Source organism: Dipodomys merriami, unplaced genomic scaffold, assembly GCF_024711535.1.
Source record: "Dipodomys merriami isolate MVZ:Mamm:240054 unplaced genomic scaffold, mDipMer1.0.p SCAF_1716, whole genome shotgun sequence".
In the NCBI taxonomy this organism is placed as follows: domain Eukaryota; kingdom Metazoa; phylum Chordata; class Mammalia; order Rodentia; family Heteromyidae; genus Dipodomys; species Dipodomys merriami.
The window spans coordinates 4766-76261 of record NW_027203067.1 but is presented as its reverse complement, the minus strand read 5'-3'; the positions used below and the strand labels follow the sequence as shown (position 1 = coordinate 76261).

General features: G+C 44.8%; 1 protein-coding gene, 1 long non-coding RNA gene and 1 pseudogene across 2 annotated transcripts; 1 reads left to right on the top strand and 2 right to left on the bottom strand.

Annotated features, from left to right (window-relative positions):
* The first annotated feature begins 13316 nt into the window (after window positions 1-13316).
* On the top strand, window positions 13317-25366 carry LOC138829441 (ral guanine nucleotide dissociation stimulator-like). Its single transcript, XM_070025745.1, has 14 exons — window positions 13317-13525; window positions 16219-16415; window positions 16999-17058; window positions 17775-17968; window positions 18222-19579; window positions 19684-19902; window positions 20169-20272; window positions 20704-20764; window positions 21399-21467; window positions 21896-21979; window positions 22441-22473; window positions 22764-22885; window positions 23078-23173; window positions 23476-25366. Exons 4-14 carry the CDS (start codon window positions 17803-17805, stop codon window positions 23699-23701), a joined length of 2538 nt encoding a protein of 845 aa, XP_069881846.1. The 5' UTR covers window positions 13317-13525; window positions 16219-16415; window positions 16999-17058; window positions 17775-17802; the 3' UTR covers window positions 23702-25366.
* Window positions 25367-37373: 12007 nt separating this feature from the next.
* On the bottom strand, window positions 37374-42463 carry LOC138829439 (uncharacterized). Its single transcript, XR_011372606.1, has 2 exons — window positions 41992-42463; window positions 37374-37614 (listed from the first exon to the last, which is right to left on the bottom strand). It is a non-coding gene; the product is annotated as an uncharacterized lncRNA (long non-coding RNA).
* Window positions 42464-44460: 1997 nt separating this feature from the next.
* LOC138829438 (pre-mRNA-splicing factor ISY1 homolog pseudogene) lies at window positions 44461-45332 on the bottom strand (annotated as a pseudogene).
* Window positions 45333-71496: the final 26164 nt, after the last annotated feature.

The following is a 71496-nucleotide window of genomic DNA, read 5'->3' as shown; positions in this document are numbered from 1 at the left end:
TAAGTTTGCTGAACTGTTTCTCAGTATAGTCACACAGTATGAGGTTTCTTCCTTGTAACAACAAGGATATAGATAAAAACAGCAACAACACACTTTACCTTTTATTAAAAAGCAATTAAAATAAATCCAACTCGACAGTAAATTAAAGCCCTGGAAATTATTCGCACCTCGCATAGCACAGTCACAGCACTCTTATCTTCTAACACTTCCCTGACTTGGAAGTGCTGCTTATAAATACTCAGTACTTCTCTCTTCCCCATTATTGTAATTTTCTCTTCAGATGTTGATGTTGTGGCAGTATTGGGGCTTGAATTCAGACCCTGGATGCTGTCCCTTAGTGTTCTTGTTCATGGCTGTTACTCTACCCCTTGAGTCGTGCCTTCGATTCTAGAAGTTGTGTTATGGACAGAGGTGGATGGTAGTGGAAAACGGTGAAGTGGACTGTAATTAGAAAAGAATCTTCTCTCTGGAGCACAAATTATGTACATAGTTGCGCATCACTTAACCAATCCAATATTCATCAATCATCCATCATTTGGTGGTGAACGAATGAGTCCTAGGTGTGGACGATACCTGTGTACCTGTACAAACCTGGTTGTTTCAGGTCAGGTACTCTATGTGGTCTCTGGATGCAGTAAGTAGGGGGAAGTGGCATACAATTGAAATCCTAGCCCTTAGGAAACAGAGGCAGGTCGATTGAGACCTTGAATACTGCCTGAGCTACACTGCAAGACCTTGTTAAAAACAAGCAAACAAAATATTTTTTAACAGCACAGAAAAATGCAACAATAAACACAAATATGAAGCTGTGTCCATAGAATGGGTGCTGATTTTTTTTTTAATGGAAGAAGAAACATGCTGTAAGGGCTGGAAAGTACCAGGTAGTAAGCACATAAAGGAGCAAAGGCATTCAGGGCACAGCAGGGTGGTGTGCTTATAGAGTGGAGAGAGTGCTGGCTTTCCATGGTACCTGCAGGCACCTGGCCTCTCACATGTCATCACAGACACTGAGGCCTGCCTTGCTGTTTGAGCCTGGGACATCAGTGGGTGGTAGGAATTTCCCAGCTCTGTTACCATCTTAACATATCCTTCTTTACCTCATGACTGAGGTGTTGCCAGGCAGCTGATAAGGTGCCAGGGCCTGAATCCCCAGGCAGGGCCTCACAGTGGAGGAAGACTCAAGCTCCCTCCTCAGTAGTCACACAGCTGCAGCCATGCAGGGACTTTGTTCCCCTACCATGCTGAGAAGTGCAGACTGTGGAGGTGCTTGTTGAGTGCCTTTGATAAAGCACAGCAAATTACTACAGACCAGACAAGGAAAAAACTATGCTCACTGATCATAAGAATCTTTCTCTCAACAGTCTTAAACTCAGGGTCTCAGGAGTTCTCACTTGGCTTTTTTCATTCAAGGCTGGTGGAGTTCTATTACTTGACCACACACACCTCCACCTCTGGCTTTTGGATGGTTAATTGAGGATAAGAGTCTCACGGACTTTTCTGCCTGGCCTGGCTAGGAATCATGATCCTCAGACCTCAGCCTCCTGAGTAGCTAGGATTACAGGTGTGAGTCATCACTAGTACCCAATATTTTGGTAGACTGTGTTTATGAAAAGATACCTTTCAACACAATAGAGAAATTAGACAAGAGAATGCATTACCTCTCTCTTATTTCTTCATTTATTTTCACAGCATGCTATTTAGTAAATGTTTTATAAATCTACATACATACATACATATATTATTCAGTAGTTGTACAAAGAGATTTCAATTCAGCATTTCAATTGAGGTCAGTTTATGACCTCCCTCTCAGACCCTTAAGGGTCAAGACTCAGCAAAATTAATTGTTGCTGAAGGAACTCTGAGAAGGCAAAAATAGAAAAATAGAAAATTTTCTCCACGATCGCTCCACGGTTACAATTCATTGTGCCACTCATTGTGGGAAACAAAAATGTGTGTACCTTCCTGCAGTGATTTCTTTTCAAACCAAGAAAGTGTGGTAGATGGGAGAAACCAGGTTTAGATTGGCATGGTAAGTAGAAGCCAGAGGGTTTTATTTATTTACAGAGATGTGTGGTAAAGGAGAATGAACCTCTGAGTTACTCCATTAACAGTTCAGGATAACTGTGGGATTTCCAATGTAGAATCTTGGTGAACTGGAATTGGTTGCTGCATCTCAGCTACTTCTTGTCCCTACTTCCAGTTGCAGCTGCCATTTCATTTCATTATGAAACTGTCTAAGTAGGAGTAAACGCCCAAGCTTCTACTCAGCAGACAGCATGGAGTAGAGAAGGCATCAGGGAACACTGACTGCTTCCTCCTCCTCTTATCCTTGTGTCTTCTGCACTTAACCACAGGATCCCAGTAAGGAGAGTGTTAGAAAATGTCAGAGAAGATGAGCAGGCTTAAAGATTGCAGCAGTGTTTCACCTCTATAATGCTATGAAGATCACGGTTCAAAGACAGCCAGGTCAAGAAAGTACATGATACATTTATTTTCAATTAACCACCAAAATGCTAGAAATCGGATGTGGCTCACGTAGTAAAGCACCAGTCTTGAGTGAATAAGCTAAGAGACAGTGTACAGATCCTGTGTTCAAGTCCCAGTACCAGCATAAAATGAAAACAACAAAGCTTACATCCTTTCTCTCTTTCAGCTAAAAACTCTTTGCACTGCCATCCTCTGTATGATGCATCTTTATCTGCTTCTTTCCAACATGAGGCCCACTGGGTTTAATTTTCCACCAAAACATCAGGTTGCCTTGTCTTAGGCTTGGAGGTCTCAATGAGAAGGCATTGTCTATCTCTTATGCTAGATTTTGCTTGTTTGGATCAAGAAAGTGATGATAAACCTGGAACACTACCCCACTTAGATCCATCTGTCATTCATTCATGCGTGCATACATTCCTTAATTCATTCAAGGATTATAACATGAGGGGCTATATGTGAGTTGAGGGATGAGGAGGTAGAGTAGGAGGTATAAACAGGCCTCCAGCCCCTCTCCCTGTGCCTTTTATTCATAGCGTAGTGGAGAGTCAGAGACCCAGGCTGGAAATAAATAGGTGCATCTCAAATAGGAGTTCATTGAACTCCTGTTGTGCCCATGGAACCGGATCAAATTTCAAGTGGATACAAGGTATTACTGAGCTGCTTCCTGTCTTGCAAGTAGTTCAGACTTTAGATGAGGAGAAAGGACAGGTATCTCATTTAGCAAAATCTCCCATAATGGGAAGTTTACCTTCATCTTCCTGTTAGTGACATGACATAGACCCTTCCCAGAAAAGGAAAGTAGAGGTGATCCAGGCCAGATTAATTACAGGAGAAATTTTAGAAGAACTAGAAGGCTGGAGAGTTGCTGGCAAGGACTCTGCCTTGTGAGCTGTGTGCTGCCTAGAAAACTGTGTCTGAGTCTGTGTAGGACACAGTTTCTTCATTTTCCAAATGGAGATGATACCAAGGACCCTGTAGCATATTGAATTTTCCAAAGATAGCCATGCATGGATCTCTGGACACACATTTCCCACACTGCTCCCTTTTTACTCCTCTCACCTTGTGGTAGGGTTGATGTGTCTTCTCTTTGGTCTCCAGGATTATGTTGTGACAGCCTTGACTGACAGACAGACTGTAGTGAAATCGATTATTATATTCCTAGCAAAGCTCTATGATCAAAATGCTAAGCACCTAGACATGTATTGCTCTTGGAATCCAGCCGCCATGCTGTGAGGAAGCCCACACCCATGTGGGAATCATTGAGCCCTGTGGCCCTCAGGCCTGGCTGAGCTCTTGGTAAATGCCTGGGACCAATCCTGACCATGTGAATGACGGTCTTGCAAGTGGATCATCCAGAAAGCCTGGGTTTAGTTGACTCTGCTTGAACACAGACCAACCCTGGCCCTTTTCTAAGAGGACTAAAACTATTGTTATTGTTTGAAACTACTGGGTTTAGGATTGTTTCCATGCAGTAATATATAAGTGAGATGCTTGTCAGAGAAAGTCACTAAGGAGTGTCCATGAAATAATGCCTGTAAATCAGCACGAAAAGTAGCTTTCCAGTAATGATAGCTTTTAAAATAATTTGTGTTACTAATAAGTAAGTTTTAATAGAAATCATCAATAGTATCCAGTAGGTTTTAGGGAACTTTATTTGTTATTTGCAAAACCCTATTGTGTGTGAGCTTCCTGGAGGTGCTTTCTGCCGAGATTCTGCTGAGCTCTATGTTCTTTACTGGGTCAGAAAATTATTTGGTTGTCTTTTTTTGGGTCCGGTTGTGGGGCCTGAACTCTGGGCCTGGGCGCTGTCCCTCAGTTCTTCGGCTCAAGGCTAGCGCTCTACCACTTGAGCCACAGCACCACTTCCGGCTTTTTTCTTTTTGCTTATGTGGTGCTGAGGAATCGAACCCAGGGCCTTAGGCATGCAAGGCAAGGGCTCTACCACTGAGCCACCTTCCCAGCCCAATTACTTGGTTTTTAAAGTCTTTTTTTCCCCCTTTTGTTTTTCTTTTCTGATTCTCAGGAATGATCTATATATTGATCAACTTCTTATTTTATCTGTTCTTTGCAAAAACATAACGAGGAGCTATACAAGTACTATTTATCCCTTTAACTGCTGTGAATTGGATACTAGAGTTTGTATCTGGAATGTCGTATAAGGCTCATGTGTGAAAGGCCAAGTGACAAGTCAGAGGCACTAGGAAAGAGAAGTGGAACCTTCAGGAGGAAGAGCCTGATGGAAGGGAAGGTAGGTCAATGGTGGGGCGTGGGGAGCAGCTTGCTCTTGAAGTGGATCCTGGGATCTTGAGCCCTTGTCTTTTTCTCTCCTTGGCTATTATGTGTATACTCCCACTATGGTGGTACTCCTTGCCACAGACTTGAAAGCAAAGGGCCAAATGACCCTGAACTGGAACCTCTAAAACTAAACTGAAATAATACCTTTCTTCTGTATAAGCTGATTCACCTCAAGTATTTGTTTTAGCAATGCAAAGAAGACTAAGCTGTTAGACCACCCAAGTGCATTGTGTACTTCCCTTATACACCGCTAGACATGGAAATTGTTTTTAATTCCACCAAAAGAAGCATTCTGTAATTCATATTATTATGTATTTAACCCAAACGGGTTATCCTAGACTCTGAATAAAGGCCCTGTTGAATTTGTTCAACTTTATTCTAGTAAGTGAATTGTTCTCCACACAGGTTATGCTAATTTACACTTCATTTAGCATTGTGTATGTGATCTTGGTCATTCCATGTGTTTTTGTGCGCATGTGTATTCTGATACTGGGCCTTGAACTTGGGACCTTAAACTTTCTCTTGGCTTTTACACTCAAGGTTTGTGTTCTGTCACTTAAGCCATACCTCCACTTCTGGCTTTTTGATGGTTAATTAGTCATCAAAGACTCATGAACTATCCTGCTTAGGCTCACTGGGAAACCCTGCTACCTCAGATCAGCCTCCTGAGTAGCTGGGATTACAGGCACAAGCCACCAGTATCTGGCTTATGCCATATTTTTGTTGATGCATGGTATTGTTGTATTCTTTGCGCTTTTCTCATTTGAAGGGTGAACCTGGCATTTTATTGTATTCTACCTTCCTTTTTGCTGATGACTAGTGAGTCATGTTATCATATTGGGAGGACCTTTGAGACCATCCACTCAACATTACCTCTTAGAGATGCCAAAACCAAGAATGAGACTGTTTCCTTATTTCCTTACTACTTTTTCTTTTCTAAGGAGGTTACATTTAACCTCCTCTGCCCCTTGTTGTTCTAGCCTACTGAGTTCAGCATCTCATCCAGTAGTAGAAGTGTTGGGTACAGGCAGCAAAGGTGGAAAATTACAAGGAGAGAAAATGATGACACTTCAACAGCACAGATTTCCCCCTGGCCATCAGTATTTTTTACCCCAAGAACAAGCTTGTTTCCCATATTTGTGATCTTCTTTGTGTTTGACACAGGATCTAGATCTCAGGGAGGGAGGTCAAATGTTTGCAAAATGATGGAACGGACTCTAATGCACTACGTGGCTTACAGGGTCCTCATCGCAGGCTGCAAATACTTCTGAGGCCAAGAGGTATCTCACCTCTGCAGCTTGCACTGCCTTTCCTGCTTCTGCCTGTGGCTGCTGTCAACTGGGAACGACTGATAAGGAGCAGTAAGTATTGGCTTTGTCCTTATAGGGATGGGTTCCCTAGCACATTTTGCCTGATGCTCTGGAGGTTAGCCCTCTTGAGTGCAGCCTCCCAGAGGCCAGCTGTTGGGACCAGCTAGGTCATGATGTCGTAGTATGGAGTAACATGTGTACTGGCCCTGGAGGGCCGTTGGACACTTGCTCGTCCTTTGTAAAGCTTCTGGTATTGCAAGACATTATTGGGCTGTGATTCAGCCAGTCTTGTGTTTTCGCTACCATCACACCAATAACTATCTTCCTGACTCCCTAATTCCAGTGAAGGAGCCTGACATTGAGTCCCAGAGGGCCTGTCCCATATGATTCCCGTTTCCCCAACACACAGGCAAGTGTGATTGCTTGGTACTTTTCCAAAGATGTGAAATAAAAGAACGCATTGTGAACAGAGTAGCATTGTGATCCTTTTTTCTTTTTGTGCCATTCCTGTGGCTTGAACTCAGGGGGAAGGCACTATCTCTGAGCTTCTTTTGCTCAAGGCTAGCACTCTACCACTGGAGCCACAGCTCCACTTCTGACTATTTTTAGTAGTTAATTGGACATAACTATACTACCTGGGCTTTACTATCTGGGCTGACTTTGAACCTTGATCTTCAGATCTCAGCTTCCTGAGTAGCTAGAATTATAGTTGTGAGCCACTGGTGCCTGGCTCTGTGTTCTATTTTATTTTATTCTAGATAATTTGTGTAACTCAAACAACCTGTGAGCCTGTTTGTTTTACATACAGGGAAACATCACACCTTGATATGAAAATTCCACCACACATCAAAAACTGTTAACATCTTACTTGTACAACAATTTAAATAATGTTTCTCAGTGATCCTGAAGACATGATCATTTGATAAATCATGGTTCCTTCAGTTTTAATAGAGTCACACATTATCTCCCTTCCTCAGGTCATAGGTGTGTGTGTGTGTGTGTGTGTGTGTGTGTGTGTGTGTGTGTGTGTGTGTGTGTGTGTGTGTAACTGAATCCTTTCCAGAACCCAGATTAACCCCTTGTGGGCTCTCAGACACTTCTGAAGTTTCATGGTGTCTTTGGAGACAGGTGGCTACCGTCGTGCTTTCTTAGAGTTTTATTTGTTTTGAGCTTCCACCTGGAGTCTCCTTCAGCTGGCACGTGGGTGGAGGTGTGGGGAGAGCCTAGACACCTGGCCAGGATAGTACTTGTTTCTGTGCTGGTCCAAGGATCGCAGAGTAGCTTGGATTACAGTAGTGAGACACTGGGACCTTGCTAAGAGAAATATTTCTAAGGGACACGTGTCCTGTCCTTTCCTGAGGCTGACACAGCCTCTCAAGATGTGCACCTGTACCCAGTACTTCAAATTGGCATGTGTAACCGATTTTTGTCATGACAGGAAAAGTCATACAGGAAGAACACAGAGAACTCTTGATGGAGGAATTTGCAATCCTGCAAAGAGAAGTCCTGGGGAAAGAACTGCTCAAAGGGTCCCTTCTCTTCACAGGTCAGTTTTAGTCTGCAGACTCATTGAACACTCAGCTCCTTTCCTTGTCCGGGAAGTTAGAGGAACATTGGCTGGGTGCACAGTATTTCATGTATTGTACATTGGATCATTTATTGTATGGTAGTCATTCTTTGAGCAAGAATAGGAGAAAAGGACCCTGTTAGAGATACCTGCTCTTGTGCTTGGATGAATGCTCATATGGGTATCAGGACCATCTGAGTGGCTTTTATTAGAGAAGGAAAATCTTTAGGATCCTGGACTTCAATGGGTGATAAGATGCTTTATCTCCTCATGAGTTTCAAAACAATGGAATATCATTGTCCAGATGTTTGAAAATGATATAGGAGACTTATGACAAGGAGTATAACAATATGTGTCAGAAACTCACATAATAGCCAAGTAAAGTTGGTAATTATTACCTTCAGAACAGGTAAAGCAATAGAAGGTCACAGGCATTGAGCTCACATACCAGTCAGGACCAGGTTAGATTCAGTTTGTGGCAGGAGGTGGTAGGAGCTGTTGTGTAAGGTGTTCAGAGGAGATGGACTTCAGGAGATGGTGAGCAGCCTGGAGGGAGCTGATTTTGCTTCTAAGTTTGATGCTTCATTTAGGTCCTAGTGCCTCCATGAATTGTTATGTGTGCTTCCTTAGAATTTTTCTGTGTGTCAAGGCTGGGGCTTGAGCTCAGGGTCTGTGTGCTCTCCCTTAGCTTTTCCTCACAGGGCTAGCACTCCACCATGTGCCACAGCTCCATTTCTGGCTTTCTGTGGTTCATGAACATGAGCGTCACAGACTTTCCTGACCCAATGGACTTCACACCATGATTCCAGATTGCAGTCTCCCAAGTAGCTGATTCTAGACATGAGCTGCCAGCACCCAGCTACAACTTGTATATGTCATTCTCTAGAACACGCTCATTGTTTTAAGTGTTAATGTCAGAATCATAAGAAATGATTGACAAATTTAATATAACGTATATGAAGTCTTAAGTTTAGGTTTTGTTTAAGATTTGGGCTAAGGACGAAGATGAGCAGTCAGTTTCATAATCAGGCAGAAATTCTAGTGCATACACTCTCCAGAGTGTGGTTTTGTGAAGAGAGAAGGGAATATTTAGCACTCCATCAACTTGATGCTCTTGAACTAGCTGACCAGTGTTGCTGTTTTCTCTATTTCCATTTTCATGATGTGCGCCATTTCACATGGAGTTGATAAGAATCTGGGTTTCAGGAGCTTAGCAGACCATGGTTGTTCTCCTCTTGCCAGAAGACTTTAACATTATTGGCAGCAGTGGCAAATGACTCAGGACTCTCTACCTGCTACACATAAGCTATGCCTCAGCACCTTTGGCTTTAGTTTGTTTGTCAGAGGGTCCTGAACATTTACCTGGTGCCAGATGCAGTCAGTGACCTTCCTAGTCCTGCCTGTGAGTACTGGGACCACAGGCCCTTATACTTTGATATAGACTTTGATATAGAACCTCAGTAACTTTTGTCCAGACTGCTGGTCTTGAACCACACTCCTCCAGTGTCCATGTCCCAAGTAGCTTGTATTACGGTTTGCTCTACTGTGCCTGGATGGTGGGTGACTTTAAATCATTTATTGTAGAGGCTTTTTTTTTTTTGGGGGTGGGTGGAGGGTAGCTGTCTTCCTAAGTACATGTAAACTTCCTATATTTAAAGCCTAGATCTTTTCATCATACTGTTTAGCTGAATTGTGTGCTATTGCCAGGAGCATGTCTCATTTTACTAGCAAAATTGAAGTTCAAACCTACAAGAGGCTTTCTTATTTGAGGCTACATTTGGCTGCCTTGTAAGGCAAGGTCCCTGTGTCCATGCGCTCTCCCATGCACCTGGGTCCTGCTCTTTGTCAGGCATTCTCTACTTCCTAGTCCTCACAGCATTTGTGATTGCCCACTGCTGGCCAGTGGACGAAGAGCAGTTTGGCTTTCCTGCATTCAGTGGCATCTCTCGCCTGACCTGGCTGGTATCCTTGGGTAAGCATTTCCTGGTGTCTGCTACTTTGGCAGAGCAAGAAGAGGAACAGTATATGTAAATGACTGTGCACCTAGAGACCAAGGACAGATGTAAGTCATGAGAAACCTATGAGAAGGAGACTTCAGGCTGTGTCCATTGTATACAAGGGTGACAACAGAGAAAACCCCAAGGGCCACAGCCAGTTGTCCAGGTGCAGCAGAGCTGACAGCTTGCAAAGACTAGAAAGTAGTCCCACTTGTGTTGGCTCCATTGTCCAGTAAGTGAATAGTTGCTTATAGAATTGAAGCATGTTGCGGAGGTCAAGTACTAGAATCTTTACTGTATACTTCTTTATTTGCATACTCAATTTAGAGATTGATCCTGATGTAGTTGACTCAAGTGATCCTCATAACTTCGGCCTTCCCAGTAACTGGGACTCTAGGCCTGCACCCCTGCTCCCAGCTCCCTTCACGTAGCTTTACTGATGAAGAAATGGAGGTGTGAGAAACATGTTGCCATTCTTCACTGCCTCATATCTGAAGACATGATAAACATTCTGAGATAGATCAGACTGTTTATATTACCTAAAGTTTATTTACATCTAATGTCTTTTAGCTGTCATAGCCAATGACTACACTCCTGGCTTCTGATGGTGCCTTGGAGGAATGGTTTCGCATGTCTCCAGTTATTTTCTCTCTCCCTCCAGCTTATCCCATTCTGCTAGAATGAGATATTTGAGCTCAAACATGGCATCTGTCTGGACCTTATCATCACACCTTAAGAGCTACTGATAACTGTTGTCTTGGGACAGAATTCCTTAAGTTAGTTTCAGATAGTATAGTTGAGTGAATGAGGACACAGGCTGATTATGATAGTAGCCCATAAAATGCCTAGAAAAAGTCGGGCATCGGTGGCTAACACCTGTAATCCTAGCTACCCAGGAGGCTGAGATCTGAGGATCAAGGTTCAAAGCCAATCCTGGGCAGGACACCCCTTGACTCTCAGAAAACCGGAATTGGCATGTGACTCAAGTGGTAGAGTGCTCGCCTTGAGCTGAATTGCTGAGGATAGTGCCCACTCCCAGAGTTCAAGCCCCATGACACACACACACACACACACACACACACACACACACACACACACACACACACACACACACACACACACACACACACACGAATTGCCTGGAAAAGCAGGGGTCATCCCTCCAATCCCTGCTATACAAATGCAGTAGGAGGCAATGTCTCATGAGTAGCATGGCCTGGCCTTTTCAATTCTTTTTTATATTTTATTTTATTTATTTTATTATAAAGATGCTGTACAGAGGGGTTACAGTTATATGAGTACGGCAATGAGTACATTTCTTGTTGCGCATTGTTACCCCTGCCCTTCTTCTCTCACTATCCCTTGCCATCCCCACCTCCCTCAGTCCTCCCCAGAAGGAAAGTTGTAAATTTAATTTCCAATATACTGTCCTATGAGTATCATTGTTCCAATGGGTCATCCTGTGTCCTGGTTTCAGCGTTTTGTTATTTCCCTTCCCCTCCCCAAATTATACAAATGTATATAGGAGATTCAGGGTACAGGTGAAAAAAAAATAGATTCAGGGTACCAAAATCAAGTAGAGTGACAAACAGGGGATATACCATAGGGGGAAGAACATACAAAGGAAACCAAATAATCACATAGTGCATTAAAAACTACAATAAAGAAAGACCTCTTGGGGTTCATTTCACCTAGCATCATCTTCTATGGTCATATGTATATAGCTGTTGAGCTTTTCTGCTCATCTGACAAAATAATGCTAGATGTATATTAAGTATTGCATATGAGGGAAACGATGGGGCCTGTATTTCTTTGGGTCTGGCTTGCTTCAGTGAATATGATTTTTCCAAGTCTTTCCATTTCTTAACTAATGGTTAGTGTCATTCTTTCTGATGGAAGCATAGAATTCCATTTTAAATATGTGTATATGTATATATACACACACACACACACACACATATATATATATTTATATATATATCACATTTTCTTGATCAATTCATCTACTGAGGGACATCTGGGTTGGTTCCATATCTCAGTTATGGTGAATAATGCTGCGATAAACATATTTGTGCTGGTAGCCTTAGTATGGTTTTGTTTGTGATCATTTGGGTAAATGCTCAGAAGTGGAATCCTTATATATTACCCTGCTAGGGAACGGTCTGGCCTTTTACAAGTGTTTTCTGACTCAGTCTGTATACTGACTCCTTGAAGGGGCAACTGAGGCACAGAAGTCAAGAAACTTCGCAAGGATGCTGTTAGACTTTCCTTGTCTACAACAAGTGACTGAGAGAAACTCTTTCAAGGAGGAAAGGAGTGTTTTGGCTTGCTTCTGGCCTCTTCAGTCCAGGCTTGGTTGTGAGAGGCTTGTGGTAAGTCAGACATCATCTCATCAGCAGTGAGCAATGGCAGAGGCTGCTTCTGTCATGCAGCCAAAGCAGGCTGCACAGTACAGGAAGGGGCAGGACAGACACTTAACCAGTGATCTATTGCACTAGGTCCCAACTGCTAAGTTCCCAGCACCTCCCCAGCTAAGTCCACAAGCAAAGGACCAAGGCAACATTTCCTGTTCAACTAGTAACTGATCCAGGGATTTTCAGTCCTCACTCCAGTTGCCTTTCTGCGGTCCTCACACTGTGTGCATTCTCCCCAGCCATGCGGGAAGCACACAGAAACAAGTATAGACCACACATGGTACTGTCTGCATCTTCTCACAGTCCTCACATACCATAGTCCTTACTAATTTATTGGCTGTGTTTAAATTTTGTCAAAGTATGTATTCAGTTTGTTCAAGACCAACTCATGCAGATATCCAATTTAGAAGTAGTGACAAAAACACCTGTATTCAGGTCCTCAGGATGCTGGGGAAGGAGGCACGGGCCCTGTCTGGTTCTTCAGGACTTGCTCCAAAATCGCCACCTTGGCCATGCCTACAAAGCATGTGCTGACATGCTGACACAGGTGTGGATGTGGCTTCCTGCAAAGAGAAGAATGAATTGCCAGTGCCCTGGTTGGTGAGTAGTTGCATTTGTAAATATTCATGAGTGATGTCAAAGAGGAACCCCCTCAGTGAGCCCAGGCCTGGCTCCAGTGGACTGGGTAGCATCAGTTGCCATACATACTCAGGTTATGAATGAACCAGACCCTTCCTTTGGGACAGAATTTACCCAGGAAAATGTCCTCACTGTTGCACAGGCAGACATCGTAGCTCTTCCCTGCTATCGGAAGAGAAACAACCCAGAGAAAGGGGTCACAATTTGGAGAAGTGGCGTTTTACATACTTTGTAGGTTTTCAGGAGCTCTAATGGGAGCTTCAGTGGGAAACAGAAGGGAACCAGAGGACCCTGTCTGCTTTGGGCCCAATTGTTGGTATTTTCTGGCATGTTTAGGTTGAGAGAGTCATGAGAATGTGATGAGAAGAGCACTAAGAATGCCGATGGCCTGTGGCGTGAGGGACATCTGGCTGTCACTGAGCTGCCACATTGAGCCACAGCTGCAAGGAAGCTGAGTGCACAGTGAGGCCATGTCTGCAGAAGGTGGGCAAGCCTCCCACCTGCTCCCCACCATGCGCTGTCTAAAGTGAGGCTTCTCCTGTCTTTTTACAATCTGCTAACCTGGCTTGAGGAGAAAGGGCCTGTCTTCAAAGAAACAGACGTTGAAGGTTCCATTTCAAATCTGGATCCCTGGAGAATGTACCAAATGGAGGTGTCAGCAAGAACAGGTTCCAGAAAGAGTCAAATCTGTGCAGAAGCTCTGGGGCCAGGTCTTTAGAAGGAACTGGCTGCAGAAAGGAAGCTCATCCTGCACTGCCTGGTGCTGGCAGAGGTGGTGCAGAGGTGCTGCTGCTTGGAGCAGTAGGAGAAGAAGCGGTGGGTACCACCAGCACCACATCACAGTTGGATGTTCTCGGCTGTTTGCTTCCATTCTTACCATTAAACATGTTGGAGAAAGAGGATGAGTATGCCGCTACCAATCGTGGGAGTGAGATTTGGAGTTGTGTACAAAGAAAGTCCATACCATGGTGGAGCTGAATTGATTGTGCCATACTTCTGGTTCCATTAGTTTTTCCCCACCATCCTAAGAGGTGGACAATTGTCACTGGTATATTAGCCTTTGGAAATTAAAAATGGTTAAGTCTATAATGGTATAAAATAATAAGCACAGATATATCAAATCAATGTCCTCGGCCTGGATTCTCCCTGCAGCCCTCACACAGTGGTCACTTCCTCAGAGCAGGCAGGAGGAGTCAGGGACTGTGTCATCAGGATAGATGGCAGGATCAGCGCCATGGTCGGCAGGACCAGTAACATGGTCCTGGTGATGGAGGTGGAAACCACATTGGAGGGTTGCCTCAAGGGCTCCTGTTGGGTGGCTTTAGAGCAGGAAACCCCGGCCTCTGTTTCCCATGAAAAAGCCCCCACCATGGCTCCCAGTCAGGCTGAATGCATAGACCTCCTTGGCCCTGCATGCACGAACCATGCCAGTGAGCATAAGTTGCCATCATCAGAGTCTTGGGCACTGACTGTGTCATTTTTGTTTTCAGTCATGGGGCCTGAACTTGGCCTCTGTGCTGTACCTCAGCTCTTCAACTAAAGGCTAGTGCTCTACAAATTGAGCCATAGCGCCACTTCTGGCTTTTTCTGCTTATGTGGTCCTGAGGATTCGAACCCAGGGACTCAGGCATGCAAGGCAAGCACTGTACCACTGAGCCACCTTCTCAGCCCTGACTGTGACATCTTGAGCAAGGGAGATGGTGGACCTAGGGAAGGAGCAGACAGAGTAGGGCACACCTAGGAATCTAGAGGCAAAGGATGCCAAGGTTCTCCCTCCCCTGCCGGGATCCCCGTGGTGGAGTCGCCTGTCCACTTCCCCTGTTGCTTGAAAAGTAAAGGACTCCCATCTCCACATTTCTCCACATCAACAAACTCCACGTCCAGGCTGCTCTCTAACTCCTCTTCCCATGCCCAGTGGCAGCCGAAAATTCTCAGCCCTAGGAGCTGAGTGGCGCCCAATCCACTCTGGTAGCCCGATCCCTTTGTGCCCTTTCCACCTCTACCTCAGTGAACATGGTGCAGAAATCACGGGCTCTCCATGCCCACACTGGTCACTCCATCAGCCCACCAAATGAGCCCAGAGATTGGCCTCAAATTCTCTTGGATCCCAGGCCGCCACGCTCTCTGACTCTCCAGAAGAGTAGAGAGCTGAGGCTACAGGACACTGAACAAACTCCCCATTCTTTTCAGCTTCCCATCTCTCACCCACCCTCTCATTCGCACACAGACCTTGTGGCAGGCAGAGCTCCAATATGCGCATGTGAGGACCCATATGAATGAACACAGACGTGTGCCACTGTGTCTGTGTGGATGAATCTGTGTCTATGTGTCCATGTGAGGTCATGTGTGTACCTCTCTCAATAGGTGTGTTGAACAAAGGAGTCTCTCCTGGGTAGGCTTCCAAATAGAGAAGACCTCATCTGTGTGTGCACTTGTGAAATTCTCACCCCCACATAGAGCTCAGATGTTGCCTTTCCTTTTGCTTTGTCGTTCATTGTTGGCTTGCATGGATTTGAGATAGAATCTCTTGCCTAGGTATCCTCCTTGAACTTGGTATCCTCCTCCTGGAGGCTCCTACTACAGGAAAGAGAGGCCTAGGCAAGGACAAGTGGTTTGCAGTTTATTCTCTGTCTAGACACCATGTGCAGGGACTGAATCTCTACAATGTAGAGTGCAGTGAAAATGACTGACACGAGCTGTAGGGTTCCCAAGCATTGGATAGATACTGGGTCTTATTCAGCGTAGGATATGCTCAAGCAGGTGCTGGGTGGAAGCACTAGGAATGAATGGGTGACTGGCGGAGGCAGGCAAGCACAGGCACTTGTACATGAGGAGACATTTAAACTGGTAGGAGGGATCTGGTGGGAACTCATTAAGTGTGTCCTCATAACCATGACATTAACTAGACAGAGGACAGTTGGTTGTGTATGTGGAGTGTGTCTCGTTTGGCTCCTGCCCTGCCATGGGGCCCAGCTAGCACCCAGGGGACATTTGCAGAGGTGTGGTCTGAGGCTGAGTTCAGAAGAGGGGACTTCCCTTCATTGATGATGTTATCTCCAGAAATGACGTCACAAAGGGCCAGCAGGAGTTGGTGCTGGTTACCAGCTGAACCAGCTGAGCTGTATGGACAGCGGAGGGACAGCAGGATGTTCTCCTGCTGTTGCCCGCTATTCCACAGAACAGCGCCACAGAGCGAGTTCGATATTGTTCGAAGACGCTGGGTCATCCCTTGTCCCAGTCGCCTGAGAAGAAATACACCATGTATCCCACGGGTGAATCAAGGAAGAAGGAGGGTGTGGAGGGAGGGCGAGTCCCCTAACCTACTACCTTCTGGCAGCCTCAGACGCTATGTGTTTACATTCTTGAGTGGGGTGAAAGTGTGTGTGTGTGTGTGTGTGTGTGTGTGTGTCTGTGTGTGTGTGTCCCCAGGTTATTTTCATGGTATGGCCCTGAGCCTTTTCCCAGTGTGCTGCTGTTTCTATGTTTAACTGTGTCTCATTTCTTCACAGGAATTAGAGTGGGTTTTAGCCCCCACCCTTCCTGATCCCTGCAAAGCAGGATACCTGCAGGGAGGTAAAGTGGAGAAGCTAGTAGACCACTTAGTGCCTGCCCTGCTATTCGGAGATGCTGTGTTTATCCCAGTATTTCTGGGGACATACCGCACTTTCACGACTGCCCATCACGTGTTGAACCTTCTGTTCAACAGGTAAGTGCCACCTCTGATCCTAGGGATGGGTCCATTGGCTAGGCCTTGGCATGTGCTGCACCAGTGAGGATCTGCTTGGATCTTGACTACTGGCATGCTAGGAGCAACATCCTCACTGCCTGAGGCTGGAGTGGTGGGATGGGTCCTGAACAGGCCTGTCCACATCATGACCTTACACACTAGGGAGCGCAGGGATGTGGGCGCAGCTGGGAGAAGCCCCTCTCTCATGAAGACCCCCTCTCTACATCGAGGCCTCCTATGAATAAGACCTCAAGAAAAGCATTTTCCAAATTGACAGTGGTGGTGGATGTTCCATCTGGGCATCTTGACCTACCTGAACCTCACTAGGAAGCCCAGGGGAAACACTGAGAAACCCCATGCCCATTGAGGTGTGTGTGGGGGAGGAAGCTAATGGGCTCATCATCTTGTGTGGGGATGCATTTCCAGACGCTTGACACCACTCAGTGAAAGAACAGGGAAATCCTTGTCATCCTGAGCTCCATCCTGTGCTCAGAGAGACCATTGGGACTGTAGACATCATGTGCAGACACAGTATGTTTGACATTCTCATGGTGTCCCCTAGATACAGTCATTTTGAGGACTATGAGGAGGAGAAGGCAGGCGCGCAGGAGCACCTGCAGCGGTGAGTGTGCCTGGGGGAGGAGGGAGGGCATGTGTCTTCGGGGTGGTTGCAAAGAGCTGGCTTTGGGAGGCCTGGGCAAAGGGAAATTGAGATTCCTGAGGGGAAGGCTCAAGTCCAGGTAGAAATGTGTCCCTGCAGGGATTGTGTGTGCTTGTTCTGTGCCTATGGAGGGTGGGAGAAGCCTCTGGCATGTGACCAACCCAGTCCCATTTGCCTGCCCTGGGAATCCTCAGGACCACACAGAACGGGGAGGGCCACACTGCGCCATCATGGACAATGCCCTGAGATTCCAGGGGCCTCAGTGAGTGCTCAAGGGCCAGGATGTGCTGTTTGGGTTGAGAGTCAGGACAAGACTGTTGACACCTGGCTCTATGTGAACAGGAGGCCACTAGAGGCCACTAGAGGCTGCCCAAGTGAGGAGATTCTGGGTTCTGGAGATAACAAGCAACAGGACAAAGCACCCCAGAGATGACAGTTTGGGGAGCATGCCCAGGGACACCAGGCGGTGGGTGTGGGTGGGGTGGTTTCATCTGTGATGTAGGTCTAGTCGCATCCCTTGTGTAGACAATGTGTGTAGTGCAGCCAGGTGACCAGGCTCGTTATGGGCTATGGGCATGAGCAGGCCCAGGAGCCCAATTCATACACCTGTGTTTGAGGGGGTCTGAAAGGAGGGTAGGCCCAGCCTCTGACTCTGCTGCTTCTCCCTCTGCACCTAGAGCCTTCTCCTTCATACTGGGTTCCTGGATGAGGGAGTACCCAGAAGACTTCACTGGAGCACCGGACACGTCCTGCCTGCAACACCTGGTAACATATCTGCACCTCAATATGCCTGGCTCTGTTGAGGAGCAGCAGGCCCGCTTTCTGCTCAGCCAGCTGGAGCACATGCTTCTCAAGAAGCCAGAGCTGGAGGGTGAGTAGCATGGGCTGGCAAAGGAGAGAACAGGTGTGGGATTCCAAGCTTTGTCCACCTGAAGGCAGCTCCCATGCTACCATGGGGCCATCAACAGGACAGCCAGGGAACCTGGATGCCGTGGCATGAAACCTGTCCTGGCAGGGCTTCCTGGGGTGGAGTCCAGGGACTAGGGCTTCTCAGCAGGCAGGGGTCTCGTGGCCGTAGGAATGACTGAGGGGAAGGCAGTGCTGTAGGGGATCTTTTCTTGCAGCTGTTCCACCAACTGCCAGGCTTTATGAGAAAATCACTGTCCAACCACTGGCTCCAACACCCTGCGTAGAAGCAGTACTACCATGTCAGTCAGAGCTGGAGCTAGCTGTAGCCTCAGAGGCCCCCTCAGCTCCAGGAGCTGCAGTGGAGCGCCAACAAGAACCCCATGCAGACGGATGTTCTGACTCACCTCGATCAACTGTGACCGAAGAGATCAATCCACCTGCAGGTCAGCCAATGGCCCACAGCCTTGCACCATCTCCAGCACCAAGTCTGGATCTTGACCTGCAATACTCAAGTCTTGTTCTATCAAATGAAGGAAGAATGGCTGATCCCTCAGTGCCAGGGGCACTTAGCCCAGTGGTAGCAATGGCTCTAGAGCCAGCCATTGATGCACCAATACATGCCAGTGATGAGGGTATGCCAGTGCCCACTCCAGAAGCCCAGCTGCCTGAAGGCCAGTGTGACCCAATTCTGCAACCCGCCCAAGGAGGAGACGCATCTGCAGTTCAACCAGAGCCCTCCAAACCTATTGTAGTGAGCAGCTCAGGGCCAGAGCTAGAGGCTCCAGGAGATGAAAGCCTGGAGTCTGTTCTCGGTCCATCTGGGGAGCAAGTGGAGTCTCTGGGTCCATCTGGGGAGCAAGTGGAGTCTCTCGGTTCATCTGGGGAGCAAGTGGAGTCTCTCGGTCCATCTGGGGAGCAAGTGGAGTCTCTGGGTCCATCTGGGGAGCAAGTGGAGTCTCTCGGTCCATCTGGGGAGCAAGTGGAGTCTCTCGGTCCATCTGGGGAGCAAGTGGAGTCTCTCGGTCCATCTGGGGAGCAAGTGGAGTCTCTCGGTCCATCTGGGGAGCAAGTGGAGTCTCTCGGTCCATCTGGGGAGCAAGGGGAGTCTCTCGGTCCATCTGGGAAGCAAGTGCAGTCTTGCCCCCTTGCTGGAGAGGCTGACTGCCTTGAGTCTGGTGCTGAGCAGCCAGAGCCACCTGTACAGGAGCCTCTGCCGCCCAGCCGGGATGTAGCACCCGTCCCATCTGTGCAGCTGGAAGCTGACACAGGCTTAGGAGGGGACATTCATCCAGTTACTTATTTTGAGCCGCCAGTGGCTGAAGACGCCGATGGTGTTCTGCCCTGTGCTGCTGAGGAAGAGCCTGCTCGCCCACCAGCTAGTGCGGCAGACAGGCCTGCGGAAACAGACCCAGCTCCCTGGGAGTGTGTGGAGATGGAGGATGTGCAGATTTCCTCCAGGGGGCCATCCCGGATGGAATTAGACATGATGGAATTAGACAGTGATGAGGAGACAGGTCGAGTGCTAGATTGGCTGCCCGAAGAGAAGGCAGATCAGTTCTCCATCATGGCCATCGTAAGTAGCTTGGCAGGGCTGGGCGTGTGGGCTTTCCTTTGCACCTCTACTGCCACACCTGCCTCAGGGCAGAGTCATGCTGACCATTCATTTCATCTTTTCAGAAACTGTTCAAAAAACTCCTCCCTTACCACCTTTTGACTTATGTGTATGTCCATGCTGACCAAAAGGAGTGTCTGGAGCGCCTGGCACCCACTCTGCTTCCCATACTGGAGCACTGTGAGCAGGTCTCCAGTTGTGTGATCACCACGTGCCTCGGGGACCACAGCATGGAGGCAGCAGAGAGAGCCCAAGTGGTGCAGCACTGGATAGAGGTGGCTCTGGTAAGAGCAGGAGGGGCCCGGGGGCTCTTCTTCCCTTTCCCACTCCCACCAGGGGGCTGCCTGCTCCCTCACAGCCTCTGCCTAGCCTTACAGCCCTCCTCCTACTCTGCCCTCACTTGGGCTGTGTGCATTCCTGCCCTGCTTCCACTGTCATTCCCCTCCCCCAAGCTGTCCCAGTTCAGCCTAGTAACAAAGGCCCAGCCCCAGGCCAAGCAGGAGCCCAGGAGTTTCCTCCACAGCTCTCCTCACCCATTCTTCACTCCTAGGAGTGCCACCTACGAAAAAATATGTCAACCTTTGTTCCCATCATGTGTGCTCTGCAGAGCAGCCAGCTCCAAGGCCTGAAGAAGACGTGGAGATTGGTTTGCAGGTGGGTGCACCTTTCTCCTGGGCAACCCTTGCTTCCTCAGCTTAGCGTCCATCTTCTGGGAGCCCAATGGCAGTGCCCCATGGCAGAGACCACAGCTCTATGGCCTTGCCTAGGATTTGCCTGCTAGGTTGGGATTCCTCTTCTGCCATACATTGCACAAGGCCCTTGGGGACGTTTTCCTTCAGAGACATCACAGCTACACCAGTCTGTGCAGTGCTCTTCCAAGCAAAACCACTCTGGGAATTGGGGTGGAGCTGGAGGTTTCCCCTCAAGACTTTGCTCCTGACCATGTGACCTAAGGGTCAGAGTGGCTCTCCCTGCACAGCCCTGTTCCCATTAGCATAAAGTCCTGCCTCAAAATGGGAAATCCATTCACACTCCTCCTCTCCCTTCCTCTCCCATCTGTCACCTTGTCTCTGCCCATCGTCCAGGGAGAGAGTAGCTGTCTATCAGGAGCTGAGGAGGATACACTGCCAGGAGCAAGTGTACAAGGTTGTATGAGCCCCGGAATAAGATTTGACCCTCGGACGGAGGCGAGGGAAATTTTCTCTCTGATGGAATTCAAGGAGCATATCCAACATAGCTAGGAGAAGCGTCCGTCGTGGGCTTGGGTGTGGGACAGATTGTATGGGGAACAGGAGGACCCTGGGGACCCCGTGGAGTGAGTGGACGAGGCCACCTGGGTGTCTGAGGAGGGTGGAGAAAGTGACAGGGTTGGGTTGTCAAGGTTGCTGCTGAGATTTCCTGTCAAGCTTCCTCCTGAGTGCGGCCTGTGTTGAGGCTGCCTCTCTACACCCCGCCAGCCTGGCACGCCCAAGCCATGCCCTGGCTCTATTTCTGGGTGGCCTTCCCGTCCCAGGAGGGAAGCCTAGCCAGTCATGTGAGGTCAAGATGTCCCTTCAGATCAGGCATTCACAGAGACATCTTTTAGGGGATGCAAATGGCCACATCCACCATGGAGACAGGCCTTGGCATATGCTCTGGCCTGCCCAGGGATACAGTGCTGATGGTCCCAGGGAGCCTGAGATCCTAGGGCCCAAGCCATGGCTGTCACACCACATGGCAAGAGGGGACTCTGGAGGGTTGAATGGTTAGAGAATAAGTATGTTCCACATACTGCTGCCAGGGGCGAGAGTCCAGATACAAGACCTTCTGGAAGAAACTCAAGAGAGGCTGCAAGAAGCCTCAACAATTGGTGAGTGTGCATGCCTGAGGCCAGGGGCTTTCTAGAAGGAGTAGTTGAGGGGGGTCCCCCAACCCAACCGACCTGTTGGCCCACTCCTTAATGCCCCATCACACCTGGCCTCTGCTCAGATGGCATGTTGCAGCAATGAGTTGCAGCCACTGCACTAAGGCCTGCACAAGAGTAGAGGAGCAGGTGAAGGGCAGGGCCACAGACCTTGCCTGTGTGTCAAGTGCCAGCCCTGGAGGGGCCCAGACCTAGATAGATTTCCCCATGCAGGGCTGTGTCTTTGGTATGGGGTAGAGGGTGGATCATTGAGGAGTGAACCTGTCTTCTCCAAGTTCTGCTAGGCAGATGGCTCCATGGGGCTGGGGTAAGTCTGGGGTTCTTGGGAGGAGCTTAACAGGACCCTTCTGATCTTTCTGCACCCAATGCCACAGGAGTATCCCGAGGGCACAGTCCCTTACCTGGGCACCATCCTCAGTCACCTGGCCTCACTGCACAAAGACCAAGATTCCAAGGATGTGAGTGAACAGGGCCCCAGCCCTGGGAAAGCAGATTGGGGACAAAGAGCCTCTCCCTGCCCCTTGGCCTCCAGCAAGAGCCCACGTCCTCCCCAGCCCCAGAGTGCCAAGCACCACAGCAAGCCTACTTATGATGCCCTATGCCCTCAGGCCTCAGTGCTGCTGATGACATGGGGCCATCTCTCAGAGGGTGGTGAGGAAGGGTGGCAGTGTGACAGCAGGTGCTCAAGCTGACATAGCATGTGGGAATAGCATGGCCTTGTCACTGGAAGCCTCGAGTGTCTGCCATGTGCACAGAGAGTTGAGCAGTGAGCAACCTGTCCTCAGGACCTAGGCCTCCCTGCCCTAGACTGAGAGCAATCCTAGTCCAGCTGTGCACCCAGCCTGCCCTCTGCTGGAAGGACTTGGTAGGGCGCCAAGTGGAAACAGCATTTTCTTAGCACATATTCTTTGCTCTGCAGGGCTCTTGGCTGAACATAAAAAGACGACGAGAGGTGAGAAAATGACACCTTCCTCTGCAGGCAGCCAGCTGTGCGGGTCCCTTAGGTCCTTCCTTCCCTCTGATGTGGATGGTCACATCACTTGTCCTCCAGAGGTCAGGAGATGGGGCCTTGAGCTGGGGATCTAGGACAGCTTGCTGGGGTTGGGCACTGGATCTCAGTAGAGAAAGGCGAGTGTGTTGGGGAGAGACAAGAGTGAAGCCAAGTGAAGACCTGAAGTCAGCTGCCTGGCCTACCTTGCCCTGGTCCAGGTCCATCACCACTGTGTCCTTTCTCTCAACCAGGAATTCAAGGTGATGGCCCTGGTCAAGGAACTACAGGGCTCATGTAAGGAGCTCGAGGTAGTTCCTGACATGAAGTTCGTATCTTGGTTTAATAATATGAACCACCTGAATCAATTGGAAAGGTGAGCTGGGGTAGGCAGTGGGGGCAACAAACATGGGAATCCCCAGCACCAGTCCATGAGAGCCTGTTGCCTGAGTCAGCCTCCCACCAGACCTGTTGAAGGAAGGGTGTATGAGCTCCTGAGTCCCCAGGGCCCCTGGGAGGGAACCCCCAGGGTGGAGCCTGCTGTCCAACCAGCTACTTCTTGTCTTAGCTCCAAGCTATCCAGGGAGCTGGAGCCTCCCCGCCGGGTACTTGTCCTGAGCAGGAACAACAAGAGGAGCCCTCCCCTGCGGAAGCGCTCAGGAAAGTAAGTACATTGGCCCAGGGGCCAGGGACTCCCCAGGGTCTGGGTGGTGGGACAGGCAGCCTGATGAGCTGGGGCTGCCCTCCCACCAACTGCCACACAAGCCTTTGTCTGGGTGGTGTGGCCTGACCTCTGCCCACCTCACTTCCTTCATTGGGGTCCCACGGTGGTCCTCAGAGGATTGGGCACATGGCTACTTGCAAATGAACATTAATGAAGGCTGCCTCAAGCCCAGAGGGCAGTGGGTGTGGGACAGCCCTGTGGGCTCAGGGAAGCCCTGGAATTAAGGCAATCTCTCCATTCAGTTGCCAGGCTTCAACAAGAAAGCTCAGTGACAATGGCAGCTCCCAGTGGGAGACAAATGAACAGCTCAGCGGTGGAAGGGGCAGCCATGTACCCAGCGTGCACTTGAGCTGCTCACCCAAGCCTTCTTCACACTGCAACATGGCAAAGATGACAGAATATGAGGGAATCTTGCCGTTCCTGAGCCCCCAGCCCACCAAGAGAGCTGGGCATGGGGCTCTATCCTAGGCTGTCCTTTATTCAGCCCAGATGCCTGGACTCCAACCAGAGAAAATCATATTCTCCAATGAGTTATGGGAAATGCATTGCACAATGCACAAAGACTCAAATGTCAGGTCATTTAGATTAAAAACCTATGTGGAAACACGAATAGCCTGTTCAAACCATTTCTTTACAAGAGCAAGGTTTTGGTGGGTGCTTTTCTTTGCCTTCGTTAATGGCAGAGACTTCTGCATATTCTGTTCTAAGAAGAAATCCTTTCAGGCTTTGAGCTCATTTTTTTTCCTGCAGAATGAGCAAGAGCAGGTCCCTCTAGGGGCTAGGCTTTCAGTCAGGTGTTCTCATGAGAACTGTTTCACAAGCCTGGAAATGTCAGTGTTGAAACGTCTCCTTTGCAACAGCCATCATCTGTGCGGGAAGCTGCTGGCTTCTGTGCAGGCAGGGAATCCACCTCAACCTGCTGGGAGGGACTTGGGGTCACCATGCAGGACCCTGGGGGAAAATCGAAGTGAGGCCACACCAGACCCAGGGGGACACTGCTGAGCTGCAAGAAGTGCTAAACTCAGTCAAACCAAAATCACAGTTCTTCCAACCCAAGAACATCCCTAAAACCGTAAGCACACTGATGAAAGAAAACACAGGAAAACATGTAAAACAGCATAGATCACAGAAAGCACATCAGTCAAATGCCAGAGCCACTCACAGATTCCTAAGGGAATATAAATCCTCTTTACCCATCATTTCACTGAGTTCAAATAATTCTTCAATAGTTGCCCTCCTGAGCTCTTATGCCAGTTACAGGAAGAAGATATATTATCTTTTCTCCATTACACAGTTGAAGAAAGCCATGGCAAGAGCACTTCCCCTTTGTGTTTACTTCACAATACCAGAGTTCCAGTGGACAAAATGTCCATCCGGCCAAGCAGACACACATGACCAGGAAGGAAAGTGGGGACTATGCTCCTAGAATAATCCACAGAGCAGTAGCAAAGGAGCCCAGCAAGAGAGCAATAGAGGATAATGCACACTCACCATCTGGGAAGGGAATGTTGCTTCAATCCTCCACTGTAAATTACCTGCCAGGTGCAATTTCAGTGTCTCAACAGCCTAAGATCTTCAACCTTATACAACTGAGATACACGCTGCCATTCCTGATATCCTTGCAGACTGTTGAAACCTAAGACGGTCAAAACTTACAGCTTCATATCCATGGCCATACAGTGACAGATTACACGGTCAGAAATCACATGGAGTTCACCTTTTGCATGAAAGCTGCATTTCATGAAATGGTAAATTCTATGAGATGCAAGAGTAGAATATTAAACTCAACTTCATAATGGAATCACTGCCCAAAGGAATGACCTAACAGCATCAGTGCTGGATGTGATGAGAGGGGAAACAAAGATGAAGATACAATGTTTTGTTGTAAAGAGAAATGTTTCCTTCTGTGAGGAGATATCAGATAGCTTTCCTTCCTAATTTTGTTTTCAAAAATGATTTAGAAAGAAGTGTTCTCTTTTCAAGTCGATATTTTGTTTCAGCTATTTATCATGAATTTCCAGTTTTACTGGAATATAAGCAGCAAATATGTATCACAATTTTCAGTCTTTTGGTAGAGTTTTCTTTATAAACAAAATATATTTGAGATCAATAAAGTTGTGTATTGCCATTGCATCTACTGCAGATGACCTGTGATTCTCTACCTGTAGTAGATGGATGTTCTGTTCTGTTCTTATTTTAATCTAAAGTACTTTTTCCTAATAATTTAATTCTTATATACTTAGATGTGAGGTTAGTTATGTCATAGTGGTGTTTGGATCCTGGGGCTTGAACCCAGGGCATAGGCACTGCCCCTAAACTTTATGCTCAAGACTATGACTTGTGGCTTTTTGGTGGTTCATTTTAGATAAGAGTCTCTTGGACTTTCCCATCCAGGATGACTTTGAACTGCAGTGTTCAGATCTCAGCTTCCTGAGGAACTAGGATTACAGGCATGAGCCGCTGTTCCCTGCATGTCAGTTTTTATCATTGTTGGTGACACACCACACTGGTAATTGACTCACAACTCTTCTCTCAGGCAAATCTATCATAACCCTTCCTAGTTTGTCCTAGTTCAGGTTGGACCAGGATCCTTTGAACCTGCAGTCAACCATGGAGCTACATCTAGCTTACTGTTTCAGATGGGGTCATGCTAACAGTTTGTTGTTGTTGTTGTTTTGTCAGTTGTGGGGCTTGAACTCTGGGTCTGGGTGCTGTCCCTCAGCTCTTCAGCTCATGGGTAGCACTCTACCACTTGAGCCACAGCAGCATTTCCATGCTAACAGTTTTATTTGGCCTGGCCCTGAACTGTGATCCTCCCAATTGCTGCCTCTCCACTAGCTGGGAATACATGCATGAGTCATGTGTCCAACCTCATGTAATGTTTATCAGGCACAAGGAAGGTGGAAGGAGGATGTGAGGAGATGGATAAGAGACTGGGTTGGGAAGGATAATGCATGGCTCCAATCTATGCCTTAGGACCAAGGCCATGAGACTGAATAGCTGGGTCTCATGTTCACAATGAGAAGCAGAAAAAGCTCTTCCCTTTCAAATGGCCTTGTGGCCAGCCCAGCTTTTCTGAAGACACAGCTTCAGATGGACTGGAAGAAATACTGGGGTTTCAACACAGAAACCTTTGTGCTTCAGTTGTGTGATGGGTGTGGGCCACATACTTCATTGACTCCTTCCACATTGTACACAATACAGGAATTCCTGCTTGGAGCTACCTGTCCCATTTCTTCTTTATCATTCTAGGTAAGGGCTGAGCTTCACACTCATTCTGAGATTCAGAAGATTCTTTTGCTTCTAAAGATGAAATACAGAGGGATTAAAGTTGGGCACTGAGTCTGTTTCTTTTCAAAAGTGTCACCCCTTCCCTCTGGTTCTCCCAGTGTTTGTCCTCATGACTCCCCTTACCCCCCAAGTGATAGAGTTCATTTCCTTTCTTTAGCTTGCATCACTGAGAAGTAATCTCCAAGGAATTTTCACCTTCTGTTCCCATTGAAATCACTAGAATATAGTGGAGGCCAGAGGTCATCAGGGACAGAGACTTCACAGTCAGGCTGCAAAATAGGACAAGCTGCTTCCTTCAGACTCTTGATTTCAGTGGACTACAATGGCAGCTACAGTGAAAGGCCTGTGAGATCCCTGCCTCACCGTCTTGGGCAAGAGGATGTTATCCTTAAACCACGTCCTGCTTTGAAAAGACTTTGAGGGATCCAGGCTCACAGCTCACAGGCACTGGGACTTCAGTTTGTCAATCACTTTTCTAGCATTGGGAGGCTTACATCTGCAGGGAATGTTAGCATACAACTTTCTGAGCTCCAGCCAGTATCTATGAATACCTGCAACTGAAATTGCTTCAGAGCCCATGTGCTCAAGGCTGGCCACTAGCCTCTGGTGTTACTTAGGAGACAGAAGGAAGTAAGTCATGGGGTCCCCATGGGAAGGGTTGTTGGGACCTTGGCTTCTCCATTCTGTTTTTTCTGCTTCCTGACCATTACCAACTCAACAGCTTTGTCATGATTTCTGCCTCCACACAGGCTCAAAGGGAGGGTGCCAAGTGACCATGGATGGAAATCCATAAAGCCTTGGGCCAAAAGGATCCTTTTGTCCTTTTACAGGCTTTGGTCAGGTGTTTGGTCACAGCCACCGAAGATGCCAAAAGTGGTAGTTTTGGCCTGAGTCTGTGAGCTGCTTTTGTGTGCTACATGTGGAAACAGGAGGTAGAAAGAATAGGTTGAGGAGGCTAGCCAGCTCTATCTGCACGCTGCTGTGCAGTAGGACTGTCTGTTGTGTCTAACATCTCCCAATGCTCTGCAACCCCATAGTCACAGGTGGCTACTGGACACTTGGAATGGGACTGGAGCAATTGAGAGAATATTTACCATTGTTGGACTTGAGCAAATTTAGTCTTCATAACCCTACCTGAGAGAAGGGACTTGAGTAAAGAATGGGTGGAAGCATTCCGGGGTCATTGTCCAGAGAGCCTTTAGTCCACGGTACAAGAGCATAGGAAATGACTGGCTCCTCACTTGCAGAGGACAAGGGGTTTTCCACAAAGCACAGAGCCACACATTCAGTTTTGTCAGGGTGTCCTCATTTCTAACGGAGATCTCCCCAGAGCTGCCATCTTCTCAACACCATAACATGGACAGGATCACAAACACCGGAGGCTCATTTCTTTGGCCATACTGCTTTGCTTTTCTGTCTTAAAGATGGAAGGCTCCTAAGAATCCCTGGTTGTTTCTGAATATACAGTAGCTCATTTCAAAGCCCTCTTATCTCCGCTGCTGTTTGATGGAAGGAATCCTTTACTTCTTCAGTAAGCTTTCTTTCTATGACAAATATTGCATTGGTAACCTTCACTGATGAGTCAAGACGGATATAGATGTGATATGAGATCACATGGAGCACAAGTAAAGGATAGTTATATACAAGCATGAATAAGTCACACAAGTTTACATGCATATCAGTTAAAGACCCCATCAAATAAATCCCTGGAGAAACTAAGCATGTGGGACACACTTACAGTCCAGGCTGCTTGGGTGGCAGAGGTAGCAGCATTGTATTTGTATATGTTCCTCATTCTTAGAATCATTCTTTGGAATGGAATTTCTCCAGTTTGACTTGATGAAAATCAGTGTATGTATGAAATTAACATTTCAAGGGTTATGTTGTCTTGTTTTTTCCTAATTGGTTGCATGTGTATATATACGTGCTTTTATTTTTACATTGCCATTTGCATAGTCAGGGACAAGTCTTTGTCTAAAAGTCTTCAGCTCCTATCTCATATTCTTTCTGATGTAGAATTTGCCATGGCTTTAGAGGAAGAACTAGGTTGTGGCAAGATGGCAGGGCAGTTTGTCTAGCCCAGACAGAGGTTGTAAATCAAAACACTCAACTCACATGCTCAAGGCAATGAACCGGCCTTGCAGTTCCATAGCTGATAGACAAAGCAGCAATGGAAATTTAAAAAAGCAGCCCCCAAGTAAAAGTAATTATACCACAATTCCAAAGAGAGTAGATGAAAGATTATATTCTAGGATGTAAGATATTCCATGAAATAACATTTTAGTTATGAAGAATAGGAATGAAAATAGTTGGAAAAAATAATGCTTGAGAATAAAACTAGGCAAAGGAGAACAAAAGGAGGATGGACAGGAATAAAGTAGGTAGAAAGCAGGGTGAGAAAGAAGAGGAGGAGAGAAAAGATCCAGATAATGTAAAATAACAAAGGAAATAATATGACATACAGCATAACAAAATCAATATAAAGAATTTTAGGTTGAAAGATGATGAAGAAGAAGCAATGTAGGCACAAGGCTCTTCAGTTCAAATTCCAGTTCAGACAGAAAGATGAAGCAAGGAAGGAGGGAACAAAGGAAGGAAGAATCGAAGGAAGGGAAGGGAAAGAGAGAAAATGAGAAAAAGGAGAAAAAGGAATGGGGGAGGGAATGGAAAGAAACAGAAACAAAGCAAAGAAGGAAGGAGGAAAGAAGGAAAGGAAGGGTAGAAGAATGGAACAAAAGAGGAAGGAAAGATGAAGAGAGGCTGGAAAGAAAGAATGAAAGGACACAAAATTCATCTTTATTGTTGTCACAGACCTAAGGCACAAAGAATCAAGCAAGTTGATGTGAGCTAACAATTAGATCCAATTTCTCATTATTAAACAAGTAGCATTTGTTAAAATCCAATCCATTGTATGGAATACAATCATAAGTGATATGTGACTTACTTTTTTTTTTTTAATTTATAGAGCTATTCTGGTGTTCACATCATCAAGTTTGTCCCAGTAACATTCCCCAGGGAGGGAAATAATAGAATGTCACTGTCTTGGCTCAAAATCATGATAATGAGAGGTGTGGTATTTAGAAATGCCTTTTTTTTTTTTTTGATCCGGTGGTGGAGGCTGAACTCTGGGCCTGGGCGCTGTCCTTCAGCTCTTCCGCTCAAGGCTAGCGCTTTACCACTTGAGCCACAGCGCCACTTCTGATTTTTTCTGCTTATGTGGTGCTGAGGAATGCCTATGTTTTAAAGTCTGGTAAATCTGATTGATAGAGCTGAGAAAGAGAGCAAGTGCTTTAAAAGAAAGCTAAATCCTTGAAAATGATGATTCTTACATGGTACACTGCTGGTAGATTCACATAAATATGCAACCTGTAACAAATAAAATTTTTCAGCCAGGAAATGATATCTCGTGCCTATTGAAGAGGCTGAGATCTGAAGATTGAAGTTGGAAGCCAGCCTGAGAAGAAAGTCCATGAGACTCCTTATCTCCAATTAATCAGCCAAAAGCTGTCAGTGGAGGTATGGTTCAAGTGGTAGAGTGTCAGGCTTGAGTGAAAAAACTGAGTACAGGCCCTGATTTTAAGCCCAAGTACACACACACACACACACACACACACACACACACACACACACACACACACACACACACACACACACACACACACACACACACACACACACACACACACTCCCAGAATAATATAAAAGGAAGAACAAAGACTTGTGTGCTGTAAGGTGATCTTCCTGTGGATAACAGCAAGGACAAGTGTGACTGGGGAACTACTGCTTAGATAGAAGCTGGCCACTAATGTGCTAGTCCTGCAAAACAAGCTCTTTTGAGGCTGCAAATGCAGATTTGGAAACAGAAGGTTTAAGGATTAGCTATGGCGTGTGTAAGTTATGAAAACTTACTGAAGCCCTTAAGTAATTTTGATCCAATATTCTAAATCCAAATACTTTCCAGTTGATTGTAGGAATTCACTTTTTAGGTTTGTGGAATACAGGGAATAGAACCAGTTTGCTCCTCATAGACCAAAATTTCTTTCAGGCCTTCTCTTTCCCTCAGGAGAAAGGCAAATTTCCCAGTGAGTCAACAGAAAGCTCGGCATAGATTATGCAGGATGTGGCAGGACTTGAAGAGCTGGCAAGGTAGGCAGGGATATTTTTGTGTAAGCTAGGCAAATGTTCACCAATACCACCACTGGGAAAGACTTCTGACTGAATTCACTGGCCAGACAAGGAGCGCATGTCATCCTGAGGGCTTTATGCAGGCAGAGACGAAGCAGTGGGAGTAGGTGAGTGTGGTGTGTGCAGGAGCTTTGCTCAGGGTTGGCTCTTGGAGAGAGGGCACGATGGCTCACCTATTTGGTACAACAGTCATGGAGATGGCTGTGGTACTGGTGTCTGGTTTATCATCTGTTGACTACACAACGTTCTTCCAAGTTGAGCCTCCCGTGATTCCCAGGAGACTGATTCTGTTCACAGTGGAGTGACAGCTTTTGTGTGTCTGTCAGCTTGTGGCAGGAGCTGCTTAGAGCCACTGAGACATGGTACATGTGGTAGTAGATAGGGAACAAGCTGATGGATTCAAGCTCTCCTTGCTTTATGTCAGGTGCTGGTGGCTCATGCCTGTAATCATAGCTACTCAGGAGGCTGAGATCGGAGGATCATGGTTCAAATTCACCCAGGGCTATAGTGTCCATGAGACTCTCATCTCCAATTAACCACCAGAAAATTAGTGGTGGAGCTGTGGCTCCAAGTGGTTTAGAGCACTAACTTGAGTACAAATGCTAAGGGACAATGCCTTGGCTCTGAGTTCAAGCCCAGGACACCGCCCGCCCCCCACCCCCTGCCCACGTGACTAAATCTAAGCAATTTTTTTTGTTTATTTAACAGAGATACACTGAGTCTCCGGTTGGATTTCATTAGCCCCTACATACTGTGGTAGCCAAGACCAAAGGAAGGAGGGTGAGGGAGTCACAGAGATGAATTAAGATGACTTGTTCTCAAGGGACAAGAAGAAAAGGGAGAGATATAAAGTCCTTAGGGGTGAGTCAGTTATTGTGCAAAGTACCACACAAACAAACAAATACATAAATAAAAATTTAAAAAAGACTAAGCAGGTACTTGAAATTTCTAGGTGTGAAGATATAGCACTTGGTACCTATTTTCTCTTCTGTCCCAAAAGTCTCCAAACTGTGCCAGATAATTATGAAAAGCTAGTCATTGGAGCAGAAATCTGGAAGTGCTGCAAACTTGGAAGCATAAGAGCTTCAGGAACACAGCACACATACAAGTTGGAGAAAAGCTATCTCATGTGGGAATCTTTCTTCCTTGAAGACTTGTAGGGAAATGGAAAGGAGTTAGAGATAGAATAACAGCAGACTCCAGCTCATCACTTCCCCAGTCAGGCTTGGGAAACTCTAGTCGCTGGGTCATATAGGCCCTCACAATCACTTGGTCTAGGATGAGGTGGCCCCGTTTGCTTCTTGCTGGGTTTGTGCCCTTTCTGTACATACTGATAATTTTGCATAGCTTGTCAATGATGTAATGATATCCAAATAGTTCTTAGCAGAAGAAAGATTCCCTACTCCTGAGTGAAGGCAAGAGTATGAGGTCATTCAAAGCAGGCCCTGTGCAGAGACTCCCAGACAAACATTTGGTCTGGAAGAAGAATGGAGAATCCTCTGCTCATGGGGCCTCTGTGGACTCTGCCCAGGCTCACCTTGACTCCTCTCAAAAACAACCTGTCCTAGTAAAGACTTCCATTCACAAGCAAGTGAAATAGAATTCTCTTTTGAATAATAAAAATAGGATTGTGGCCAACATAGTTTTAATCTAAACTATCAATTTCAAAAGGGAGCGTGGGATTCTAAATGCTCAGGAATTTCAAGAAAACAATGACATGAAAAAATGACACCAGGGTGAGGAAGGTGGCTCAGTGGTAGAGTGCTTGCCTTGCATGCCAGAGGCCCTGGGTTCGATTCCTCAGCACCACATAAGCAAAAAGAAAAAAGCCGGAAATGGTGCTGTGGCTCAAGTGGTAGAGCGCTAGCCTTAAGCTGAAGAGCTGAGGGACAGCACCCAGGCCCAGAGTTCAGGCCACACGACCGGACACACACACACACACACACACACACACACACACACACACACACACAAAAGAGACACCAACTCAAGAACTAGGTGAGGAAACAGTGCTAATAGGAGAGGGACAGAGAAGATCTCACACTCTAATTGGACAATGCGGTAGTTGTTAGGTGCGCTTTCTGCCAGATTATTAAAGCAGAGCTGGGTAGGAGTGTGTTCTGAGAGCTACCTGCCAAATGCAGCTGTTTCAGAGGCCTGTTTGGGCCTGAGCCAAGATGGAATTTATGCAAGAGAACTTTCTCTGAAATGACAAATAGGTGCATTCTTTCTAAACTTTGACAATGTGGATAAAAGAGATGGTTTATACTGAAAACTATTGAATTACTGTGAAAGAAATATTTTTGAAAGAGATTTCCTGTTTCAGGGAAAGCAATAGCTGCCAAAATGGGAGTCATTTTTATTTTAGGATAATTTGAGGACAAAGTTGAAAAATTGATCAATTGTTCAGAGAATAGGTTTTCAACCTTCTAAAAATATGCTTTTCTTTTTTCTTGTTTTTTTTTTTTTTTGTGTGGGGGAGGGCTTGAACTCTGGACTTGGGCACTGTCCCTGTGCTCTTCAGCTCAAGGCGAGCTCTGTATTGCTTGAGCCACAGAGTCACTTCTGGTTTTTTAGTGGTTTATTGGAGATAAGAGTCTCACGGACTTTTCTGCCTGGGCTGGCTTTGAACTGTGATTCTCAGATCTCAGCCACCTGAGTAACTAGGATTACAGGCTTGAGCCACCTGTTCCCAGCTCTTTTTAATTCTTTTGCTGGTCCTGGGGTTTGAATTCAAGGCCTGGGTGCTGTCCCTGAGCTTCTTTTGCTCAAGGCTATTGCTCTACCACTTGAGCCACAGTGCTATTTCCAGCTCTTCCTGAGTAGTTTATTGGCAATAAGAGTCTCATGGACTTTCTTGCCTGGGATAACTTCGAATTGCAATCCTCACATCTCCGCCTCCTGAGTAGCCAGGATTACAGACCTGAGTCACTGGTGTCCAGCATTATTTATTAAGGCATTGTAGTGAGATCATTTTGTCTGATTCACTTGTTATAAATTGCTGAATTGCTTAAAAAAAGCCTAAAACTTAAAATGAGTGAGTTTTTAAGTGTCCTTCAGGATTTTATGACTGGTTAGCTGAACATCAGTGGCTCATGCTTGTAATCCTAACTACTCAGGAGGCTGAGATCTCAGAATTACAATTCCGGGTCAGCCTAGGCAGGAAAGTCTGTTTGGCTTTTATTTCCAATTCACCACCAAAAATCCTGGAAATGGAACTGTGGCTCAAGTAGTAGAGCACCAGTATTAAGCTAAAAAGCTCAGGGACAGCACCCAGACCCTGACTTTAAGCCTTAGGACTGAAACAACAATAAAAAAAAAGATTTTATGACTGGTTGCAGACATTCATCTTCACTGAGGATTAGGAGAAGGCTTCATGTGTCCTGAGGAAAATACCTTGAGAGATTTGGGAGGTTTTATGCATCATAGCAGGAGTGAACCGTAGTTGAATCCTAAACCTTAGCTGAATTGTGAATATCCCTTGAATAAACTAGTATCATTAAATTGGAGAAGCTAGAGAAGTCTTAGGAGCAACATTCAGATGGGGTAAAAGTTTCACTATGGGCTCTGTCCAATTTATATTCAGAGTGCAGACTTTTTTCCATATAATTTTCCTTCCTTCCTTCCTTCCTTCCTTGCTTCCTTCCTTCCTTCCTTGTTTCCTTTTCTTCATTTCTTGCTTGCTTGCTTTTTCTCCCTCTTTCAACTTTACTTTGTTAAAAATAATAAAGTTTTGTTGAACTATACTCTTATTGTATATTTTCAAAATGGTTCTTTTTAGGAAAGTGGTAACTGCATTTTCTTGGCAGTTGTGTTCTTCATTTTCTCCTAAAGTACTGCTTAGTGTGTGTGTGTGTGTGTGTGTGTGTGTGTGTGTGTGTGTGTGTGTGTGAGTGTGTGTGTGTGTGTGTGTGTGTGTGTGTGTGTGTGTGTGTGTGTGTGTGTCCCCGTCGTGGGGCCTGAATTATGGCCTGGGCGCTGTCCCTCAGCTCTTCAGCTCAAGGCTAGGGTTCTACCACTTGAACCAAGCCTCTTTTCTGCCTTTTTCTGCTTATCTGGTGTTGAGGAATTGAACACAGAGCCTCATGCATGCAAGGCAAGACTTAACCACTAAACCACCTTTCCAGCCCCTATTACTACTTTTAAGTAGTTATGCAAGAGGGTTATGCATATGGGTTTATTAGTACAGTGCATGTGGATCAATGTTACTCTTCCCATCAGACAATTAGGGCAATTATCTTGGCCACTGGCCCTTGAACAGGTGAAAAAGACAATGGTTATAGGGCTGGATAAAAAAACATTCTGTTCAAAAGCAGAATGGAAGAACTAGAGAGAAGGGGTAGAAGAGATAGTACACTGAATAATTTTCTGTTTGGAGGCAGATGATGGGAATGTGCTGGAGATGAATTCAGGATAATGGTGCCACAGAGAGGACCAGGAGTCTAACACGAATGGTGTCATCCTTTTCATTTCCTGTGCAGGTCGCTGACTTGGGGGAAGATGTAGGTGTAACTATGTTGGCCTCCAGGTGCCAAGAAAGCAGACCAAGTTCAGTATTTCTTTGACCAACACAGAAAGAGAAAAACTTGCTCATTTGTGCATCTCTCCATCCCACATGGCTATCTCCTGGACCACACTTGAATTTCTCTTATTGTCCCAGCCCTTCCTTCAGTTGAGGCAGGACACCTTTTCATTATTTCCAGACTCACTTTACTATAATAACTTTTATGAGTTATAGATTTATGTTGTTTAAGTCATCTAGTCTATGTGCTGTTGCTAGGGCAGACCCAGGCTGAATAAAGCACTGTTCTTCCCACATGCATTTTTGTCTCTGCCTTAATCCATTCTCTGCCCAATAGTACAGTCAGCCTTAGCAACAAAAGTGACCAGCAGATTCCCTTGCTTAGAACATTTCAGGGGAAGCACAAAACATGTAAAAAACATACAGTGCCTTTCTGGTAATGTGCTCAGATTCTGTGAGATAACTCTCCAGGGCGTCCAAATGTGGGGTTTTGCACGGTCCACTTATTTATCCAGTGTTGGTATTCTCATACTTCATCCACATTGACTTTTTTTTTGCCAGTTGTGTGACTTGAATTCAGGGCCTGGGCTCTGTCCCTGAGCCATTTTACTCAAGGCTAGCACTCTACTCATTTGAGCTACAGCTTCACTTCCAGTTTTTAGATGATTAACTGGAGATGAGAGTCTTACAGACTTTCCTGACTGGGCTAGCTTCGAACTGTGATTCTCAGATCTCAACCTCCTGAATAGTGTAGGATTCTAGGCATGAGCCACCAGTGCTCTGCCACATTGACTTGCAAGGTGCCTCCTATACTGCAATTTCTATAGACTTCCTACAAAGGCATGTGTTTGCTGAGAATCCTCACTATCACCAATCTACTTCCTTTCCTTGCTTGAGTCTCACATTGCCTCACTCACCTGAACGTCAGGCCTCATCTCAGGAGGAGCCCATGGAGAGCAGCTATCTACTGCAATCTCCTCTCCTTCCCCAGCTATTATATTCCTTAGTTTTATCCATTTAAATCTATCGTCTTAGAATGGAAGTGCCAGAAGGGCACATGCCACGTTTCTCTATCTGTCTCCTCTCAGTCTCTCAGTCTCTCAGTCTCTCAGTCTCTCAGTCTCTCTCTCTCTCTCTCTCTCTCTCTCTCTCTCTCTCTCTCTCTCTCTCTCTCTCTCTCTCTCTCTCTCTCTGTCGGTATCCTCTCAGTCTCTGTCTCGCTCTGTCTCTCTCTCTCCCCCCAAGTCATTGAGAACTGGGACAGATAGGAGAAGCCTTATTTCTAACACAGGAAAGATGAACAAACTCATGACAATTTTGAGTTGGGACAGAATTCTGAAGCCATTTACTAAAGTTATTATAAATACATGGGTTCTGTTTGGAGCCCAATAAGTGTTTTTACTGAATGGATTGAGAATGAGTGTTTGTGAGTGCTTGATCAATACCTGTCATCATCACTGATTAAAAATATAACAGGCCAGTTGCACACTTAAGGAGTTTCATGGTGACATTCAGTTAAGGTCCCACTACTCTTATTTTAAAATTCTGAACCTCCAGGAAGAGCAAAACATCTGTGTTTAAATCTGACTACCTCTCCACCCATTGACAATGACCAAAGCACAAGTTTGTTTTTTTTTTGTTTTTTTTTTGTTTTCTTTTTGGTGCTAATCCTGGGGCTTGAACTCAGGGCCTGGGTACGGTCTCTGGACTTTTTCGCTAAGGCGATTACAACTTGAGCCATAGCTCTACTTCAAGTTTTTCTGGTGCTTAATTGGAGACAGGAGTCTCATGGACATTCCTGCCCAGGCTGGCTTCAAATGTGATTGTCAGATCTTTCTCTAGTCACCTGTCCCTACTTGCTCTCTTTTTTCCTCCCATCAGGAGACTGATACGGGTGGGCCCTACAGAGGAGATCTGGGGTGAACTTCCCTATACACTCAAGTGTCCATGAAAATGGGCCATGTGTTCAGAGTCCAGGCCCTGCCCAAGTTGTCTGACAAAAGGTGCAGATCATCAATCCACTTGGAGTCTGCTTCCCACCAACAGTACAATACATGGACCCCATGGCTGAATGTCCCGAGCTCCAACCAGTACTGAGACAGGATTGTTCCATCTGCAGTGGACAAAGGCTGACACACTAAGTCTACCTGATTTGTAGATTTATCTCACAGGGGTTTGACCAAGTACAATTAAAAAAAGAAAAAGAAATTTCAGTCACTGAAGTTGAAACTCCCAGTGCACATTCTGAAGCTGGGTGGAGGCAGGCACTCAAGGCAGCACTGGCCTGTGGTCAGTTGTGTCTACATCCTTGTATCAGCTGCTGAGTGTGTGTCTCCCTGGCCGTCAGTTTATGAAAATTTGCTTCCAAAAAATCTAGCAGGGCCTGAAAAGCAAGGTAAAAGTGAATGTGTTTTGCTGAAATGATCAAGTGGAAATTTTACATTTGTTGAAAAGTGGCATGACTCTATAGAAAAATGAACCACACATCCACAGTACAAGACTAAACCCTTTGCACCCTGCACATGCCCAGTGTTTCCTCAATGGCAGGCTCCTTGCTACCACAAACCTGAAGACAGTAAGGTGGAGTGAGCAGATGTTGCTTTTTTGTGACTCTGTTGATGTGACTTTTCTATCAGTGTCTATCAGCAGACTGTTGTAGTAGAACTCCACAGAATTAAGTCATTTTGTCTTTGTGCAGTGTTTCCAGTTAGGGGTAGTTTTTAGTCTATGCTGTTTTGCATAGACTAACAACTTAGGGGCATGCAAGGATTTATATTCAATAGCCAGGTGGTGAGATGAGCCCGTATCCATGACAACAGGACATTGTCCACCCTACAGTGACATTCCTGACCACCAGTGAATTCCTTCAGGATACCCGACAGCGTGTCTAAATGTCTTCATCAGGAAAATGAGGTTTGGAGATGTACTGTTAAGAGCATTGTTAATATTGGAATGAACCTGAGGATTGGAGAATGTTTCTCCCCCTTGGCAGCAGGAACCCTAGAATCTCTACTGGGATATCAAATGGTATCTAACTTTTGGTTTGTTTTGTTTGTTTTTAACCTAATCTGTGGTTGGTAAGGAAAGACACTGAATGACTAGATTTCACCCCAAGAGACCACAGAGAAGGTGGATGAAAGAAGGATAAAACTTCAGCCATCTTGATTGCATGGGGCAGAGTAGACCACAGGTTACAGGGAGATGGACTACAGTAGTCGCATCACCTGACTGCTCACTCATGGCTGAACTGAAGATGAGGACTCTGCAAGCCTTAGCTAGACAGCTGTTGACCAGATCCATATTTCTCACTTCGTGCATCTCATTGTACCACTAGCAAACTCACCACTGACTGGTTGCTTTTAAAATATTCTCTTAAAGTGTGGCTGAAATTAGGAAAGCAACTCCATTTGTAATAGCCCCACAAAAAATAAAATACCTAGGAATTAACTTAACCAAAGAAGTGAAGGACCTCTATGATGAAAACTTTAAAATCTTGAAAAAGGAAATCAACACAGAACTTAAAAAATGGCAAAACCTCCCATGCTCCTGGATTGGCAAGATTAACATCATGAAAATGGCAATACTTCCCAAGGCTATCTACAAATTCAACGCGATACCTATCAAAATTCCACCCTCATTCTTCAAGGAAATAGAGGAGGCAATCCAAAAATTCATATGGAACAATAAAAGACCCCGAATAGCAAAAACGCTCCTCAACGGAAAGAACACTGCTGGAGGAATATCAATACCAAATTTCAAACTCTACTATAAAGCCATAGTAATCAAAACAGCTTGGTATTGGCATAAGAACAGACCTCAGGATCAATGGAATAGAATTGAAAACCCAGAAATGAACCTACAGACCTATAGCCATCTAATCTTCGATAAGGAAGCTAAAACAATAGAATGGAAGAAAGACAGCCTCTTCAGTAAATGGTGCTGGCAAAATTGGTTAACTACATGTAGAAAACTAAAGCTAGATCCTTATATATCACCCTGCACCAGAATCAACTCCAAATGGATCAAAGACCTTGAACTCAAAGCAGACACTCTGAAAACATTACAGGATGGAATAGGAGAAACCCTAGGTCTCCTTGGCTCAGGCCGAAATTTTCTGAATAGAGACCCGGAAGCACAACAAATCAAAGAAAGGTTGGACAAATGGGATTGCATAAGATTGCAGAGCTTCTGCAGGGCAAATGACATAGCTAGCAAGATCAATAGAAAGCCCACCGATTGGGAGAAGATCTTTACTAGCCATACAACGGACAAGGGTCTCATATCTAAAATATACTTGGAACTCAAAAAATTAAACCACCCAACAACAAATCCTCAAAGAAACAACTGCCCAATAAATAAGTGGGCGAAAGACTTAAAGAGAAGCTTCTCTGAAGAAGAAAGAAGGATGGCCAATAGACACATGAAGAAATGTTCAACATCCCTAGCCATAAAAGAAATGCAAATCAAAACAACATTGAGATATCACCTCACTCCAGTTAGAACAGCAAAAATCAAGAACTCTAACAACAACAGATGCTGGAGGGGATGTGGACAGAAAGGAACCTTACTTCATTGTTGGTGGGAATGTAAACTTGTTCAACCACTTTGGAAAGCAGTATGGAGGTTCCTCAAAAGACTTCACATAGATCTCCCCTATGATCCAGCAATCCCACTTTTGGGCATTTACCCAAATGTTTACAAACAAGACCACACTAAAGCTACCAGCACAACTATGTTTATTGCAGCATTATTTACCATAGCTAAGATATGGAACCAACCCAGATGCCCCTCAGTAGATGAATGGATCAAGAAAATGTGGTATATATACACAATGGAATTCTATGCCTCCATCAGAAAGAATGACATTTCCCCATTTGTTAGGAAATGGACAGGTTTGGAAAAAATTATATTAAGTGAAGTAAGCCAGGCCCAAAGAAGCATAGGTCCCATGGTTTCCCTTATTTGCAATATCTAGTATAGGTATGAGTCAAGCGGAAAAGGTCAGATAATGTGATGTTAGGAAAATGAACCCTTAAATATGTATTTTAATGTTTTCGTTTCTTTCGTGCATGTGTTTCTAACGCATTTACAAGATTATTTCTTTGTTGCTTTGTATGTCCCTCCCCCACAGTGTAACCCCCACTTTCACTATATTTGATGTCAGTATAACATGTGGAGGAGATGGGGACAAACAAGTCGTTTAAGGATTCAGGTGGACCTGTTGCAACAATGAGAAGTACAAAATGTCATGTCAAAACCAGCTTTACAATGTCGGTGTGGGGGGGGAGGGGGGTATAATTGGGTGGGGGGAGGGGGGTAAAATTGGGTGGGGGGAGGGGGGAGGCCGGGAAGGGAAGTGAAGGGTAAACAAAGGAGGAGGCTGCAATGCTTGGTAAGAAAAGTATGCATTATCCTGCCCATGTAATTGTAGCCCCTCTGTACAGTATGTTCCCAAATAAAATAAAATACAATTAAAAAAAATATTCTCTTGTCATTTTCAGCCACTGTTGACAGTTATTATGATGGCATTACTATTCAGTTCCTTTCTTTTCCTAGAATCCTCCTACTTTTAAGTACTTGGCTTGTAAGCTACCTTGGACTCAGGCATTCCCACTTGTAAGCCTGCCTCCCTATATTCAGGACCTAGATCACTGATATTTCTTAGTAATGCATTAGTATGCATGGAACAAAATGGAGGAAATCAATTTAAATTCTATATATTTATATCTTTTTTTTTTTTGGGTCCGGTCGTGGGGCCTGAACTCTGGGTCTGGGTGCTGTCCCTCAGCTCTTCAGCTCAAGGCTAGTGCTTTACCACTTGAGCCAAAGCACCACTTCTGGCTTTTTTCTTTTTTCTTATGTGTGCTGAGGAATCGAACCCAGGGCCTCATGCATGCAAGGCAAGTGCTCTACAACTGAGCCACCTTCCCAGCCCCTAAATTCTATATATTTATTTATTTCCACGTATATGTATATATTAGAATTCTACTCACTAAAATATTTACTGAACTAATACGAGTTTTTACATATTATAAGGCAGTTTAGCTGTTAGTCCTATCACACTATTTAGTTGAATTTGCATTAATATTTTTTCCTTCATTTTAAGTGTAGCTAACCTATATTCCCTTACCCTATATTTGGGCCTAGATCATCCTAGATTACTAGGAATGCATTAGTATGTGTGGAACAAAACTGTGGAAATCAATTTAAATTCTGTATATTTATATCTTTTTTGGGGGGGTCGGTTGTGGGGCCTGAACTCTGGGCCTGGGCGCTGTCCCTCAGCTCTTCAGCTCAAGGCTAGCGCTCTACCACTTGAGCCAAAGCGCCACTTCCGGCTTTCTTTTTGCTTCTGTGGTGCTGAGGAATCGAACCCAGGGCCTCATGCATGCAAGGAAAGTGCTCTACCACTGAGCCACCTTCCCCACCCATAAATTCTACATATTTATATCTTAAGCTGATATATTAACTTTTAGTTCCAAGCTGTAAACATTTTCAGTTACTGAAATGATAGAATCAACATGAAAAAAACTGAGCTACCTTGCATTCCATTTTTTCCTACTAAAGCTGGGGCTTGTTCTACACCTACAAAACTCATTTCAAGTACTCAATAGTGGCTAGCAAACAGGGTTAAAATTTAAATCGTGTGTATGTGTGTATGTGCAGGAGCGTGCATGAGAGAGAAAGAGGGAGAGGGAGAAAGAGAGCATTGCCTTGTTCTCCCCTAGACTCTGATCCCTCAAGGCTTGTGCTTCCTTACCACCTTCACCATTAGCAGCGAATGCCTAGCCAGCACCCGGGCCTTTTCCAGAGAAGCAGGGATTTCCGCATTTGCACAGCACAGGTGTTTCTCCTGAATGTTCCAGCAGCTGTCATTCCTCTGTGCCAGCTAGGCTGGGCGTCACTGCTTTGAAAATAGGTTGTTTGGATGAAAGAATTTAACCTAAATCCAGTTCCCGGCAGGTGGGGGAACACATGGCTTTCTATGCAAGGTGCAAACTTCAGGAGGTCGCTGCTTGGTCCAGTGACTGAGCACACGCAGGGCAACCGGCTCTGTGTTGTTTCTGCCCTGCCGAAGGGGAGGAGCTGAGTGAAGCCCCGCATGGAAGCCTGCGCAGAGCTGCAGGCGCTGCTGGCGGCCCAGGCGGCTCCGGGGGCGGAGGTGGCCGGCGGCCGGCCTTCTCCCTGCGCCCTCGGTGCGTGCGCGCAGTCTGGGCGCGGGCTGTGGCCGTTCCCTCCGTGTGAGGTAGGGAAGTGGGGAAGTCGGGCCCCGCCCTCGGCGCGGTGGGCGGCGGGCGGGGGCGCGAGCGCCAGGCGGGCGGGCGGGGCCGGCGGTTGGCGGGAGTTCGGGGGGAGCGCGCGGTGCTCTGCGCGGGTGCAGACGGAGCCCGCGGCCGAGGAAGAGGAGGTGAGAGCCGGGGCGGCGCCGCCCGACCCGCAGAGTGAGTGCGTGTGCCCTGCAAGCGGAGCTGGGGGACCGGCGTGGAGCAGCGATTCGCCACCCGCCGGGCCGGGCCGCAGAGCCGCGGGGCCTCAGTGCACTGCGGGGGGAGGGGTCGTCGGGGCTCCGGATGCCGGGAAACCCCGCCGCCGCCGCCGCCGCCGCTGTCCGGAGACCACGGGCAGGTTCATGGTTTTCTGGCCCGCGCCGCGCGGGGTCGCTGACCTCGGGCCGGCGGACCGGGGAGAGGGCTCCCGGGGCCGGCGTGGAGGGGCCTGGACCGGGTGTGGGCGTGGAGGGCTCCGGGGTGCGCGGGAGGGGACCGGCGTGGGGCGGTGGGGATGGCGGGCAGGGGGCTCCAGGGCGGACGCGGAGGGGGTCGGAGCCGGGCAGGGGCCGGGTGATCAGCGGAGAGGGCGCCCGTGCCTGTGACGCGTCCCGGGACGCCGCAGGACGGAGACCCCAGCGAGACGTGTGCACCGGGACCGGCTCGCGGGGCGTCAGGACGGCCGAGTCCGGAGCTCCGGGCAGCTGCTCCGGGACGCGGCTGACAGGGGCCTGGGCCGCGCTCGTGGTTGTGTGTAGCCCAGAAGCAACCCGGGAGCGCGTACCGGGCCAGCCGCGGTGGATGAGGCCGAGGAGGCACAGGGGGCGCCGTGGACAGCTGCGATCCCCGCTAATTCCCGCTCCTGGGGATGCGTCGGGGGTCCCGCTGGGGTCCGGGCTGGAGGCGTGGACCCGCCAGGCGCACCCCGCAGGACGAGGCAGTAATGCCAGGGGACTCGAGCCCGAGCGCAGAGCATGGCCCGGCGGCCCTGGGACGGTTTCCAGGGCTGAGGGAGTAATGCCTCCTGTCCCGGGCTGAGCATGGGGCCAGGAAAGTCGGGGGCCTGGAAAGTCGGGAGCCGCGCGGGAGCGTGAGGCCAGTGCAAGTGTGGCTGAGGGCGTCTCCCCTCCCACTGATCCTGTCTGTGCAGGGGCCCCTTGAAGCTGGCCAGGAGGGTCAGGAGCCTTTGATTTCAGAAGCAGCCTGGCTTATTGCCAAAGGGCCTTCCTCCAGCAGGGCAGGTTTCTAGAGGAAAACACCTTAAAATGTTTACACACTGGATGGATTCTGCCTTTACGTATGGAGCACCCTTAGTAGGTGCTTCTTAAATGTCTGTTGACTGCAGAGATGCACACTTCATGGGCCGACCTTATGTCACCTCGGTATAGTTACCTGAGGGAACAAAGTGCAGCCACAGAGGTTTCCTTTCTTATAAAAATCTTTAATGAAAATAGCTATCTACAGAGCAGATAATAAAACAGATGCTTCTAGCTCCAATTCCCTTCCCCCAGCCAGGCACAGAGGTAAAGCAGATACTTCAGGTGGCTCTGGCTAATAGAAACTGAGATTCCGTTTCCAAGAGAAGATAGGGGAAAAATCACATTTTTTTATGCTGCCTCTGTAGTTGATTCTCCTCTTTTCAAAGTCATGGAGTAAGACACTTAGCTAGGTGGCAACCTGTTTTACATATCCCTATATAAAACGAATGGATTCATAGGGTAGCAAAGACATTTGTATGAAGTTGGTGGCCAGGGTGTTCAGCACCCTGACAGCTACCGGGAGACAAAGGGACAGAATCCTACCCTCAGACCAGCTGATGAGGCAGAAAAAGGTGCAAGGACAAAGGATGGGAAAGGAGGCCAGGTGGTGCCTGCCACAGCTGCATGTGCAGGTAGTCCTGGGAAGGGCGGTCACTGGCATCCACGATATCCTCCAGACTCCAATGAGAACACCCACTTGTCCTAATATCCCAGGAGCCTCTTGGCTTCTTCACTTTGAACCTGAAGGGTCTCCCTGGCTTATTTCTGAAGCAGTTTCATTTTCTTCCTTTGCACCAGGGCCTCTTCAGTCTCCTGCTGTGATGGCACAGGAACAGGAGCAATGAACTTCAGCTGCCCATCCTCCCCTCCCTTCTCCAGGCTGCCTTCCTCATCATACTCCTCCTCAGTGACAGCATAAATGTTGATCTCCTCTTCCTCCTCCTCCTCCTTTTTCACCTCTTGCCAGCCGAGCCTCTCTCTCTGCTTTCCATTTTTCCACCAGCTCAGCTCTGTTTCTTTTCATATTCTTGCTCCAAAGGTACAATAACACCATCATCTTCATCTAGGTAACCATAGTATTCAAAATCAATTGCCTTCATCAGCTCAGCACGTGTCTTTCTGGGAGGAGGAAGAGGTTCTTTTTCAAACAGCTCTCTAACACCAGGTAAATCCCTTGCTGCTCCAAAGTACTTGTAACCTCGGTTTCCTGGGACTGCTTTCCCTTCATGATCCAGCATTTTAGGACCAACTTTCCCATAACCAGGGCCGTCAAGTTCTTTTATCTGCACCTTCCAGTGACCTTTTTCTCTTAACAGCTTATTGATCTCATCATTCCGGTTTCAAATTTGGAATTCACCCAAACCAGCATTCTGAATCTGAGCTACTTTTTTGGAGATTTCTCCAATAATCTGTCATCTCCATTTCTCTGCTTTGGGCAACTCTGTACATTCTGAAGCAAGGAAAGGTCTTCGTTCCTTCACTTTTCCCTCTTCCACCTGGGCTTGGCGAAATCTTGCTAAGGCCCTCATGGCCTTTTCTGCATTTCGGGCCATGGCACCAAGGTGCAGCCGACGTCTCCTAGGCCCTTCTTTTTTTTAAGTTTTCTTTAATAATCCAGGAAGTTCTAGGAATCTACACTTTTTGCCAACTTTGTAGTGACTCTGAGAATATTGAAATAAGAAAGACATAGCTGTTTCTGGTGGCTGTTGGTATAATCTGTAAAAGACACTATTTCTAAAGCTTAAAGCAAGAGCAGTAAATGTCAGTTATTGGCTTAACTTTAAAAAAAAATGCCTCTTAAGGCAATTTTTGTCTTCTGTACTAGAGTTTGAATTCAGAGCTTTGTGTTGCAAGGCAGGCACACTACCATGTGACCCAGGCCCTTAGTTCTTTATTTTCTGTAGTTATTTTTTGAGATAGGGTCTTACTTTTCATCCCTGATGGCGTGAATGGACTGGTGGTCCTGGGCTGGCAGGTGCACACTGCTGCTCCCTGCTGAATTTTCTGTTGAGGTGGGGTCTCAACATCTTTTTGGGCTGGGCTGACCTGAAACCTAGATCCTCTTGATTTTTTTGTCTGCTTATAGACCACAGCAGTGTGCTAGGCCCAAACATCGCCCTCCTGGAGGGATCAGAGACCCAAGACCATGCTTTTCACTGTGGTGATACAGAATTACTTAGTTACTGCACTTAGAAGTAAATCTATTTGCTAGTTTAGAACTTTGAAGATTTTTGGAAATTTACTCTGGTATGCCTTCCTTTTCCTATTTTATGCTGAGCAGTTGTCATATGTTTGATTTTAATTAAGAGATTTGCAGAGACACTGGCAGATCTCTTTTGCTAGCAGCCACAGTGCTGCAGTATCTGATTCAATTAGGCATTTCAGCCAGTTGGGACTTGAGACCCTTTATCTAAAGAAACAAGCCAAGGGTTTCTAACTTCAGCACTGTCAAAACGTAAGGAGGTGAAAGCCAGCCCTACATCCAAAGTTCCAGTGTGGTCCCTGGAAATTACCCGTCCCTCAGCCTTTTCAGTATGTCAGCGTTGTGTTTGCAGGCTACTAAGCAAAGCCAGCTCATGTGCAGCATGCACACAGGTTGCTCTTCTCAGTTAGTTCTGAGCATAATTTATGCTGTGTGAGTATAAGCTATCATGACCTACCTATGATAACCACAACTGAAGCCTGATATACAATTCACATGATATACAATTAAATTAATGGTGTCTTTGCAGTATATCTTCTAAAGTTTTGCAAAGTCAGTGCTCTGATAATTTGAGCACTTTTGTCACTGTCCTCAAGCCAAGGGAGGTGTGTGTGGGAGGTGATGGGAGAGTGGAGTCCGAGGAGTTAGAAGTGCATGTGGGCACAGGAACGCTAGCTCACCAAATGGACTCAACTGCAGGCACAACCTGATATAGTGGTGAGTGGAGAAATGAGTCACATGTATAAATAGAAGGAGATGCTGCTCAAGGTTTCTGAGGCCCTCTTCACTCCCCCCCACCCCCACTTCTCCTGTCTTCCAGAAATGGAGTAAGATTATTATTGAACTGCAATTTTAAGAATTGAGGCTACAGTTTGGGCTATTTTAGTTGTGAGAGTTAATAATATAGGAACAAAACTTTACCTCAGTTGAAAATGCTGGATTCTTGGTACTTGATCTGCTCCAGGGAGAACTGTATTTCTGCACAAAGAGCAGTATTTGGCGGGATGGTGGGTCGGTAAGCACTAGCACATGGGTTGGAGACCCAGTGTGGAGTTAGTTGATTCTTCCCCTGAGCAGGAACCCTTTTCCCTCGTGCAATTTGGAAGCCCAAGGAGAGTCTGCACATAAACCCCCGCTTTCACTATATTTGATGTCAGTATAACTTGTGGAGGAGATGGGGACAAACAAGTCGTTTAAGGATCCAGGTGGACCTGTTGCAACAATGAGAAGTACAAAATGTCATGTCAAAAACGAGCTTTACAATGTCGGTGTGGGGGGGAAGGGGGAAGGATTGGGTGGGGGGGAGGGGGGAGGCTGGGAAGGGAGGTGAAGGGTAAACAAAGGAGGAGGCTGCAATGCTTGGTAAGAAATGTATGCATTATCCTGCCCATGTAATTGTAACCCCTCTGTACAGTATGTTCTCAAATAAAATTAAATTAAATTAAAAAAAAAGTGTGCACATAATCCATCTCCTGACACCTAGGGCTTGGAGGAGTGAAATGTCTCGGGGGTATTTGGAGAGCATATCTGAGCCTAAATCCAATTCTTTTGATTCTTTTTTCTGCTACCCTTTTTCATCTTCTATATCTGATGTCTGAATGTACTGGTTGATTGCTTCTCTTGGTAGTTTTCCTGGACTTGCCAGCCTCAGAGACTAGAATGCTTGAGTCAGACTTTTCCTGCAGTAGCTTCTGGGGAGGATCATCATCATGCATGCTGATAGAAATGCTCAGTGGGCACCTGTAGTTGTTAGCACCTGTAATCCCAGCTACTCAAAGGCTGCAGCTGAGGATCATGAGGATGAAATTGGTGTGGTTCAGCTGAGGGAGTTGCTCAAGTTGCATGCCACCTTGACTTCAGTCCCCAGCACCATAAAAAAAAACAAAAACAACACAAACAAAAAAAAAAGTGAATGCTGTTGCTTGTGAGGGATGGTTTCTGGGTTGCCATGGAAACCAGGGCTACCTGCTGCCACTGAGGCAGAACTCTGTAGAGCTGACTCCTCTTTGGATGTGCCATTCTTCAGATGACCCTGGCTTTCACCTTCCCCTAGGGACAGTGTGCCCATCAACCTAGCCCAGGATAGATGTACTCTGGCATGTGAGCCAGAGTGCAGTTTAAGTCATCAAAAGAACTATTTGCCGTATAGAACAAATGTGTGTGTGTGTGTGTGTGTGTGTGTGTGTGTGTGTGTGTGTGTGTGTGTGTGTGTGTGTGTGTGTGTGTGTGTGTGTGTGTGTGTGTGTGTGTGTGTGTGTGTGTGTGTGTGTGTGTGTGTTTCTTGTGCCAGTACTGGGGCTTGAACTCAGGGCTAAGTTCTCTCTTAGGTTTTTACTGGTGGTCTACCAGTTGAGACACATCTTCACTTCTGGCTTTTTGGTGGTCAATTAGAGATAAAGAGTCTCATGGACTTTCCTGTCCATGTTGGCTTGGAACAGGGATCCTCAGCTCTCAGCTTCCTGAATAGCTAGGATTACAGGCCACTGAGTCACGCTGAAGACAGGAGCATAGGCCCCAGGGTGCCTCTGCTATTTTCAACCATAGATGAATACAAATTCTGTTAGGCAGGATGGCTTTCCTCATGGGGGATGCTCAGGACTCTGGTAGCCTTCTTTCTCTACTTGCAGAACTGCCCTTGAAATTGGCCGTCTATTTCACAAAGTCTGAGTCTTAATGCTATTGACATTTCAAGCTTTATAACCAAAAAGTTTCCCTCCCCACTTCTGGGGACTGGCTTGCTCATGTGTTGGGATAACCAAAAAATGTGTCTACACTTTCCAGATTGTCTTCTCAGGGAGCAGCCTATTCCCTTTCCCACTCCTGCCTAGCTGAGAACCCCTGCTTTGTTCTGCCTAAGAAGTGAGAGCAGTTGTGTGATATCAGAGCATCTAGACTTCTGCAGCAGGTGGAAGCTGCGTTTTCATTCTTTGAGCCTAGAAGTAGGACTCCCATGTAGAGGATTCCCACTTGGCTGTTTGTTCTTTGTGTTCCTTTAATTTCCCTTGGGTTCTTTGCCCTTTGAGTTGCTTTATTTTCCTTAGGTTCTCCACATTTCCTCCCCAGTTTCCTTTACTCCTAAAAGGCCATTCATTGTCTTCCTAACACTCCCTAAATGCTTTGCAATTTGGACCTTCCCATTTCTTTCTCTTACTTACCTATATGATGGTGGAAGGGAGAAGTGGTGGCTGGTGAGTTTGAGTCTTAGTTTTCTAACAAGGTTTGGATTCTGAGTGCTTCTCACTGAGTTGACAGCTACCTTCAGAGGCTAAGAATAAGATGGATGGAGGAGGGTGGGTAACTGGCCCAGCGTGGCATACTTAGTGGTCTGAGTCAGAAAAGAAAGACATGTATAGGACAGGGGCAGTGAGTAAAGAGCCACACACCTCTTTCTCTGTCTCTCAAGTCCTCTTGGCTAGCTGGGTAATAAAGGATATTGGTACTTGGTCAGTGTCCCCAGTAGAAGGCTAGAGATACTTGTTTACTTGTTTAAATTAAATTATTTATTTTGGTTTGTCACTGGGACTTGAGCTTTTTTCTTTCAGGCTGGGACTCTACCATTTGAGGCATACCTTTCCTTCTTGCCCCCGGCTTTTTTTGTTTTTAATAAGTTTTTTATTGTAAAGATACTGTACAGAGGGGTTACAGTTACATGAGGAAGGTAATGAGTACATTTCCTGTCAAGCATTGTTGCCTTTGTTTTTCCCTTACCATCTCTTCCCTCCCACCTCCACAACTACACTCCCCCCCTCACCTAAATTGTAAACAACATAGTGTCTTGTATATCTAATTGTTATAATGGGTCAACCTGTATCCCTACTTAAACACTTTGTTTTTTCCCTTCCCCTCCCCAAATTAGACTGACATTAAATACAGTGAAAATAAGTGTTATACCGTGGGGGAGGAACATACAAAGCAACAAAAAAAATCATATGGAACAATAGCAAGAAAGAAAAAACCACTTGTGTCCCTATCTTGGGGTTCATTTTGTTAACATCATCTTTTCTGGTCATATGTACATAGCTTTTGACCTTTTCTGCTTGTCGCAGACATATACTAGTTTTTGCAAATAAAGGAAACCATGGAACCTATTTTTCTTTGGGCCTGGCTTACTTCCCTTAATATAATTTTTTCCAAGTCTTTCCATTTCCTAAGAAATGGGGCCCCAGGCTTTTTGCTGATTAATTGGAGCTAAGAGTCTCATGCACTTTTTTGTCCAGGGTGGCTTTGAACTGTGATTCTCAAACCTCACCTTCCTAAGTAGTTAGCATTACAAACATAAGCCACCAGCACCTGGTGGTCCCCCATTTGTGTAAAATCTTTACCCAGTTTGCCTGAGGGGATTTGTGTCCTAACCCAGCCACATTCTTTTCTTATATGATGACTTTCCTTTTGTTTACCTTCTCTGTCTGGCTATTGCATCTGGTGGCTTAAGCTGCATCCCTGGGCTGTTGATTAGCTGAGCCTCCCCAAGCAGCCTTCTCAAAAGTCACAGCCACCCACCTTCCTTCCTTCCTTCCTTCCTTCCTTCCTTCCTTCCTTCCTTCCTTCCTTCCTTCCTTCCTTTCTTCCTTCCTTCCTACCTTCCTTCCTTCCTTCCTTCCTTCCTTCCTACCTTCCTTCCTTCCTTCCTTCCTTCCTTCCTACCTTCCTTCCTTCCTTCCTTCCTTCCTTCCTTCCTTCCTTCCTTCCTTCCTTCCTTCCTTCCTTCCTTCCTTTGTTCCATTTTCAGTTCGAAATTGCCAGGGTTTAGGATTCTGGCGTTCAGTGGCCCTGAAATCCTGTGTGAGCTATTTTTTTCCATGCGGCTACACACAATTAGCCTTGATTTTGAAGTGTAATGCATTTCCAAATAATTGTGTGTGTGTGTGTGTGTGTGTGTGTGCACTCGTGTGTGTGCGTGTGTGCACTCGTGTGTGTGTGTGTGTGGCTTGTAAGTACAACCAGTTGAAGGGTTTGGGGCAGATTGCACATTTTTTGGCTGAGCAAGATGTGAATTCCAATAAGCCTTGGAAGGATGGTTTCTCCATAACTCCTGCCCACCCTGATCCATGCTGCCTCACCGTGGCCCAGACTTTTTCAGTGGATTCATGACCTAATTCTTTCTATGGCCACTTGTGGAAGTTACCCCTTAACATCTTGAACATTTTTGACTTGGGGGAATGAGACTCTTCTATATGCTAGTTGATAAATAGGTGCTGAGTGTGTCAGATGCACACACCTACACACACTCAAGCAGTTATACTTAGAATGGAAGGTGGTCAGCAGCAGAGAAACAATTCTGTCAACGACAGAATCCCATTTTCTCTGGTGTGTGTCGCTTTTACAGTAAGTTGGCTCAAATCTCCTCAATTAAAGCTTTGGCCAAGGACTGGGTGTGTTGGTACCACATCTAGCCTTCATTTAAGACCAATGACAGACTCTATTTTATTTTATTTTAGTTTTTTATTGTAAAAATACTGTACAGAGGAGTTACAATTACATGGGCAAGATAATGAGTACATTTCTTATCAAGCATTGTAGCCTCCTCCTTTGTTTCCCCTTCCCATCCCTTGCAAGCCTCCTCCCCCCACCCAATCCTCCCCCCAAATGACAGATTCTTTAGAAGTGCTTTCTCAGTTCCATTCCTCAGCTGAACCTGTTCTAGAAACCTTCACTCCATTCTGGTGGGAGAAATATGACAATACTTTATTTCTTCTAAGTGTTGGAGTTGTAGGTGACGATAATGTGCAAACCCAGCATGCATAAGGCTTTACTATTCCAGGCCTTCCAAAGTGGGGGTAGAGAGGAAGAAAATAAAGCAATAAAAAAGAACTGTGAAGCATATACTGCATTTTGGCAGTGCTCATGGCTTGGACCTCACTGTTAGTAGTTTGTTGCTCCACCACTTGAGTTATGCCTTTAGCCAAGCTTTTTGCTGGTTATTTGGGGAGAAGGCATCTCCTAGACTTTTCTGCCTATGCTTGCTTTGAACTGGGATCCTCTAGCTCTCAGACTCACAAGTAATAAAAATTACATGTGTGAGCTACCTCTGGGTCTGGCTGAGGGAGTTATATACTTAAAATTCATAAATATTTTTAATTGAGCTATATAATACCGTATCAATCCATCATCCATCATCTATTCATCATCCATCTACCATCCATCCATCATGCATCATGCACCATCTATTCATCATGTATTTATCCAACCAGTCAGCCGTGTGAGAGTTGCTCTGATTACATTGTATATTCTGGGGTCAGAGGACTCATGTGGAGCATAGGATTAAGTGCTGAATTAGAGGAAGACTTATTAAAAGACAGCAATAATTAAATATACTAAATGTATGTTTACAGTGTTTGTTTGTAGAGGAAGGAGTTCACAACTGATCTGAGTATTAAGGAAGATGACGTGCCCATGGAATTCTAAAAGCAGTGTAAGGAGGTCTGGAAGGGCCCGTGCCAGCTCTGCTGGGAGCTGGGCATTTGAAATGAGTGGGAAACAAAGCTAATGGATCTTAGGGGAGGGAAAGAGGCAGTCAGAGTTCCCTGAGAATTCTTCTCTCCCAAAGTGGAGGGTGATAGATTAGATAATATAGCTAGCAGGAAGAGGCCAGGACCAATGTGAACTGTGAATTTGTCTTCTAGGCCTACCCAGGTAAACAGCATGGTCTCTGCTAGATCAATCAATCAATCAATAAATCCAGTAGTGTGCTTAGTGTGCAAACGCGATTTGAAATCAGTTCAGCCCTCCCAGACTGCCCATCTGACACCCCATGTACTGATGCTGGATGGGTCAGGAGAGGCAGATGGATGTTTGCTCCTGATTTTCACAACCAAGCATGGATAAGAACACTAAAGGATTTGCTGATTGATTGGATATTGGGAATAGGAAAAGAAGGAGTCTTTGAAGTCAAAGCTAAATAAGGGTTCAAGTCTGTTTCTGATTATACCAGCTGGGCAATTGGGGTAATTCAGTGATCTCCCTCCACCTCAGTTTTTACTTTTCTCAGACAGAGGTGATCTGAGCTGTGTACCTCATGGTGCTGAGGTGGATAAATGTAATCCAATGGATTCCCCCCAATTCATCAGATTGGCCAGTTCTGTTGATGTTATTGTTAATCATTTTATAATTTCTACTCAGGTTCTTACTTCAGATATCGTGCTAGAATCACTTAAAGATCCACATTGGTTATTTCATCACTCCTCCTAAAATCTCAACTCATTATTTTTGCTACATAATTCCTTCAAGAATGCAGAAGTGCCCTGCTGACATATAGGCAAGGATGAATTACAGTCATTTCTAAATGAAAAGAACTGGTGTAATGCATTCTGTTACCAGCTGGTTTGTATTCCCTTAAAAGCTTTGTTAAACTGAGGCCTACCTCTACTTCTACTAAAACAACCTGAGATTCTGCTGTTTTATTGTATTTTTACTTTGGAGGGAGAGAATGGATGTTGGTAAGATACTCTCCCTTGTTCTCAGGTTTTATATTCACTCTGAGTGTGCATGTGAGTGCATGCGCGTATACACACACACACACACACACACACACACACACACACACACATACACATGTACTTGCCAATACTCAGCTTGAACTCAGAGCATTAGGCTCTTGCTTAGTTTTCACTAAGGCTGGTGCTTTGTCATTTGAGGCATACCTCATAGCCTTGAGTGGAAAAAATATTTCAACTCAGTCTAGTCAGATTAGCAGTTACAGGAAATCAACATAAATAGTGGCACGGAAGGGAAACGAGGGAGGAACCATCATGCTGAATATAAACTAGTCCAACCACTATGGAATCAATAGGAAGGTTCCTCCAAAAACTGAATGCATACTCACCTATAATCCTACCACACCACCACTGGGCATATACCAGAAGGCATGTAAATACACAAGAAAGACACCTGCATACCTAAGTGGATTGTAGTGCTGTACACAATAGCAAAATGGTAGAATCAGCTCAAGTGCCCAACAACTGATGAGTAGATAAAGAAAACATAATACATACCAGGCAAGGACTATCAGTAATATGATACATATATACCACAGAATATTGCCCACTCTGCTTTTACTTACCACAGAATGTTAGCCATCAAAAGAGGTAGTATGTCATTTGCAGCTAAGTGGATAGAGCTGATGATCATCCTTTTGACAAAGTTTTAAATAAGAGCACATAAAGTTGATGATGCCTAGAAACTCCCTCTTACTCTTTTCTGTTTAGGAGTTGTCTGCTCAGTAAAGTAGTTTTGTCTGGAGTGAAGTGTCTTCTGAAATGAGGTCTGGCTGGATATTTCTTTAACAATGTTTAATAATAATAGTCTAATCGCCACCATATTGTGTATAATACCGACCTACCTTGATTTTTTCCAGCAGGCTTTAAGTGGCAGGACCTTTGCAAACATAATATCACATCTCATTCCTTTCTCTTAAATGGTATGGCTCTCCAGGCTCCAGTTCACCCAACTCAGCAGCTCTGATGGAAATGCTGTGAGATCACACAGGTCTCTGAACCCTGCTTGCCATTGGCTCAGGCTGGACCAGACAGCACTGCTCAGCTAAGCTCCATAATGAATAGTTCCACTTGTGTGTACACACACACTCAGCAAAGCAGGTTAGCATTGTAGTATTCCCTAAACCTGTCCTATGCACTGTACTTACTATGTGTTGAATATCACGTGTGCAGTGTTCCTGAATCATTTATCAAACAATAATGCATCCACAAACAACCAGTTCCTCTAAAACCTGAAGACCTCTAATATGAGCAACAGTTGCGCTTCCTCTGCTGGATATTTATTTTTCTGCAGTTAGTGAAACAATTGGGGTCCTTTCTGAAAAGGAGATTCAAGTACAAACCTGCACTATTGATTATCTCATAAAAGCCACACTATGCCCCATTAGGAAAGAATAGCATCAAACCATAGAGACAGCTCCAGTGGCTCCTTGCAGTCCTGGGTGGATTGAAGGCTGAATTTCCTGGTGTAAAATAAGGTAACGTTTGCAAATAGCCTGTGTCTGTGAATCATGGTAATGCCTAATAAAATGCAAATGCAATGCGAATAGTTGGTACGTTGCATTTTTAAGAGAATGTCAAAGAAAAACTGTACATGTTCAGAATAGGAGTAAAGTTCTCTAGTATTTCCTATTCTTCATTGGGCTGAACATGTATATGTATGGCATAGCAAGAAGGGTATAAGAAAAAAATCAATATACAATCCTTATCACACTATTATTCAACCCCTAATGGTACACTTGTTATAATACAAGCATTGTAAAGATGAAGCACAAGCCACCTGTCAAGACAATGTCTACCTCTTATACTTTGGTATTGTAAATTAGTTCCTTCCAGCCCCCCCCCTCTTTGTTCTTTTGAAAGCATGAGAAGTTATAGTTTCAAGAAAATTTTCTAGAGCTAAGCTTAGAAAGGAGTACACCCCTGTTGCTGACCAGGGTATGAGGGAACCTTGCATGGATTTCCTTCACCAGCCTGGGCTGCAGAAACCCTGCTTAGATAGTGATGAGCTTAGGTGACAGAACCAGACTATTTTCACAGGCAAAACCCTGACCCCACTGAGTAGGAGTCTGGAGCCTCTGGAAGGCCATCAGCCAAAGCCCTTATCAGAAGTGAAGCTTAGCCAAACACCTGTGCTCAAGTCTGTCATCCTAGCCAATTAGGAGGCTGAGATCTGAGAATGGAGGTTCAGAGCCTCCCTTGGCAGCAAGGTCCCTGAAACCTTTATCTCCATTTAACAACCCAGATGCCAATAATAGAGCTGTGACTCAAGTGGTAGAGCACTAGCCTTGAGCAATCGGGCTCTGAGTTGAAGCCCCAGGACTGGCACAAAAATATTAAAGACCAAAAAAATAGAGGAGGAAGTTTGGGTTTTGTATGTAAGGGAAAGAAGTGTAATTATTTTTCTTCTTTACACTTTTCTGTATTTTCTCCCATATTTGATGCTGCAAATGCAACTTTAAATATTCAGAGCAATGTCATAAGGACTATTATGTTTCTTCTTTAACATCTTTAAGTAGTTTTATAATGTCAGTTTATGGGTGTAATATATCTTGATCAGTGTCACCCCTTTTATCATCTCTGCATCTCTCTCAACCCTACCCGTCTCTTACAGTTACTTGCTTCCATTTTCACCTATGTGCCTTGAGTATTATGACTGTGTTTTCCCATCCTTCCTTTCCCCATTCATCGGGACCCTCTCCTAACCTGTCTCCCGCTACAGCACCTGTGCCATCTTCCTGCGGTTCAGCCAGCTCATTGATGATTTCAATGCTCCACAATGACTCCTTGTTATTGGTCATGGTTCTTAGTAGACAAAAAATGGTTTCTAGCAAGTTTCAGCAGGAAGACTATTTTCCTTAACATTTTTCCCTCATAGGAATTGGTGAAAATTACTTTCAATGAGAAATAGAAACCAGAATTTTCACTTTCATGTAATTATTTCTTGACTGGATTCTTCTCTTTGACCTTTCGATATAATTCAATGTTTTTAGTTTTAAACTACCATTCCTCTATACATCATCATAATATGCTTTTGTACAGATACCAACCATTCTCTACCACCTCACAGCTACTAAATTGCTTCAGGAGTTTCAGTGTTTGTTTTCTAGTCCTTTCCATCCTATAACCCTTCAACTCCTTCAATCTGATTTTTGTCTCCTTATTCCCCACAATTTGACATTCATGTGGCCAGGTGATGATAAACAAGATAGCAAGACAAGATGCAGACATAAAGGGGATCCAAATAGGGAAAGAAGAAATAAAACTCTCCCTCTTTGCAGATGACATGATCTTGTATTTAAAGAATCCCATAGACTCCACTCCCAAATTACTCAAGCTGATTCAAAACTTTGGCAAAGTAGCAGGTTATAAAATTAACCCCCCAAAATCAATGGCTTTTCTGTATGCCAACAATGAGAAAAGTGTGGCTGAAATTAGGAAAGCAACTCCATTTGTAATAGCCCCACAAAAAATAAAATACCTAGGAATTAACTAAAGAAGTGAAGGACCTCTATGATGAAAACTTTAAAATCTTGAAAAAGGAAATCAACACAGAACTTAAAAAATGGCAAAACCTCCCATGCTCCTGGATTGGAAAGATTAACATTGTGAAAATGGCAATACTTCCCAAGGCTATCTACAAACTCAACGCCATACCTATCAAAATTCCACCCTCATTCTTCAAGGAAATAGAAGAGGCAATCCAAAAATTCATATGGAACAATAAAAGACCCCGAATAGCAAAAACGCTCCTCAACGGAAAGAACACTGCTAGAGGAATATCAATACCAAATTGATATTTGGTATATATAAACTCTACTATAAAGCCATAGTAATCAAAACAGCTTGGTATTGGCATAAGAACAGACCTCAGGATCAATGGAATAGAATTGAAAACCCAGAAATGAACCTACAGACCTATAGCCATCTAATCTTCGATAAGGAAGCTAAAACAATAGAATGGAAGAAAGACAGCCTCTTCAGTAAATGGTGCTGGCAAAATTGGTTAACTACATGTAGAAAACTAAAGCTAGATCCTTATATATCACCCTGCACCAGAATCAACTCCAAATGGATCAAAGACCTTGAACTCAAAGCAGACACTCTGAAAACATTACAGGATGGAATAGGAGAAACCCTAGGTCTCCTTGGCTCAGGCCGAAATTTTCTGAATAGAGACCCGGAAGCACAACAAATCAAAGAAAGGTTGGACAAATGGGATTGCATAAGATTGCAGAGCTTCTGCAGGGCAAATGACATAGCTAGCAAGATCAATAGAAAGCCCACCGATTGGGAGAAGATCTTTACTAGCCATACAACGGACAAGGGTCTCATATCTAAAATATACTTGGAACTCAAAAAATTAAACCACCCAACAACAAATCCTCAAAGAAACAACTGCCCAATAAATAAGTGGGCGAAAGACTTAAAGAGAAGCTTCTCTGAAGAAGAAAGAAGGATGGCCAATAGACACATGAAGAAATGTTCAACATCCCTAGCCATAAAAGAAATGCAAATCAAAACAACATTGAGATATCACCTCACTCCAGTTAGAACAGCAAAAATCAAGAACTCTAACAACAACAGATGCTGGAGGGGATGTGGACAGAAAGGAACCTTACTTCATTGTTGGTGGGAATGTAAACTTGTTCAACCACTTTGGAAAGCAGTATGGAGGTTCCTCAAAAGACTTCACATAGATCTCCCCTATGATCCAGCAATCCCACTTTTGGGCATTTACCCAAATGTTTACAAACAAGACCACACTAAAGCTACCAGCACAACTATGTTTATTGCAGCATTATTTACCATAGCTAAGATATGGAACCAACCCAGATGCCCCTCAGTAGATGAATGGATCAAGAAAATGTGGTATATATACACAATGGAATTCTATGCCTCCATCAGAAAGAATGACATTTCCCCATTTGTTAGGAAATGGAAAGGTTTGGAAAAAATTATATTAAGTGAAGTAAGCCAGGCCCAAAGAAGCATAGGTCCCATGGTTTCCCTTATTTGCAATATCTAGTATAGGTATGAGTCAAGCAGAAAAGGTCAGATAATGTGATGTTAGGAAAATGAACCCTTAAATATGTATTTTAATGTTTTCGTTTCTTTCATGCATGTGTTTCTAACGCATTTATAAGATTATTTCTTTGTTGCTTTGTATGTCCCTCCCCCACAGTGTAACCCCCGCTTTCACTATATTTGATGTCAGTATAACATGTGGAGGAGATGGGGACAAACAAGTCGTTTAAGGATTCAGGTGGACCTGTTGCAACAATGAGAAGTACAAAATGTCATGTCAAAACCAGCTTTACAATGTTGGTGTGGGGGGGGCAGGGGGAAGGATTGGGTGGGGGGGAGGGGGGAGGCTGGGAAGGGAGGTGAAGGGTAAACAAAGGAGGAGGCTGCAATGCTTGGTAAGAAATGTATGCATTATCCTGCCCATGTAATTGTAACCCCTCTGTACAGTATGTTCTCAAATAAAATAAAATTTTAAAAAATGGCTATGTTTTAGTTGTTTGTCATTTTGTGCTGCTGAGATACAGGTCAGTGGTGACTGTGTTCTCAGATTTGAAGCAGGGGTGACTAAGGTGAGTCCCGTGACTGTTCCAGTAGGGTGATGACTCTCATTGAGGTACTAGGGGATGCCACCACACCTTCTGTTGAAGGAAGACAGACACACTGGAAGAAGAAACCAAAGAGTTGGGTTTACAAATTTTCACACCATTATCATCTTACTTTAATATCCTGTTCACAGTACCCAAAAATAAGGAGCAGGGATGGTAAATGGTCCACATTCAGTAAGAATCCTTGATTTATTCGGAAAATAAAGTCTTTCATATTTTCCTCTCTACTGTCAAATGGCAAAACCATTGCAAAAGTGCAGGGTGCAAATGTGCTCCTTGTTAAAAGTCATTAGCTTGGTCAACAGAAAGTGCGAAATAATGAATGGTGAAATAGTTTATCCTCAGGTCATGTAATGCTGTCTATTGTTGCCTCTTCTAAGTTTTTAAAGAGATTGCATTTATGTGATTTCACTAAACTACATCTGGAGGAAAGGTGTATTTAGGGTTGTGGCTCCAGAGGTTTCAGTGCACAAGCTCTTGACTATGGTGCTGTGGTGGGCAGAACATGGTGGTGGGTGTCTTATGGTAAACTAAGTTCATCACCTCATGGGAGCTAAGAAGGGTAAAGAGTGGAGAGGTGGCGGTCACTATTGCTGCCTCCCTGCTCTCCCCCACCCCGCCCGCACACGTCCTCCTTGCCTCCCGCTGCACATAATATTTGGACATAACTTCCTCCTTCTGGGTTTCACCTCTTAAAAACTTCATGAGCTCTTCTTAGCACCAGGGCTGGGCACCAAATCTCAATTTTATACATGCCTTTTGGGAACATTCATTCACACCACACCCCTTGAGAACAAAGTGGGTGTTTGAATAATATAATACTACTCAGAAACATTTTGGCCTCAGACATCAAAGACATTTTGCTCCTTTACCTTGTATGGTTTTTTGAGGCATGAGTATTTACTAGAAACAAAATTTCTAAGTATACTTTCATCATTATATTCATGTGCATTTATACTTTATTTGTATTTCTCTTTCACAGTATAAAAAAATTGTATCCTGCTACACATTAGGAGAGGATGATGGGGGATGAAATTAGGAATATGTTGGTAAGTATCTTTATAGTATTGGCTAAGTTTCCTGTACAGTGGTGTTCATTACTGCATGACTTGTAGCTACAAACAACTGGTTACCCCTTATTTTAGACAATGAAAGACTTCAGATTATGTTTCGTTCTTTGCATGTCTCAGCCCTGAAAGTCACTGTTTTCTGTTCCTCCATCTTGTAGCTTTGGTCTCTGGGTCTGGAGTTTTCAAAGGTTATCCCAAACCGTGAACTAATGACTCTTACAACTAACCGGAACAGTAGACTTCCAGTTCATCCATCATCCATTTCCAAAGCCATAGGAAAATCATTTCGTCTCTGATGACAGTGAACAATTTTATGCCCTGACTGGATTCCCTGTGCCTGTTTGCCTGTCTGGGTTTCTGTTTGTGTGTCTGTGGATGTGTGTTCATTCAGAAAGACATCTGAGACAAATAGCCACCCTCAGCCAGCTACTTGCCATGAAAAATATGGATAGAGAAGAAGTCACAGATGGTAACTTTGTCGTTTGAGTCTTGTAGAGGATGTGGTTGAAGTTTCTCTCCTTGATCATTCTGATCTACATGAGCCATGAATGTCAATGTGAATTCTGTCAGGATCACCTATGCTGAACTATGCACTATTTTTTGCTCCCTTCCTAAAAACGTGGTGATGCTTCCCCTGTGGGTACATATAAGAAGCATGCTTTGTTTCTAAGTGGAAGTTTGGGGAATGGAAATACCGCAGAACACACAAAGCTTTCAGTGATCAAATTTCACCACACTTTAGAAAATAGGCATTTCTTTTTTTTTTTTCTTTTTTTTTTTAATTTAATTTTATTTTATTTGAGAACATACTGTACAGAGGGGTTACAATTACATGGGCAGGATAATGCATACATTTCTTACCAAGCATTGCAGCCTCCTCCTTTGTTTACCCTTCACCTCCCTTCCCAGCCTCCCCCCTCCCCCCCACCCAATCCTTCCCCCTGCCCCCCCCACACCAACATTGTAAAGCTGGTTTTGACATGACATTTTGTACTTCTCATTGTTGCAACAGGTCCACCTGAATCCTTAAACGACTTGTTTGTCCCCATCTCCTCCACATGTTATACTGACATCAAATATAGTGAAAGCGGGGGTTACACTGTGGGGGAGGGACATACAAAGCAACAAAGAAATAATCTTATAAATGCGTTAGAAACACATGCATGAAAGAAACGAAAACATTAAAATACATATTTAAGGGTTCATTTTCCTAACATCACATTATCTGACCTTTTCTGCTTGACTCATACCTATACTAGATATTGCAAATAAGGGAAACCATGGGACCTATGCTTCTTTGGGCCTGGCTTACTTCACTTAATATAATTTTTTCCAAACCTTTCCATTTCCTAACAAATGGGGAAATGTCATTCTTTCTGATGGAGGCATAGAATTCCATTGTGTATATATACCACATTTTCTTGATCCATTCATCTACTGAGGGGCATCTGGGTTGGTTCCATATCTTAGCTATGGTAAATAATGCTGCAATAAACATAGTTGTGCTGGTAGCTTTAGTGTGGTCTTGTTTGTAAACATTTGGGTAAATGCCCAAAAGTGGGATTGCTGGATCATAGGGGAGATCTATGTGAAGTCTTTTGAGGAACCTCCATACTGCTTTCCAAAGTGGTTGAACAAGTTTACATTCCCACCAACAATGAAGTAAGGTTCCTTTCTGTCCACATCCCCTCCAGCATCTGTTGTTGTTAGAGTTCTTGATTTTTGCTGTTCTAACTGGAGTGAGGTGATATCTCAATGTTGTTTTGATTTGCATTTCTTTTATGGCTAGGGATGTTGAACATTTCTTCATGTGTCTATTGGCCATCCTTCTTTCTTCTTCAGAGAAGCTTCTCTTTAAGTCTTTCGCCCACTTATTTATTGGGCAGTTGTTTCTTTGAGGATTTGTTGTTGGGTGGTTTAATTTTTTGAGTTCCAAGTATATTTTAGATATGAGACCCTTGTCCGTTGTATGGCTAGTAAAGATCTTCTCCCAATCGGTGGGCTTTCTATTGATCTTGCTAGCTATGTCATTTGCCCTGCAGAAGCTCTGCAATCTTATGCAATCCCATTTGTCCAACCTTTCTTTGATTTGTTGTGCTTCCGGGTCTCTATTCAGAAAATTTCGGCCTGAGCCAAGGAGACCTAGGGTTTCTCCTATTCCATCCTGTAATGTTTTCAGAGTGTCTGCTTTGAGTTCAAGGTCTTTGATCCATTTGGAGTTGATTCTGGTGCAGGGTGATATATAAGGATCTAGCTTTAGTTTTCTACATGTAGTTAACCAATTTTGCCAGCACCATTTACTGAAGAGGCTGTCTTTCTTCCATTCTATTGTTTTAGCTTCCTTATCGAAGATTAGATGGCTATAGGTCTGTAGGTTCATTTCTGGGTTTTCAATTCTATTCCATTGATCCTGAGGTCTGTTCTTATGCCAATACCAAGCTGTTTTGATTACTATGGCTTTATAGTAGAGTTTATATATACCAAATATCAATTTGGTATTGATATTCCTCTAGCAGTGTTCTTTCCGTTGAGGAGCGTTTTTGCTATTCGGGGTCTTTTATTGTTCCATATGAATTTTTGGATTGCCTCTTCTATTTCCTTGAAGAATGAGGGTGGAATTTTGATAGGTATGGCGTTGAGTTTGTAGATAGCCTTGGGAAGTATTGCCATTTTCACAATGTTAATCTTTCCAATCCAGGAGCATGGGAGGTTTTGCCATTTTTTAAGTTCTGTGTTGATTTCCTTTTTCAAGATTTTAAAGTTTTCATCATAGAGGTCCTTCACTTCTTTAGTTAATTCCTAGGTATTTTATTTTTTGTGGGGCTATTACAAATGGAGTTGCTTTCCTAATTTCAGCCACACTTTTCTCATTGTTGGCATACAGAAAAGCCATTGATTTTGGGGGGTTAATTTTATAACCTGCTACTTTGCCAAAGTTTTGAATCAGCTTGAGTAATTTGGGAGTGGAGTCTATGGGATTCTTTAAATACAAGATCATGTCATCTGCAAAGAGGGAGAGTTTTATTTCTTCTTTCCCTATTTGGATCCCCTTTATGTCTGCATCTTGTCTTGCTATCTTGTTTATCATCACCTGGCCACATGAATGTCAAATTGTGGGGAATAAGGAGACAAAAATCAGATTGAAGGAGTTGAAGGGTTATAGGATGGAAAGGACTAGAAAACAAACACTGAAACTCCTGAAGCAATTTAGTAGCTGTGAGGTGGTAGAGAATGGTTGGTATCTGTACAAAAGCATATTATGATGATGTATAGAGGAATGGTAGTTTAAAACTAAAAACATTGAATTATATCGAAAGGTCAAAGAGAAGAATCCAGTCAAGAAATAATTACATGAAAGTGAAAATTCTGGTTTCTATTTCTCATTGAAAGTAATTTTCACCAATTCCTATGAGGGAAAAATGTTAAGGAAAATAGTCTTCCTGCTGAAACTTGCTAGAAACCATTTTTTGTCTACTAAGAACCATGACCAATAACAAGGAGTCATTGTGGAGCATTGAAATCATCAATGAGCTGGCTGAACCGCAGGAAGATGGCACAGGTGCTGTAGCGGGAGACAGGTTAGGAGAGGGTCCCGATGAATGGGGAAAGGAAGGATGGGAAAACACAGTCATAATACTCAAGGCACATAGGTGAAAATGGAAGCAAGTAACTGTAAGAGACGGGTAGGGTTGAGAGAGATGCAGAGATGATAAAAGGGGTGACACTGATCAAGATATATTACACCCATAAACTGACATTATAAAACTACTTAAAGATGTTAAAGAAGAAACATAATAGTCCTTATGACATTGCTCTGAATATTTAAAGTTGCATTTGCAGCATCAAATATGGGAGAAAATACAGAAAAGTGTAAAGAAGAAAAATAATTACACTTCTTTCCCTTACATACAAAACCCAAACTTCCTCCTCTATTTTTTTGGTCTTTAATATTTTTGTGCCAGTCCTGGGGCTTCAACTCAGAGCCCGATTGCTCAAGGCTAGTGCTCTACCACTTGAGTCACAGCTCTATTATTGGCATCTGGGTTGTTAAATGGAGATAAAGGTTTCAGGGACCTTGCTGCCAAGGGAGGCTCTGAACCTCCATTCTCAGATCTCAGCCTCCTAATTGGCTAGGATGACAGACTTGAGCACAGGTGTTTGGCTAAGCTTCACTTCTGATAAGGGCTTTGGCTGATGGCCTTCCAGAGGCTCCAGACTCCTACTCAGTGGGGTCAGGGTTTTGCCTGTGAAAATAGTCTGGTTCTGTCACCTAAGCTCATCACTATCTAAGCAGGGTTTCTGCAGCCCAGGCTGGTGAAGGAAATCCATGCAAGGTTCCCTCATACCCTGGTCAGCAACAGGGGTGTACTCCTTTCTAAGCTTAGCTCTAGAAAATTTTCTTGAAACTATAACTTCTCATGCTTTCAAAAGAACAAAGAGGGGGGGGGGGCTGGAAGGAACTAATTTACAATACCAAAGTATAAGAGGTAGACATTGTCTTGACAGGTGGCTTGTGCTTCATCTTTACAATGCTTGTATTATAACAAGTGTACCATTAGGGGTTGAATAATAGTGTGATAAGGATTGTATATTGATTTTTTTCTTATACCCTTCTTGCTATGCCATACATATACATGTTCAGCCCAATGAAGAATAGGAAATACTAGAGAACTTTACTCCTATTCTGAACATGTACAGTTTTTCTTTGACATTCTCTTAAAAATGCAACGTACCAACTATTCGCATTGCATTTGCATTTTATTAGGCATTACCATGATTCACAGACACAGGCTATTTGCAAACGTTACCTTATTTTACACCAGGAAATTCAGCCTTCAATCCACCCAGGACTGCAAGGAGCCACTGGAGCTGTCTCTATGGTTTGATGCTATTCTTTCCTAATGGGGCATAGTGTGGCTTTTATGAGATAATCAATAGTGCAGGTTTGTACTTGAATCTCCTTTTCAGAAAGGACCCCAATTGTTTCACTAACTGCAGAAAAATAAATATCCAGCAGAGGAAGCGCAACTGTTGCTCATATTAGAGGTCTTCAGGTTTTAGAGGAACTGGTTGTTTGTGGATGCATTATTGTTTGATAAATGATTCAGGAACACTGCACACGTGATATTCAACACATAGTAAGTACAGTGCATAGGACAGGTTTAGGGAATACTACAATGCTAACCTGCTTTGCTGAGTGTGTGTGTACACACAAGTGGAACTATTCATTATGGAGCTTAGCTGAGCAGTGCTGTCTGGTCCAGCCTGAGCCAATGGCAAGCAGGGTTCAGAGACCTGTGTGATCTCACAGCATTTCCATCAGAGCTGCTGAGTTGGGTGAACTGGAGCCTGGAGAGCCATACCATTTAAGAGAAAGGAATGAGATGTGATATTATGTTTGCAAAGGTCCTGCCACTTAAAGCCTGCTGGAAAAAATCAAGGTAGGTCGGTATTATACACAATATGGTGGCGATTAGACTATTATTATTAAACATTGTTAAAGAAATATCCAGCCAGACCTCATTTCAGAAGACACTTCACTCCAGACAAAACTACTTTACTGAGCAGACAACTCCTAAACAGAAAAGAGTAAGAGGGAGTTTCTAGGCATCATCAACTTTATGTGCTCTTATTTAAAACTTTGTCAAAAGGATGATCATCAGCTCTATCCACTTAGCTGCAAATGACATACTACCTCTTTTGATGGCTAACATTCTGTGGTAAGTAAAAGCAGAGTGGGCAATATTCTGTGGTATATATGTATCATATTACTGATAGTCCTTGCCTGGTATGTATTATGTTTTCTTTATCTACTCATCAGTTGTTGGGCACTTGAGCTGATTCTACCATTTTGCTATTGTGTACAGCACTACAATCCACTTAGGTATGCAGGTGTCTTTCTTGTGTATTTACATGCCTTCTGGTATATGCCCAGTGGTGGTGTGGTAGGATTATAGGTGAGTATGCATTCAGTTTTTGGAGGAACCTTCCTATTGATTCCATAGTGGTTGGACTAGTTTATATTCAGCATGATGGTTCCTCCCTCGTTTCCCTTCCGTGCCACTATTTATGTTGATTTCCTGTAACTGCTAATCTGACTAGACTGAGTTGAAATATTTTTTCCACTCAAGGCTATGAGGTATGCCTCAAATGACAAAGCACCAGCCTTAGTGAAAACTAAGCAAGAGCCTAATGCTCTGAGTTCAAGCTGAGTATTGGCAAGTACATGTGTATGTGTGTGTGTGTGTGTGTGTGTGTGTGTGTGTGTGTGTGTGTATACGCGCATGCACTCACATGCACACTCAGAGTGAATATAAAACCTGAGAACAAGGGAGAGTATCTTACCAACATCCATTCTCTCCCTCCAAAGTAAAAATACAATAAAACAGCAGAATCTCAGGTTGTTTTAGTAGAAGTAGAGGTAGGCCTCAGTTTAACAAAGCTTTTAAGGGAATACAAACCAGCTGGTAACAGAATGCATTACACCAGTTCTTTTCATTTAGAAATGACTGTAATTCATCCTTGCCTATATGTCAGCAGGGCACTTCTGCATTCTTGAAGGAATTATGTAGCAAAAATAATGAGTTGAGATTTTAGGAGGAGTGATGAAATAACCAATGTGGATCTTTAAGTGATTCTAGCACGATATCTGAAGTAAGAACCTGAGTAGAAATTATAAAATGATTAACAATAACATCAACAGAACTGGCCAATCTGATGAATTGGGGGGAATCCATTGGATTACATTTATCCACCTCAGCACCATGAGGTACACAGCTCAGATCACCTCTGTCTGAGAAAAGTAAAAACTGAGGTGGAGGGAGATCACTGAATTACCCCAATTGCCCAGCTGGTATAATCAGAAACAGACTTGAACCCTTATTTAGCTTTGACTTCAAAGACTCCTTCTTTTCCTATTCCCAATATCCAATCAATCAGCAAATCCTTTAGTGTTCTTATCCATGCTTGGTTGTGAAAATCAGGAGCAAACATCCATCTGCCTCTCCTGACCCATCCAGCATCAGTACATGGGGTGTCAGATGGGCAGTCTGGGAGGGCTGAACTGATTTCAAATCGCGTTTGCACACTAAGCACACTACTGGATTTATTGATTGATTGATTGATCTAGCAGAGACCATGCTGTTTACCTGGGTAGGCCTAGAAGACAAATTCACAGTTCACATTGGTCCTGGCCTCTTCCTGCTAGCTATATTATCTAATCTATCACCCTCCACTTTGGGAGAGAAGAATTCTCAGGGAACTCTGACTGCCTCTTTCCCTCCCCTAAGATCCATTAGCTTTGTTTCCCACTCATTTCAAATGCCCAGCTCCCAGCAGAGCTGGCACGGGCCCTTCCAGACCTCCTTACACTGCTTTTAGAATTCCATGGGCACGTCATCTTCCTTAATACTCAGATCAGTTGTGAACTCCTTCCTCTACAAACAAACACTGTAAACATACATTTAGTATATTTAATTATTGCTGTCTTTTAATAAGTCTTCCTCTAATTCAGCACTTAATCCTATGCTCCACATGAGTCCTCTGACCCCAGAATATACAATGTAATCAGAGCAACTCTCACACGGCTGACTGGTTGGATAAATACATGATGAATAGATGGTGCATGATGCATGATGGATGGATGGTAGATGGATGATGAATAGATGATGGATGATGGATTGATACGGTATTATATAGCTCAATTAAAAATATTTATGAATTTTAAGTATATAACTCCCTCAGCCAGACCCAGAGGTAGCTCACACATGTAATTTTTATTACTTGTGAGTCTGAGAGCTAGAGGATCCCAGTTCAAAGCAAGCATAGGCAGAAAAGTCTAGGAGATGCCTTCTCCCCAAATAACCAGCAAAAAGCTTGGCTAAAGGCATAACTCAAGTGGTGGAGCAACAAACTACTAACAGTGAGGTCCAAGCCATGAGCACTGCCAAAATGCAGTATATGCTTCACAGTTCTTTTTTATTGCTTTATTTTCTTCCTCTCTACCCCCACTTTGGAAGGCCTGGAATAGTAAAGCCTTATGCATGCTGGGTTTGCACATTATCGTCACCTACAACTCCAACACTTAGAAGAAATAAAGTATTGTCATATTTCTCCCACCAGAATGGAGTGAAGGTTTCTAGAACAGGTTCAGCTGAGGAATGGAACTGAGAAAGCACTTCTAAAGAATCTGTCATTTGGGGGGAGGATTGGGTGGGGGGAGGAGGCTTGCAAGGGATGGGAAGGGGAAACAAAGGAGGAGGCTACAATGCTTGATAAGAAATGTACTCATTATCTTGCCCATGTAATTGTAACTCCTCTGTACAGTATTTTTACAATAAAAAACTAAAATAAAATAAAATAGAGTCTGTCATTGGTCTTAAATGAAGGCTAGATGTGGTACCAACACACCCAGTCCTTGGCCAAAGCTTTAATTGAGGAGATTTGAGCCAACTTACTGTAAAAGCGACACACACCAGAGAAAATGGGATTCTGTCGTTGACAGAATTGTTTCTCTGCTGCTGACCACCTTCCATTCTAAGTATAACTGCTTGAGTGTGTGTAGGTGTGTGCATCTGACACACTCAGCACCTATTTATCAACTAGCATATAGAAGAGTCTCATTCCCCCAAGTCAAAAATGTTCAAGATGTTAAGGGGTAACTTCCACAAGTGGCCATAGAAAGAATTAGGTCATGAATCCACTGAAAAAGTCTGGGCCACGGTGAGGCAGCATGGATCAGGGTGGGCAGGAGTTATGGAGAAACCATCCTTCCAAGGCTTATTGGAATTCACATCTTGCTCAGCCAAAAAATGTGCAATCTGCCCCAAACCCTTCAACTGGTTGTACTTACAAGCCACACACACACACACACGAGTGCACACACGCACACACACGAGTGCACACACACACACACACACACACACACAATTATTTGGAAATGCATTACACTTCAAAATCAAGGCTAATTGTGTGTAGCCGCATGGAAAAAAATAGCTCACACAGGATTTCAGGGCCACTGAACGCCAGAATCCTAAACCCTGGCAATTTCGAACTGAAAATGGAACAAAGGAAGGAAGGAAGGAAGGAAGGAAGGAAGGAAGGAAGGAAGGAAGGAAGGAAGGAAGGAAGGAAGGAAGGTAGGAAGGAAGGAAGGAAGGAAGGAAGGAAGGTAGGAAGGAAGGAAGGAAGGTAGGAAGGAAGGAAGAAAGGAAGGAAGGAAGGAAGGAAGGAAGGAAGGAAGGAAGGAAGGAAGGAAGGTGGGTGGCTGTGACTTTTGAGAAGGCTGCTTGGGGAGGCTCAGCTAATCAACAGCCCAGGGATGCAGCTTAAGCCACCAGATGCAATAGCCAGACAGAGAAGGTAAACAAAAGGAAAGTCATCATATAAGAAAAGAATGTGGCTGGGTTAGGACACAAATCCCCTCAGGCAAACTGGGTAAAGATTTTACACAAATGGGGGACCACCAGGTGCTGGTGGCTTATGTTTGTAATGCTAACTACTTAGGAAGGTGAGGTTTGAGAATCACAGTTCAAAGCCACCCTGGACAAAAAAGTGCATGAGACTCTTAGCTCCAATTAATCAGCAAAAAGCCTGGGGCCCCATTTCTTAGGAAATGGAAAGACTTGGAAAAAATTATATTAAGGGAAGTAAGCCAGGCCCAAAGAAAAATAGGTTCCATGGTTTCCTTTATTTGCAAAAACTAGTATATGTCTGCGACAAGCAGAAAAGGTCAAAAGCTATGTACATATGACCAGAAAAGATGATGTTAACAAAATGAACCCCAAGATAGGGACACAAGTGGTTTTTTCTTTCTTGCTATTGTTCCATATGATTTTTTTTGTTGCTTTGTATGTTCCTCCCCCACGGTATAACACTTATTTTCACTGTATTTAATGTCAGTCTAATTTGGGGAGGGGAAGGGAAAAAACAAAGTGTTTAAGTAGGGATACAGGTTGACCCATTATAACAATTAGATATACAAGACACTATGTTGTTTACAATTTAGGTGAGGGGGGGAGTGTAGTTGTGGAGGTGGGAGGGAAGAGATGGTAAGGGAAAAACAAAGGCAACAATGCTTGACAGGAAATGTACTCATTACCTTCCTCATGTAACTGTAACCCCTCTGTACAGTATCTTTACAATAAAAAACTTATTAAAAACAAAAAAAGCCGGGGGCAAGAAGGAAAGGTATGCCTCAAATGGTAGAGTCCCAGCCTGAAAGAAAAAAGCTCAAGTCCCAGTGACAAACCAAAATAAATAATTTAATTTAAACAAGTAAACAAGTATCTCTAGCCTTCTACTGGGGACACTGACCAAGTACCAATATCCTTTATTACCCAGCTAGCCAAGAGGACTTGAGAGACAGAGAAAGAGGTGTGTGGCTCTTTACTCACTGCCCCTGTCCTATACATGTCTTTCTTTTCTGACTCAGACCACTAAGTATGCCACGCTGGGCCAGTTACCCACCCTCCTCCATCCATCTTATTCTTAGCCTCTGAAGGTAGCTGTCAACTCAGTGAGAAGCACTCAGAATCCAAACCTTGTTAGAAAACTAAGACTCAAACTCACCAGCCACCACTTCTCCCTTCCACCATCATATAGGTAAGTAAGAGAAAGAAATGGGAAGGTCCAAATTGCAAAGCATTTAGGGAGTGTTAGGAAGACAATGAATGGCCTTTTAGGAGTAAAGGAAACTGGGGAGGAAATGTGGAGAACCTAAGGAAAATAAAGCAACTCAAAGGGCAAAGAACCCAAGGGAAATTAAAGGAACACAAAGAACAAACAGCCAAGTGGGAATCCTCTACATGGGAGTCCTACTTCTAGGCTCAAAGAATGAAAACGCAGCTTCCACCTGCTGCAGAAGTCTAGATGCTCTGATATCACACAACTGCTCTCACTTCTTAGGCAGAACAAAGCAGGGGTTCTCAGCTAGGCAGGAGTGGGAAAGGGAATAGGCTGCTCCCTGAGAAGACAATCTGGAAAGTGTAGACACATTTTTTGGTTATCCCAACACATGAGCAAGCCAGTCCCCAGAAGTGGGGAGGGAAACTTTTTGGTTATAAAGCTTGAAATGTCAATAGCATTAAGACTCAGACTTTGTGAAATAGACGGCCAATTTCAAGGGCAGTTCTGCAAGTAGAGAAAGAAGGCTACCAGAGTCCTGAGCATCCCCCATGAGGAAAGCCATCCTGCCTAACAGAATTTGTATTCATCTATGGTTGAAAATAGCAGAGGCACCCTGGGGCCTATGCTCCTGTCTTCAGCGTGACTCAGTGGCCTGTAATCCTAGCTATTCAGGAAGCTGAGAGCTGAGGATCCCTGTTCCAAGCCAACATGGA

What these genes read in the sequence shown, in the direction of transcription:
- LOC138829441 (XM_070025745.1), top strand. Translation starts at nt 17,803, where the DNA reads ATGAGGGAGTACCCAGAAGACTTCACTGGAGCACCGGACACGTCCTGC. An exon ending in AGTTCTCCATCATGGCCATC is followed by an intron (nt 19,580 to 19,683) that starts GTAAGTAGCTTG and finishes TCATCTTTTCAG; the next exon opens with AAACTGTTCAAAAAACTCCT. An exon ending in ACATAAAAAGACGACGAGAG is followed by an intron (nt 22,474 to 22,763) that starts GTGAGAAAATGA and finishes TCTCTCAACCAG; the next exon opens with GAATTCAAGGTGATGGCCCT.